At 41.0% G+C, this 72,089-nt stretch overlaps 1 long non-coding RNA gene across 1 annotated transcript; it reads right to left on the bottom strand.

Moving 5' to 3' along the window:
• Positions 1-37,384: 37,384 nt before the first annotated feature.
• On the bottom strand, positions 37,385-41,918 carry LOC126298216 (uncharacterized). The gene is made up of 3 exons (XR_007552591.1): positions 41,583-41,918; positions 38,510-38,625; positions 37,385-38,351 (listed from the first exon to the last, which is right to left on the bottom strand). It is a non-coding gene; the product is annotated as an uncharacterized LOC126298216 (long non-coding RNA).
• Positions 41,919-72,089: the final 30,171 nt, after the last annotated feature.

Genomic DNA, 72,089 nt, shown 5'->3' with positions numbered 1-72,089 from the left:
TGGTGATCGTCGAGGGGACACTGAATAGTGCACGGTACATCCAAACCGTCATCGAACCCATCGTTCTACCATTCCTAGACCGGCAAGGGAACTTGCTGTTCCAACAGGACAATGCACATCCGCATGTATCCCGTGCCACCCAACGTGCTCTAGAAGGTGTAAGTCAACTACCCTGGCCAGCAAGATCTCCGGATCTGTCCCCCATTGAGCATGTTTGGGACTGGATGAAGCGTCGTCTCACGCGGTCTGCACGTCCAGCACGAACGCTGGTCCAACTGAGGCGCCAGGTGGAAATGGCATGGCAAGCCGTTCCACAGGACTACATGCAGCATCTCTACGATCGTCTCCATGGGAGAATAGCAGCCTGCATTGCTGCGAAAGGTGGATATACACTGTACTAGTGCCGACATTGTGCATGCTCTGTTGCCTGCGTCTATGTGCCTGTTGTTCTGTCAGTGTGATCATGTGATGTATCTGACCCCAGGAATGTGTCAATAAAGTTTCCCCTTTCTGGGACAATGAATTCACGGTGTTCTAATTTCCAGGAGTGTATAACAGAGAAATCATCGCGTTTCAGATTTTTACTTCAAGTGGCAAATGTGAACACCATGAGCTTTAATTGACGATCGACATTAGTATTACGCAAAAAGGGGGTGTAACAGATGAGACTTCTGCAGTTCTGAGTGAAGCCGTACGCGCTCAAAAATGCGGCATCGCGTGCGTTCATTACCTTGTCGGTGTTTAGGCAGCGTCAGGGCGGCAGTAGGCAGCACAGCTCCGCTCACCTCGCCATCTCGGAAGCAACTCACTTCCCCTAACTTCTCCTTACTACCATTTACCGACATTGGTTTAAAAAAAACTATCTGGCTGTGTTTTCATCTGACCAATCAGGGTCTCAATGTTAACCTTAAGCTCCGCCTACAAAACTTCTGTGTATTCAATGAGAAACGTTATACTTTTCGTGGTGGGGCAATGTTTTTAAAGTTTGCAACGTAACAGAGACGTGAAAAAGTCTCACGCTAAAACTTGCTGGTGGTGTGGCCCTTTTTGTGTTATCGTAAGATCTATACTGTTTTTCTGGAGCGCTCTAGCTTTTAACATGGGCTAGCGGTTGGTTCTTGACGTAACAAAGACGCGAAAAAGTCTCACACTAAAACTTGCAGCTGGCGTTGTCCTACTGCTTAACTGGCGACATGAGTATCCAGTCCGTCCCTTTTCATAGGGCCTTCTAGCTTAACACGGTTCTGCTCTCGGCTTCTGTTCTCGTTTCTCCCTTCGGAACTGCGTCTGTCTCACGGTGGGAAGGTATGACATGCCGTTTAGGCATTCTCATGTTAGTCTGTGGTATTCCATTTGCTCACTCGTTACTCGTATTTCTTTCGTTAATTTAATGTCACGATTTATTCGGAGCTATGTGACATACTACTGGATTTGCTTATCATGTCAGGGTTTTCACAGAAGGTGTTGTATTTGCCTGACACCTTACACGATATCCACTACTCTATAAAAAAAAATGGATCAAATGGGTCTGAGCACTATGGGACTCAACTTCTAAGGTCATCAGTCCCCCTAGAACTTAGAAGTACTTAGACCTAACTAGCCTAAGGACATTACACACATCCATGCCCGAGGCAGGATTCGAACCTGCGACCGTAGCGGTCACGCAGTTCCAGACTATAGCGCCTAGAACTGCACGTCCACTGCAGCTGGCACTACTCTATAACTACACATCTGAAGACAAAGTGTGGACAACAGTCTTTACTGTAAAATACGTAGGAGTAACTATCCAGAGCGACGTTAGGTGGAACCGGCACATAAAACAAATACTAGCCGAACCAGGTGCCCGACTGAGACTCGTAGAAAGAATCTTAAGGAAAAGCAACTCCTCCACGAAAGAAGGGGCTTACAGGGCGTTTGTTCGACCGATTCTTGAGTATTGTTCATCGATCTGCGACACTTACAAAGTAGGACTGATAGAAGAGATAGAGAAGATCCAAAGAAGAGTGGCACATTTCGTCAAGGGATCTTTTAGTCGGTGTAAGAGCGTTACAGAGATGCTCAACAAACTCCGGTGGCAGACATTAGAAGAAAGACGTCGTACGCCATGAAGAGGTTTACTATTGAAGTTCCAAGAGAGCACTTTCCAGGAATAGTCGAATAGATTATTACTTCCTCCCACATACATCTCTCGAAATGACCACGAAGAGGAAATTCGAGAAATTAGAAGTAACAAAGAGGCTCAACTTCTCACGCGCCATTCGCGAGTGGAACAGGGTTGTTGTTGTTGTTGTTGTTGTTGTTGTTGTTGTGGTCTTCAGTCCTGAGATTGGTTTGATCCAGCTCTCCATGCTAATCTATGGTGTGCAAGCTCCTTCATCTCCCAGTACCTACTGCAACCTACAACTTTCTGAATCTGCTTAGTGTATTCATCTCTTGGTCTCCCTCCACGCTGCCCTCCAATGCCAAATTGGTGATCCCTTGATGCCTCAAAACATGTCCCACTAACCGATCCCTTCTTCTAATCAAGTTGTGCCACAAATTCCTCTTCTCCCTATTTCGGCTCTGTACCTCCTCATTAGTTATGTGATCTACCCATCTAATCTTCAGCATTCTTCTATAGCACCCCATTTCGAAAGCTTCTATTCTCTTCTTGTCTAAACTATTTATCATCCATGTTTCACTTCCATACATGGCTACACTCCATAGAGATACTTTCAGAAACGACTTCCTGGCATTTAAATCTATACTCGATGTTAACAAATTTCTCTTCTTCAGAAACGCTTTTCTTGCCATTGCCAGTCTACATTTTATATCCTCTCTACTTCAACCATCATCAGTTATTTTGCTCCCCAAATAGCAAAACTCCTTTGCTACTTTAAGTGTCTCGTTTCCTAATCTAATTAACTCAGCATCACCTGACTTAATTCGACTACATTCCATTATCCTCGTTTTGCTTTTGTTGATGTTCATCTTATATCCTCCTTTCAAGACACTGTCCATTCCGTTCAACTGCTCTTCCAAGTCCTTTGCTGTCTCTGACAGAATTACAATGTCATCGGCGAACCTCAAAGTTTTTACTTCTTCTCCATGGACTTTAATACCTACTCCGAGTTTTTCTTTTGTTTCCTTTACTGCTTGCTCAATATACAGATTGAATAACATCGGAGATAGGCTACAAGCCTGTCTCACTCCCTTCCCAATCACTGCTTCCCTTTCATGTCCCTCGACTATTGTAACTGCCATCTGGTTTCTGTACAAATTGTAAATAGCCTTTCGCTCCCTGTATTTTACCCCCGAATTCGAAAGAGAGTATTCCAGTCAACATTGTCAAAAGCTTTCTCTAAGTCTACAAATCCTAGAAATGTAGGTTTGCCCTTCCTTAATCTTTCTTCTAAGATATGTCGTAGGGTCAGTATTGCCTCACGTGTTCCAATATTTCTATGAAATCCAAACTGATCTTCGCCGAGGTCGGCTTCTACCAGTTTTCCCATTCCTCTGTAAAGAATTCGCGTTAGTATTTTGCAGCTGTAACTTATTAAACTGATAGTTCTGTAATTTTCACATCTGTCAACACCTGCTTTCTTTGGGATTGGAATTACTATATTGTTCTTGAAGTCTGAGGGTATTTCGCCTGTCTCATACATCTTGCTCACCAGATGGTAGAGTTTTGTCAGGACTGGCTCTCCCTAGGCCGTCAGTAGTTCCAATGGAATGGGATCTACTGCCGGGGCCTTGTTTTTACTCAGGTCTTCCAGTGCTCTGTCAAACTCTTCACGCAGTATCGTATCTCCTATTTCTTCTTCATCTACATCCTCTTCCATGTCCATAATACTGTCCTCAAGTACATCGCCCTTGAATAGACCCTCTATATACTCCTTCCACCTTTCGGCTTTCCCCTCTTTGCTTAGAACTGGGTTTCCATCTGAGCTCTTGATATTCATGCAAGTGGCTCTCTTTTCTCCAAAGGTCTCTTTAATTTTCCTGTAGGCTGTATCTATCTTACCCCTAGTGAGATAAGCCTCCACATCCTTACATTTGTCCTCTATCCATGCCTGCTTAGCCATTTTGCACTTCCTGTCGATCTCATTTTTGAGACGTTTGTATTCCTTTTTGCCTGCTTCATTTACTGCATTTTTGTATTTTCTACTTTCATCAATTAAACTCAATATTTCTTCTGTTACCCAAGTATTTCTACTAGCCCTCCTCTTTCTACCTACTTGATCCTCTGCTGCCTTCACTACTTCATCCCTCAGAGCTACCCATTCGTCTTCTACTGTATTTCTTTCCCCCATTCCTGTCAATTGTTCCCTTATGCTGTCCCTGAAACTCTGTACAACCTCTGGGTTAGTCAGTTTATCCAGGTCCCATCTCCTTAAATTCACACCTTTTTGCAATTTCTTTAGTTTTAATCTATAGTTCATAAACAATAGATTGTGGTCAGAGTCCACATCTGCCCCTGGAAATGTTCTAGAATTTAAGACCAGGTTCCTAAATCTCTGTCTTACCATTGTATAATCTATCTGATACCTTTTAGTATCTCCAGGATTCTTCCATGTATACAACCTTCTTTTATGATTATTGAACCAAGTGTTAGCTATGATTAAGTTATGCTCTGTGCAAAATTCTAACAGACGGCTTCCTCTTTCATTTCTTAGCCCCAATCCATATTCACCTACTACGTTTCCTTCTCTCCCTTTTCCTACTGTTGAATTCCAGTCACCCATGACTATTAAATTTTCGTCTCCCTTCACTACCTGAATAATTTCTTTTATCTCATCATACATTTCTTCAATTTCTTCGTCATCTGCAGAGCTAGTTGACATATAAACTTGCACTACTGTAGTAGGCATTGGCTTCGTGTCTGTCTTGGCCACTATAATACGTTCACTATGCTGTTTGTAGTAGCTTACCTGCACTCCTATTTTCCTATTGATTGTTAAACCTACTCCCGCATTACCCCTATTTGATTTTGTATTTATAACCCTGTATTCACCTGACCAGAAGTCTTGTTCCTCCTGCCACCGAACTTCACTAATTCCCACTATATCTAACTTTAAACTATCCATTTCCCTTTTTAAATTTTCTAACCTACCTGCCCAATGAAGGGATCTGACATTCCACTCTCCGATCCTTAGAATGCCAGCTTTCTTTCTCCTGATAACGACGTCCTCTTGAAGAGTCCCCGCCCGGAGATCCGAATGGGGGACTATTTTACTTCCAGAATATTTTACCCAAGAGGACGCCATCATCATTTCACCATACAGTAAAGCTGAATGCCCTCGGGAAAAATTACGGCTGTAGTTTCCCCTTGCTTTCAGCCGTTCGCAGTACCACAACAGCAAGGCCGTTTCGGTTAATGTTACAAGGCCAGAGCAGTCAATCATCCAGACTGTTGCCCTTGCAACTACTGAAAAGGCTGCTACCCCTCATCAGGAACCACACATTTGTCCGGCCTATCAGCAGATACCCCTCCGTTGTGGTTGCACCTGCGGTACGGCTATCTGTATAATTGAGGTACGCAAGCCTCCCCACCAAAGGCAAGGTCCATGGCGGGAGGTGGAACAAGGTAGGAGGAATCAATTATTGGTACCAGAAGTATCCTGTGCAACATACCGTTAAGCAGTTTCCGGAATAGTGATGTAGACGTAGATTTAGGCACTATGTTACGCAAGAGATTCTGTTTTTCGATTTCTTGATGTCGTGACTTCAAAGTATTTCACTGGATTCAGAGTCGTGTGTCACACATTCCCTCAATAGAGCGTAATTACTTCAGTGCAGTCTCTCTTCTTAAAGCTCATTATACGTGAGCAACTTTCTGGTGAAAATCGACTACTCAAAGTGCGAGCACCTATCATGTCTTCGTGTAAATTGGCAACCAACCACGTCAGGAGTCTGTCATTAATGATCTACAGATTGTACTGAATGTAGTTCTCAGCTTATAAGTACGCTGCACATTCCGCATACACAGAAACAGCTGAATGTGGTGACATTTGCTAAGACCTGTTCTGGCCGAGCTCACTCCTATCATAAATGGATTTTGTGCTTTCGTGTATTCTTAATCTCTATTTTGTTATTTGTGTTCGTGACACACTGAATAGGGGACGTAAGGTCCTGGTATTTTGCATATTAATGTTCTCCTACAAGAAAGACGAAATATCTGAAATAGAAAAGGTATTTACAGTAAAGAGTAAAGTTACAAATGAAACTTAGCACCAGCAGTGCTGCGCGAGGACCAAAATCAGGCCACCCCAAGTCGGTGGGTGATCACCAATGGACTGCACGGTCAACAGCATTGCAAAGACTCTGTGACGGAAGGCTTCACGTGCCAACATTGCGTCAGCCTGCAGTGAGTATTGCATTCCCATTACAACAACTCTGACATCATCCTGCCGGTTGGCGTTGCCGAGCGGTTCTAGACGCTACAGTTTGTAACCGCGAGACCGCTACGGTCACAGATTCGAATCCTGCCTCGGGCATGGATGTGTGTGATGTCCTTCGGTTTTTTAGGTTTAAGTAGTTCTAAGTTCTATGGGACTGATGACCTCAGAGGTTAAGTCCCATAGCGCTCAGAGCCTTTTGAACTTTTTTTTTTTTTTTACAGCGTCCTGTTCCAGATTATTCAGTGTGACACACTAACATTACCGTTACAGTTAAATAAGCTGGGGGCAGCAATAATTCAGGACGCGCGAACCAGTCCGTCATCATCAAACAGCTGACAGCTGGGCAGATGCTGCTGTGCACTATGCCGATGTTGCAGACGCCTCTACCTCCACTGGGACATGGACCGCTGCTTGCCGTCTAAGCATCTGGATGCCAGAGGAAGCTCTGCACTTTGCCGTCATTCCAAAAGTATGGCTTGAGGGTCCAGTTGTCTCTACCATCACTGGGAAAGCAACAGAAGACCAATGTGCTCTTGGCCCTGATGCGTAATGCAGGTTGACATACTCATAGCCGCCGTCGCCAGCCACGCTTACTACTGTCAGGAAAGTGCGAACCTGGCTCTGCAGCATCAGCCACAGCAACAGCAGGAGCAGCAGCAGAACGTGATGTTAGCAGCTAGAGGTCACCGCATTCATTAAACACCGTGATATTCTCCGTGCCACCAACCAGTGATTGTAAACAAACCTAAAAAAAAAAATGGCCATTGTAACCATCACATGTCCTTCTTCAGTTGCACAAGATATCCTTCTTCAGAACATAATCCTAGCCCACACTGACCATCCTAGATGTGTTGTTAGAATTGGCCCCAGAAGTCTGCCCTCTTCCCCCACCCGGTAACAACTAGTGTCAGAACGACTGCTGAAGATGAAGAATAACCTTGTTTTGAAATAAAACGTTTACTGACCTTCCTCAGTTCTTTATTTTTGGCACATAGACCATTTCTATACACAGCAGTATGCCATACCACTACCTCAGACGAAAAGATATCAGAACCCCAGATTTTGAGATGTGATGCGCTAGAAATTTTGCTGCCATTGAAGTGATGTAAGACAAATTTTGTATTCACCCTTCTAAAATGCTCATAAAAACGTTAAAATAATGCTTCAATGAGTCTTAATTTCAAAAAGGCTCCTTGTAAGGTCACAGTATCAGAACCACTTTCATCAAGATTATATATATATATATATATATATATATATATATATATATATATATATATATATATTCGTTGCCAACCTCCTACTGAATCAATCAATGCTTGCACTTATATTTATTTCCATATTTACACCACTACCTTTCTTTCCATTGTCATATTTGCAGCCAATCACATTTCCATGTATTCATTAACACATTCCAGAATGAGAAGATTTTCACTCTGCAGCGGAGTGTGCGCTACTATGAAACTTCCTGGGAGATTAAAACTGCGTACCGGACCGAGACTCAAACTCGGGACCTTTGCCTTTCGCAGGCAAGTGCTCTACCAGCTGAGCTACCCAAGCACGACTCACGCCGCGTCCTCACAGATTTAGTTCTGCCAGTACCTCGTCTCCTACATTCCAAACTTTACAGAAACTCTCCTGGTGCAGAGTGAAAATCTCATTCTGGAAACATCCCATAGGCTGTGGCTAAACCATGTCTCCGCAATATCCTTTCTTTGGGGAGTGCTAGTTCTGCAAGATTCGCAGGAGAGCTTCTGTAAAGTTTGGAATGTAGGAGACGTGGTACTGGCAGAAGTAAAGCTGTGAGGACGGGGCGTGGGTCGTGCTTGGTTAGCTCAGTTGGTAGAGCACTTGCCCGTGAGAGGCAAAGGTCCCGAGTTCGAGTCACGGTCCGGTACACAATTTTAATCTGCCAGGAAGTTTCATTAACACATTGTCTGCCATGAGGCTGCCAGTGGACACAGTAGAGGCTCACGCCTGACACTATGTGCCCATCAGTGGCCACACATTCCACTCTTTTTAGTACAGTATGGCATAAACACATACATTGTTCTTGGTATCGATTTTGTGTGTCCATATCAATCTCCACAGTTGATGTCACCACAGAGCCCCTCTCCAGTGTGGAGCACAGGGAATAGGAATGTAATCTTGCAGAAAGGTGGGAGGGTGGAGGGGTCTGCTGCAGCACGAGTGGGGTGGACCACCATTAATGGTACATGGAGTTGGTGACTGGGTGTCGAATTTCTCTATGAGGTTAGGATGGTCTAGGTTGGCTGTAGTGGAAATGGATGAAGGGTCCTCTGGTAGTAGTGGCAGGTTGCCCTCTTCCTTGACCCTCAACACCCAAGATGTCTTGAGGTGCTGGAGGAAGGTCACTAATGATCTACTATGAAGCATGATAGAAAAAGTTTGTCCTCCACACTGGACCACTACATGAGGGCTGGAATAAGGTTGTTGTAGTGCAAAACAGATGGTGTTGTCTTGGGGTATCACTTAATGATTTATGCATGAAAACTCGTCATACAGTGTGCGCTTGAGGTAGCATAAGGATGTGGGCTACATGGCGTATAACCTTGTTTACCAGTGATGGTTACTCCAAGGTTGCCACCAGCAGAGATAGTAAGAGGTAGTTTACACAGAGCGTCAGGCATACACCATACAATATTTCAGTGAGAGAACATTTCAGATCGTCTTTTTAAGCTGTCCAGATTCCCAATAATTCCCAATAGAATCCAGGCTTCATTCCACTGGGAACTGTGATGGACCAACACAGCCTTCAAAGTATAGTACCATTCAACCAACCCATTGGTTTGAGTGTGGTATACAGTTGCGTGAAAGCATTGACGTTCACAGAAAGTTCACAGTTATGCAAAGAGTTGCAATTCATGCTGCCACCCCTGGCCAGTCATGATCGACAACAGGCACCCAAAACATGCAAGCCGCAATTTGAAGAAAGGCCACACTGTTGACTCTGCCGACATGTCGCTTAAGAAGACAACTTCCACTTATATTGTCGTCCTGCTGATGGTGGACAAAATATATTATAAACTGTTTGATTCAAGGAACAGGGTAACCAAGTCCAAGTTCACATGTTGAAAATGGCCTTTGGTAGAAAGGCATGGCGTCCTGTATTGCTGCATTGGCAGGGAAGATAAGTGAGTGTCCACTTTCTGGAATCAGCTTTTACCCCTGGCCAGACAAAACGTTCTGTGACGAACTTTGTGGTGGGAGATTGAGTGTGGTAGATTATCCAGACTGTGAAAGATGGATTCGCAGAATTTCACCAGAACAAAAGGGCATGGCCTGCCCTGTGAATTATTGACCCATAGGTGCACTCTAAATGTGTTACAACTCTAAAACCATGCTGGTATCCTTTAAGACTGCCCAGAACTGACCGTTCTCACCGATTTCAATCAGTGCATTAAGGGCCTGAATGCGAGACAAGGAATCTGCTACAAATTGTCCACCCCATTTAAATTGGATGACAGTAGTAAAATGTGTGATATAGCCGAAGTGCCTGAAGTGGTGGGAGGAAATGTTCAAACTTTGATTACACATTACTTGGACTAAAGAGCAGTGGTCGGTAAGTAGTTTGAAGGGGCAACCCTCTATATTCTCTTTAAAGTATTTGACAGCCTCATATAATACTAACAGTTCATAGTCATAAATGAGCCATAATTGTTGGGTCCTCATGAGCTTACAAGAAAAGAAATGCAGAGGCTGTTAGGAACCAGCAGCTTTCTGTTGCAAAACCACGCATATGGCAGTTTTGCTTGTGTTGGTTGAATTAGACGAATAGGTGAGAGTTTGGCCAAGGTCATAATATTTTATAAACACCGTTTAATCTCTTCGAAATCTTGAATCATTGCTGTCATCCCATGTTCAGGTTCCTTTCCCTCTATATTTTTCCTGGTCAGGGTGTTGGTCAGTGATGCCCAGATTTAAGTGGACTGTGGAATATGTCAACTACGTAAGTTTATCATTCCTAAAAACCTTCTTGATTTCTGACATGTGGTAGGCCTACATATCAGTTGTATTAGTTTGTTTCTTCCTACCATCAATCTGATCCTGGCACACAACACGGAATGTCACTTATTGTTTATGTAATGGACATTTTTCCAGGTTCAGACGTGCTGTTCATCATGAAGGGAAACTATGAAGAGTCAGTGGTGTCATCGACTATGTTTCAGCAAGTAGTGCCATTGTTGATGGTGTGTGCAGCTTTTCTTCAAGAACAACGTGTTTTCTCATCACCTTTAGCATCAACCACATCCAAACACTATAAAGCATCGATACGACCACAGTTGTATATTCTCCCAAAGATACATGAGAACGGAGTTCCTCTACGTGAACACCATTAATTCACCAATATATAGCGAAAAACTTGGCACATCTACTAATGCCTCTCATGTGGGTCACTGTTCACACCATGTGAAAAACTCAACAGAGTTTGTGAAGGTGCTTCAGGACATGTATCTGGAGAAAAGTGATAGCCTGGCCAGTTTCGATGTCACGTCACTTTTCACTTATGTACTGGTAGAGGACACGATGATATTACTAGGGAGTCCATTCAGCCAAGACACCTTGTAAGTATTTCGCCCCATGCTCACTACCACTTACTTCCTATATGATGGGAAGTTCTACCAAGTCAGACAGAGTTGCCACGGAATCCCTCCTATTGCGTCATCACAAACCTATATATGGGGCATTTCAAGGAAACCGCTCCTGAAACTATGTGCCTGAAACCAAAAGCATCTTAGCAATATGTGATTGACACATTTATGTTGTGGCCACATGGCGAACGAACCCTGCAAGACTTTCTTGACCACCATGATGGCATACATGAGAATATAAAGCACACTATGGAGGTACAATAAAATGGATGCCTACCTTTCCTCAATATCCTGATAAAGAACAAAACTGAAGGCACGCTGGAACATTCTGTCTACAGACAGAAAGACAGACATGGACCTGAACCTAAACGCCAGTAGCTGCTACGATCTGGCACAATGAAAATCAGTGCTCACTACCTTGGTGTGCAGAGTACAAGACATATGCAACAAGGAGAGTCTAAGCATTGAGTTGCAGCATCCTCAGGAAACCTTTCACAGGTCTGACTACTCAGAAACACGGATAAAACATGCTCTCAAGCCAACCAAGAAGGAGAAAGAAGACAACCAAAGAAGATACAAAACATCTAGTGTTCCTTCTGAACTTCTGTACAGTGGACCACCTACAGCCAAAATTGCCAGGATTTTGGAGAAACATAACATGAGAAACATTTTCCATTCATCAGCTAAAGTCGAAAATATGCTCGGCTTAATGAAAGACAAATTAGGACTTTAGACACCTGCAGTCTACAGCATCAGTGAATAATATGTTGGCCACACACAGTGATGTAATTTGCAGTGTTGCTCTGAAGATGTGAGAAGCATTCGGCTTGGTCAAATGGTTAACCCTGCAGTTGCAGAGCACAGTCTCAATGAAGTCACGAGTTTATCTTTGAAAAGACCAAGATGCTGTGATGGGCAAACAGGTGCTGGGATTCGATCATTAAAGAGGCAGTAGAGATATGGTTTCATGATGATCTTGTCAACTGGGATTGCAGTTTCCAACTGAGCTCCTCATGTAATATGGCAGCTGCAAGAATACGCCAAGTGTGCTCTGATGTGAGGGTGACAAAGGCAGCAAGTGCCAGGGTGTGATGCGCACACTGCAAGTTCCACTGCCACCACTGTCCAAGCCCCCCCCCCCCCTCCCCCACAACTGTCCATGACACCCCTTCCAGGAGTGCGTGATTGTTATAGCTGTTGCAGACGAGTCAGAGGAGCCTGTGGTCCAGCAGCTATAAAGACACACAATGGATTCGAACCCAACACTTCATCTGAAGATAACGAGTAGGAAATCTGTCGAAATGTTGTCGTAGAATGACGTCTTGACTCAGTTGATAACCCAAGAAAACTTCATCATTGAGATTCACCGTGAAAACCTGCATTCCCATACCATTCAATTCATATCTGCTGGCTTGGCATAGTTTAATAATTTCGCAAACTCTGACGCCTAATGAAGATCACAAGTGGCGTTTGGGAGCTTAAACAGAGATTTGCACTTACGCACAGTTCAACCAAAATGCACATGGAACCAGCATAACTGCACAATCTGTCGGTTGTTGTTTGCAATCGTAGTAGTGTGCGGCACTGGTCTGGTTGTTATTGTCAGCTGGCTACGATACATCCTGGCTACAGCCAGGAGGCGTTGACCTGTGGTGAGACTGATGTAAATCTTCAGGCACATTCAGTCCTACTCAATTACTGCCAACTCTTGGGTAGGCCATGATGGCTGCTATTGCACTGTAGATAGCGTTTCACGAATCACAGGAGATGTTTGGCTCTGCTCAGTTACTGCTCACCACATCGCAGCACAATATGGCTGCTGGATGCATGTTTCGCTAGTGGGTGCTGGGTAATAAGGATGTCCATCTCTTAATGTGAAAACACGGTCAGCCATTTTTAGTTTAACTTCTCATGTGAGTCCTTCATTAGTAATCAGGGACATTGGAATCTCGTGAGGTAATTTACTGGCCCCTATGCCCCACAGCATATTAATTTAGGATTCACTAAAGTATATATGTGGCGCCAAAACGGTGAAGGTGTCCGTCCATTCAACTGCTGTGAGAAAATCGCTTGGCAGATTTCTTTCTCAGGTTATTTGAATAATCGTTGTAATAATACAGCCTTAGTCACCTCAGATTTTCAAGTAATAGGTGGTGATAGGAACACATCTCTGATGATGGAACATGTTCACCCATGTGAGACAATGCAAGATATTTCACTGTATCATAACTAACAATGTGAGTGGAAAAACAGATTCCATAATGGCGAACCAATTCTGTGGCTGTTCTGGTAGGAACTGAAGCAGTTTTTGTAAAACACGCTGGACAGTGGAAACATAATTGGAAATGTGACACTATGGCACTGAGTCGATACAGGTGTATTGTCAAACATAACTGCATTGATCAGTTGTGGTTTGGTAGAAAACTTGGATATCGTTTTGTATGACATGACTGGCTGAGTTCCACCAAGGAGTAAGAATGGATTCATCACCTTAAAAGCTGGAGAAGAAGCACATGTCGTTTCACGGGTATGAACATGATGATGTACAAGGGTACTAAAATCTGTTGTACACTCAGTAACACTTATGAGTATCAGTCTCTGCTGCACCAGTAACACTTATCAGTATCAGTCTCTGCTGCACCAGTAACCTCATACCTGTATGGCTCCATGTTCTTCACTGCCCTAAGTAGTCCATTAGAAGTATAACCAATATTGGCGAAAGGCCCTAATAGCCTTTGATGGTCCACAATGTCAATTGTCTTGGTGGGAAGCAAGCATTGTGTGTTTCCTGAGTTCATTGAAAATGTACAATTGTTGTGGGCCACCAGTGTGGGAGTTTCGTAGTTGTGAGTATGTAGGATAATGTTTAGAAAATTTTGCTACTAATTGCACCACACACAGTAAGACACACACACTTCAACACCACAAGTACACATCAAGACAATAACGAAAGTATTGAACAAAGACCATAGAATATTCGAAGAAAATCTCATGCATTATATCGATTTTGTATAGCTGTATCAGTCTCAGTAGTCGATGTTGCCATGACAGTAGCCAATGACTGGTCCCATGTCTTAGATCAGATTTGACTAGTACTGCTGGTCCTTGCCATGGATGCATTAAAGTATTGCATTGGAGCAGTGTTATCCTATCACAGGCAAAATGGAGTGTAACATCTGCTTGCTTATATCTACAAAACTGAATTCAGTGCGAGTCAGTTGTGTGTAAATTTATATGGAGATTCCAGGTACCATACACACAGAATGCAGTTACCTTTACATACTAAAATTACTTTCAGTAAATGACCATGAATCTTTATTGGCATTATTTGGTCCTAGATGGTATCGGAAGGGCTGCAGCCATACACTGTTTTCTTAAGTGGATATTCCTCCAGTATTCCGTGTAAGCCAACAAGTTATCATTTAAATATTGATGCACTGTCCATAGCCTCAAATCACACATCATTTAAGTAAAGTCTACCATCTGGACGTTACTGAGCATTTTTTCCCTCAAAGGCTTCCCTGCAGCCTCAGTGACAGAATGGCCTCTAGCTCTCTGTGTATGCCATGGCATCAAGCACCTATTTACAATTTCCTCCCACTTACAATAAAATTGGTAGAACAAATACTATGTGCATTCAAGATCGAAATGTAGAAGACCAGTTAAGACACTCCAACATTAAAAGCTCTTATGCCCTTTTGGTTTAGACTCAGGTCGCTGGTAAATACCTTGCCAAACTGCTTCATGGCAACCAATCTCAGACCGAGCTTCCTCTCCTGACGTGAACTGAGGGTCAAGCTTTCAATACAGCTTCTCTCCAGGCACAACAGTGTGGCCATAGTCTCTTGGTAGATATCCAGCTTGCCTCAGGCTGCAGTGTTAGGAATTCTCAGCTTATCTACTGTGACTGCAGCAGCTGCTAGAACATGTTCATCATCCTCAGCAGAAGCAGGCAAATGTACCTACCTGTGATCTCCACCTCAGCATATAATGAAAGGTGCTCCTACCACCAATGCTTCAGTAACTCGCCCCACATCACATTTGGTCCACATGAATTGAGATCCCTTGTATCCAGACATACCAGCCTGGAAACATTACAGCCTCTAACAGCCCTGCCCTCCTCTATCCCCCAAGAGCCATGCTGTACAACCACTGAGACTCTCCAACATCAGTATTGTCAAGTCAGACTCATTACTGATCCCATGCACAAAATCAAGTGCAAAGGGATGCAATAGTATGTAGCACTACTGATATGAGGATATCCATTGTGGTATACCAAGACTACCAGAAAACTGTTCACATGCACCAATCTGATCATCCCTAGGATAGCATGCTAAACTGCATAGACAAATGTAACCGCAGAGACCTGTTTTACCTTACATGTAGGGCTCCTTTAGTGACAAATCTGTAAAAACTTTGTTGTGGATTTGTATTGCTTTATCTGACTAGACATGCTATTCTATCATCAACGACTGCATTCAATACAGATGCCAAGAGGTAACACACAAAGCTCACAAATCAAACAATGTTTTTTCCCCTTGTTTTCACACTGCTAAGTTTACATCAAAATCTGATTTATTGAGTGGAAATGGTTCTTGTAAAACACGACTTTTAATATGATGTTTAAATATTTGATTCAGTCTGTATGAAAGTATACACATATCTTGCTTTCATTTCGTTTTTCCCATTTCATTCATTGTCATCATTTCCATGATATAGGAATTGTCATAATACTTCTCAGAATATGCCCAGCACAATATGACAAATTTCTATCAAACACACAAAAATTAACATTAGGTTGAAAATTAAAACATTTAATTAAAACTCATAAAATTAACATTATATAATATGTTGAAAAATAAAACATTGAATTAATGTGTTGTTCTTTTACATACTCCTTTAACATGTAGTGTATGTGATGAATTTATATATATTTAATACATTTTGGAAAACACATTACACATAATTTTAGAGTTAAAAATAGTATAAATGAGACATAGAACTGACAATGAGAATATGATATTAACAATACAACTATCAGTTTGTGATTTAAGGATTCAAAATGTTCCTCTATGCTATAAAAACATTTATTTATCATACACTTTTTTAAATTCTGACTTAAATTTTCCTTCATCTTCTGTTCACCTGATGCAGAGTGGCAGAGCATTATAAAGCTTTATTCCATAGTGGCTCACATGTTTTTTGTTTTTCTTGTTCTTTCTACATGCACAGTCTTACAAATACGTTTATTGTTGTCATGAAGATTTGAATTTACATGTAAACTACTCAAGTGTGTTCTTGTATGCAGTATGCTTTTTAATATGTACAAAGATGGTACTGTAAGTATGTTTAGCTGCAGGAACAAGGGCTTGCAGTGTGTTTGTGAGGAGCCATGTGTAATAATTCTAATGGTCCTTTTCTGTAATTTAAAAACCTCTCTCAAGTGACATTTAATTGCACCCTAGAATGTTATTCCATAGGATATAATAGAATCAAAATAAGCCATATACACTAAGCTTGTACATTCTGCACTGCAAACTCTAGAAATTATTCTCAGTGCAAAACAGGCTGAATTGAGTTTTTTGGATATGTAAGTGACATGGTCTTTCCAGCTCAAGTGCTGATCAATGCACATGCCCAAAAATTTTGTAGACCAGACTTTCTCTATTTCATGGGCACTCAATGATAAAAGGTGATCCATCCTTCTCATTTACTTTACCATACTGTATGTAATTTGTTTTATTTAAATTGAGTGTTAACTTATACACGTAAAACCACTGTTGCACACTCTTCAGAATCTTTTCAGCTGTTGTGAATAACCATTTGCTGTCATCACTTATAATTATGCTTGTATCATCTGCAAATAACATAATTTTTGATGATCTGTTGGGCCTTTCAATGTCATTTGTATAGATTAGGAATAATAGGGGGGGGGGGGGGGCAAAGAACACTACCCTGAGGAACACCTTTTTTCCATTTTCTTAGCATCAGGAACCCACTTTATTTTTGCTTATTTTGAGGTGAGGTGAGGTGAGTTCCACAACCTGAGAGATTCCTCTGATGCCTATTGCCTCCAGTTTGTCAAGGAGAATTTGATGATCTACTGTATCAAAGGCCTTGGAAAGATCTCGGTTAATGTGCATGATGTTTGTGGGTTGCCTGTTTCACAGTTTTTGCTTACAATAAATATCATTCAACAGCAAATCTTGATTTTTGTGTACATCATTTGTATTTTCGACAGTATTTTTAAGGGAAATTAGGGTTTACTATACCATATTCCATAGATACCATTACTGTACTCCTATTTCTCGTTTCTTATTGTTTAAATTTTTTATAGCAGCATTAACAGCCACTAAACTACCGATACTACACATTCATGCACTAGGTCATTTCAAAAAGGCTATTCTTTGCCAATTTATTGCTTTTGGTTAGCTTCTATTCTTCACAAATTTATTTACGTTGTTTGTTGTTTGGTTTGTGTGGCGCCCGTACGAAGTCCCAATTTTTTCAAACCCCAATTTTTTACGCAGTACAATTTAGCCACTATCACGACGACGACGACGATGGATGATGATGATGATGATGATGATGATGATGATTACAAGGCAAACCCCCAGTCCCCGGGGAGGGAAAATACCTAACCCGTCCAGGAATCGAACCCAGGACCCCATAATTTATTTACGGATTTCAAAATTAAGGTATTTATATGTGATGATGATGTGTAGTTCATTCAGTCAACCAGACACATTTGATGTGAAAGATCACACAGCAGAGAAATGACAAGAAACCAGTTTTTGCAGTGATACAGTGATCTCTGGAGTACTAGTTTTCCATTGGTCGACGACAAAACAATAGCTTGTTGAAAAATAATTTTGGGTTGCTACTAGGCTGCCAGCTGACAGGAAAGAGGTTCATGCCCAATGCTTGCCACTTGCTCCACTGCATTTAGCAAAGTGTATAATGCAATACTGTAGATCAATTTGTATTTCTTAATTAGTGCCAGTGTACAGGAACTTAGATACAACATCCTGTTCAATGTCTGGCACTTTGTTTTTTGTGACTCTATATACCCTCTGAATAGGCACACGGAATCAGACATGAGCCTCTGCACACATTTGAACATTTTTCTGCACTTCCTCACAGATGAAAACAGTGTCTGATCAAGATTAAAGTTTTCGTATTATAGGACCATTATCAATCAACATCCACATAGACACTGTATAAGAAAACACCTGTGAATTCTAAAGGTATCAACTGTACATAATTAGTGAACCGTAACTTAAGTAGTAAATATCAAATTAAGCGCACATATCTCCAATTGTCTCTTCACTTATTGTTAGAAGAGCCGCAGTGCGGCGACTGTCGTGGTTTCAGTGTACGTCAAATTGTCTCAATAGGTACCTACGATTGTTTCGGCGTAACCAACCTATCGCATTTTGCAGAGGACAGTGTCTCGTACTCGTAAACAGCAGCAGACTTATTTCAACACACGTAATTCGAGATCACAGAAATGTTACATGTATTTGAATTTGGTTAAAATTTGATATGTTCATTGAAGATGATCATTGTTACAAAATAAGTAGCAGTTCCAGGACAAATGCAATTTATTAACAAACACACTTTGCTGCAAATAAAAATGATTATATTTTTACCTTACACCTTTCGTTTCACTCCTTTAAACAATGTCAGGAGTAGCCTTTTTGCCTGATTCCCCTTACATCTGAAAATAATGTTGGCTTGCAAATTTATTAGCAGTTGCAAGTACAAATTTCAAATACATTTAATAATTATAAAGCAGTTACGAATACAGTGGCCAAATGAAAAAAAATCTAATCCATCTAAGGCAGAGGGTTACAGAATTTCCCAAATACTGAATACATTATCAATGACATCTTTATTTTTCCAGAACGAGATTTTCACTCTGCGGCAGTGTGTGCGCTGATATGAAACTTCCTGGCAGATTAAAACTGTTTGTCAGACCGAGACTTGAACTCAGAACCTCTGCCTTTTGCGGGCAGGTGCTCTATCATCTGAGCTACCCACGCTATACTCACAAACCGTCCTCACAGCAATTCTGCCAGTACCTCGTCTCCTACCTTCCGAGCTTCACAGAAGCTCTTCTGCTAACCTTGCAGAACTAGCACTCCTGGAAGAAAGGATATTGCGGAGACATGGCTTAGCCACAGCCTGGAGGATGTTTCCAGAATGAGATTTTCACTCTGCAGCAGTGTGTGCATTGACAAATGTCCCAAGTTCGAGTCCCGGTCTGGCACACAGTTTTAATCTGCCAGAAAGTTTCACCTTTATTTTTGATTACGCTGAAAATATCTACATTCAGTACATGAACATTACGTACAGATTCACTCAATGCTATCACATTCACTTGCACTATCATTAACACATTCATCCATCCCAGACTGTTTCAGTTCATCACCTCTGGAGTGAGCTGTGTGCACATTAATAATTATTTCATCGATGGCAACTTCCATGATGCCATCATTCATCCAGTAGTCAGTTTCTACTTGTGCCACCTTATTGCAGTATGCCTTCAAGTTCTCTGCAGTGACACACTGAAGACAGGCATCTCAAAACTTTTGTAATCTTTCAGTGGACATATCCATCACACTACTCTATAAATTGTCTTAACTTTTGCCCAAGTGAGTTCAATCGTGTTGGGATCGCAATTACATTCCTAACATTTATGGTTGCATCAATTTTTGGTGTATTGTATACCAATTTGACTCACATATACTACACATGTCAACTACTTGCTGGATTAACTGATTGGGATGTTAACACCCCCCCCCCCCCCCCCCTTTTTCCAACAGTGTAAGTGCTGTTGTGTATTAACCAACAGAAACTCAATCACACATCACTGCAATTGTGGTAAGAAATGCGAGACGAGTCTGTGTACAAATGTTTAAATACAAGTTACTGTTTGATCTGAGAGACATCCCTTGAGCACAAATGACAGCTCCATCAATGCACTGCCCTTTTATACCTTATGTACACAACACTGCCACCATCTGTACATGTGCACACTGCTATTCCATGACCTTTGTCACCTCAGTGTATGTCTTCTATAGTTCTCTCATTATCCATACTGGACTACTACTCTGTTGGCCACATATCTGAACATGCAAGCATTAAACAATAAGTCTTTGGAGTAATGTGTGGGAATACTTTGAGCCTATGAGAACGAAAGTTCAAAATACTGGGTTGCCACCTGATTTTTTTTATTATTTCATTCTCAAGGTAACAAAGCAATATGTCATAATCAACATTTCCAAGGGCCAGTCTGGCATTAAGATTGATGTCAAATACCACAGAATCTCTCTCATGCTGAGCACAATAATAATTTATAACACACAGGTTTGTTGACACACAGAAACTGCATGTGAATTACCATTTCCATTTTACACTCAATAATTTAACATCCTCCACATACTTTCATTTGATCCCAGAACAATTGATCACAGACTGTGTTTACAGATGTTTCCCAAGTTTGGTTTAAGCTTTAAATTAATCTGAATCGGACACAAAATACACTTGTGTATCACAAACATTTTCCTGGTGTGAAATATAGTTCTAGACTGCATTAAAATTGTTCCTAGACTGAGGAAGAGAACTGCTGCCCACCCGATAAACCGCTCGGTCTAACGTGCCACTTCCTAAACGGGAAGGTGTACCAGTCCCCAACATGAATTCACCCAGAGGATTAGTGACTAGGTCCGGTGTGCTGGCTAGCCTGTGGTTGGTTTTTAAGGCAGTTTCCCATCTCTCTCGACAAATGTGGGCTGGTTCCCCTTATTCCACCTCAGTTACACTATGTCAGTGATTGCTGTGCAAATACTGTCTCCATGTACGTGTAAACCATACTTACTCTACCGTGCAAACATTTGTGGTTACACTTGTCTAGTATGAGACATTCCCGGGGGAGGGGGGTGAAGTGCAGTTCCTCAGTTATTTTTGTAGTTTACAGCTGTGTGGGCATCCACAGCAGGTCATTTACTACGTTGCTAACCCCATAAGCTGGCAAATCCATATCGTAGACACTTTCAGGACTTCTGCACACAAATTGATGCTACCCTTCCAATTTTTTGGGCCATAGGCAGTTCACTATTTCACTTCACAATAAGGCCACACCCTATGACATGCAGTTCTAGAACAAGAAAACTCCAGAACACAGTCATGTTTGAGCAAGGTGGGTTAAGGAAGTTAACCATATTTGTCTCTCTGATAGAGGCCATATCAGCATTTATCAAAAGGACAAAATTGCTAAAAACAAATTTAAAGTAGTACACTAGCATGCTTTGCTTCTTATACCACACAGCACCTATATAGGGAACTGTTGCTGGAAGCTGCTAATGTTCTTGGCAGCACCAAGTTCTCTCATTAGTCACCAGAAGCATCTTAATTCTGCATTACACATTACATTCCATTATGAAGGTACCAATTTACAACTGAATAAGAGCAGATTTTCTGGAGGCAGAGCTTCCACACCATTTCATTCAGAGACACTCAACTTACTTGATTAAAGAAGTAGTGTGAAAATTTAAGGCAAACTGAACTGACTGTTTCTGTTTTTATCAGAAGTTTTTGATATGTTTGGTAGCAAAAGTATTCAGAAGTTACAAAAATGCACCAGAGGGATTATCTAATGAGGCGACAAGTCATGAGATGCCTCCCAATTCAGTGTCAGACCTCCTTTCGCGCGCTGTAGTGCAGCGTCTCAGTGTGGCATGGAGTCAACAAGTCATTGGAAGTCCCTTGCAGAAATACTGAGCCGTGTTACCCGTTGCCTCTATAGCTGGTGCAGGATTTTGTGGATGAAATGACCTCTCCATTACATCCCATAACTGTTAAGTGGGATTTATTTCAGATGATCTCAGTAGCCAAGAAACAATTGTGGTCCTGTGATGTGGCGTACTGTCACCCACAAAAATTCCATGGTTGTTTGGGAACATCTAGCCTAACATAACCATTTCCAGTCAATGATAGGTTCAGTTGGACCAGAGAGCCTGGTTCATTCCATGTAAACAGCCCACACCATTATGGAGCCACCACCATCTTGCACAGAACCTTGTTGGCAACTTGGGCCCACAGCTTCATGGGGTCTGCGACACTTTGAAGCTTACCACTGGCTCTTACCAACTGAAATTTACTCATCTGACCAGGCCACATTTTTCCAGTCATCTAGGGTCCAACCAATATGGTCTCAAACCCAGGAGAGGCACTGTGCAGCCAATGTCTTGCTGTTAACACAGCCTCTCACATTGGTTGTCTACTGCCATGGAACATTAATACCAAATTTTGCCGCACTGTCAATACATGGATGTTCATCGCACAGCCCACATTAATTTCTGTGGGCATTTCATGCAGTGTTAACACTGACAACTCTGCACTAATGCCACTCCTCTTGGTCATTAAGTAAAGGCCATGCTCGTGAGAGAGAATTCCAGAAATTTGGTATCCCCTTGACACTGTGGCTCTCTGAATTGCTGAAATGGAATGTCCCAAGCATTTATCTCCAACTGTCACTCCAGATTCAAAGTCTGTTAATTCTTGTCGTGCAGCCATAGTCACATTAGACACTTTTCACATGAATCACCGAAGTTCTAATGCCATCTCCACCCATTCACTGCCTTTTTATACCTTGTGTACATGATACTTCTGCCAATTGTATATGTGCATATCACTATCCCATGACTTGTCACTTCAGTGTAAATTGAGATAAGAAGACAATTGCTCAAAATCCATCTTTTGAATGCATGGTGATAAAACACTCATATCCATAATAGTGAATAATGTATACAACTGGTTTTGTAGAATATAAGTAAACTATTTTTTCTAACAGGATTGGAATTTTTAGAAAGGTATGGAAAGGTCTGTAGGTCAGGACTGAATATAACATGACAGGGACAGAGTTAGATTTAAGTTATAGTGATTAATTATCATTCACCAACAGGAAACCTCTTCTTAAAGCTACTGTTACACATCTGAACTTTGCTTTGACATACAAATGTGAACTGTTCTCATGTTTGGAGGTTAGTTTGAACACTGCAATGTTTCCTACATATGGACATGTTGCCTCTGGTTTCCCATTACATTCTTCTGACCTTAGACCTGGCTTATCCAGTTAAATGTGCAAACTGTACTACGGTGCAACTTTTCCTTTTTGCACATTAATGAATCATTGCCAGAGGTGAAAGTATTGATGTCACATAAAGAACTGCAGGGTTGGTTTTGGACTGAATAACAAGATGTCAATTTTAAGTCCAACACCTAACCACAGAGCTATGCTCTGGTATTTGACTGTGGAAGCTGAATGGCCACTGGAGGAAATGGAAATAGACGGCTGTTAGAGAGTGTGGTATCAACACACTGCACTTGTTTAATGACTGTTCCACCCATCTCACCACATGGATATGCCAGCTAATAGTCTTGTTCACAGCTGGTAAAATACAGCCACCCACCAAATGATCAGCCTGTTCTTTCCTCTTATCTGATATTGTCAAGTATCATCATTTCTGTACTATGAGCTAGTTAATAACTAGCTTGTCTGACATTGTACTCTCTGGTCACGTTTTGGATTCTCATTCTCTTTGTTTGTGGCCTGTTGAAATCATTATGGTGGTTTCCACTTTACATCTTGTTGCACTGGGCTTCTCCTAGTCTGTGTCATGTCTGTTGTTTAGTTCCACTATCACTTGGTATTGTGCTATCTTCTGCAGGTGGCCTTTCCGACTTAAGCTTCACTTATTTCTCTTCCGAGTTCTAATGCAAAATGGTTCAAATGGCTCTGAGCACTATGGGACTTAACACCTGAAGTCATCATTCCCTTAGAACTACTTAAACCTAACTAACCTAAGGACATCACACACATCCATGCCTGAGGCAGGATTCAAACCTGCGACCATAGCAGTCCCGCAGTTCCGGAGTGAAGCGCCTAGAACCGCTCAGCCACCGCGACCGGCTGTTCTAATGCATGCACTGGTATTTGTCTACTCACAGGTAACACTAACAGCAACAGATAGACTTGTTACGGAAGTCGCTTACTCATCACCCAACATAAATAGAAATATTCAATTAAGTGTACAAAATCTTTCTAGTATACAGTATTACTGTAGACTGCAAACAATCACCAAACAAAAATTCTGTAGCTTGTTAGTAAAGCAATACAAAAACTTTTTCTTTCTTAGTGTACACACTTGTTCATATACACGCCAAGACACGGGAAAACAATTGTCTTTGGCCATAATCAGCACTATTGTCACAGATACTCTCTCTTCATATGAGCTATAGAAGGTTTGGAGGACAAGCTAAAAGTATCCATGTAGGCCCCTTTCATGAAACTGGTGAAGGATGAAGCTTTTTTTAGGTTCAACATATGATGTGTATTTTGGCTTTCAACTCCTGAATTTTCCTTTCCTTGTTACAAACTCCACACATCCTGCTCCCTATTAGCTGATACCCAGAGCAGTATATGCACTTTGGAGAAAGTGTACAAGATGTGCCCAATTCATGAGATGAAGCTCCGCAATTTCCACACACAGGCCTCCTGTTATATGCCATGACAAAATCTTCTGCATTTAAAGGGGAACAAACAGCCAAACCTTAAGAAGGATGTAACCTGCAAAAACTTGTTCAGGTAATTCCTCATTCTGCACTTCTGTGACACCTATGTTTTTCCATTCCTCTCATAATTCCTCCAGATCCATCTCCATTATATCGGAACAGAACTCACAAGTTAAGGCTGTTATACAATTCATTAACATCAGGGGAGTCACCTAAGGTCTTGCACACCAGAAGTTTAGGTACTTGGTGAGAAGTGTCAGCTTCAACAAGAAGTACTCGATCACAAAGTTGCTTAACACTTTTTTTAAAGCCAGCAATACCTCCAACCATTAATGAAAATAGAAAGTCTAGAACTTCACAAATGCTCGCTCTGCTCTCTTGATTACCATGAACGTGTTAAGGCAAACTACTGCAAAAAATATTGAAGGTTATTCAGAAATCTAAAAACCTGCATTATGAGAAGATACATGCATCCAGCAGTATAGTTAAGTCAGACACAGGTAGGACCAGAAATAGGGGAACAAATAGCTCTAAAAATAAATGAAACCCTGGTAACAAATGCATGCTGTGTTGCAAACCATTTAAACAAGTATTCTGTCTCAGTTACTGATAGCATGGGCTTGTCAGGTTCAGTAAATAATGCAATGGAATGTCAGAGACTAATGCACACAAGCAATCTCAGTAAAATGGAATTGACACTTACTTCACCCAAAGAAACAGAATCCATAATAAAGTCCTTGAAATCAAAGCATTCTAGCGGTTATGATAACATATCAACAAAGTTAATAAAAAGAGTGTGAGTTTAGTCATATCCTAAGTTATTTGTGTAATCAATCACGTATCACGGGAACATTCCCTGACTGGCTTAAATATGCTGAAGTTTTACCTCTCCACAAGAAAGGGGACAAAGAAATGCCCATCAAATTACCAACCGATCTCACTTTTGCCAGTTTTTTTCAAAAATCTTTGAAAAGGTTATGTTCAAGGGTCTACTTAAGCACCTTAGTGAAAATAACACATTAAAGTCACAGTTTGGGTTTCTAAGTGTTCTGACATTGAGAAGGCTTTCACTTTCAGTGAAAATGTCACTAATTCATTTGACAACAAATTAGAGGCAACTGGCATATTCTGCGACCTGTCAAAGGCTTTTGACTCTGAATCACAGAATTCATTTAAGTAAATGAAAATAATATGGCATCACTGGTAATGCTGCAAAGTGGATTCAGCCATATCTTACTAATAGGAAAAAAGTGTGTCATTACGTAACACTTCAGCAGTAGGCAATCAGACATGATCTCAAATGAAAGAAATTACATGTGGTGGTCTCCACAGTTCCATACTAGGTCCACTAACTTTTGTTGTGTATATTAATGACATGTCACCTGTTACATTACCAGATGCCAAGTTTGTCTTATTTTCAGATGATACAAACATTACATAAATAGTAAATCACATATAAATTTAGAAAGGGCAGTTAATCAAATTGTTACTGACATTAATAAATGGTTCACAGCCAATTCACTGTCACTAAACTTTGAAAAGACCTACTATATGCAGTTCAGAACTTCAAAGAGATTTTCTTCGTGTGTGTGTGTGTGTGTGTGTGTGTGTGTGTGTGTGTGTGTGTGTGTAAAATGACATGGAAATAGGAGAAGTTGAGAGTGTAAAATTCTTGGGATTACAACTTCATAATAAATTCAGTTGTAAGTGACATACTAACTAACTGCTAAAGCACCTAAACAAGTCAGTCTGCAATGCAAATGATGTCAGACATAAGAGAGATAAATATAAAAAACTGGCATATTTTGCTTATTTTCACTCCATTATGTCATGTGGTATCATAGTGCTGTAATGCTTAGATTGGCAGTGATTTTAGATGACAGAAGATGTCTGTCATGTGAGATACTGTATAGTTCAGCATTACGGGTTTAGTTGGCTACCAATATCCTATTTGGAAATATGAAAATGCTGAAATTTACAATGCTTTACAGAGAGGCAGATGAAAGCCTTTGGACCAATAGGTTATAGCAGACTTCACTAGAAGCCTGTAGTTTTATGGAAAGCTGATGTAATCATGGTTCATAATGTACTATTGTCAGCAAAAGTTGTCAAGAGCAGACGAGGAGAACATCCTGAGCAGTGGTACGATTGATTTCATTATTATTTCTTACTTCCTTCAGGTTACTAGTGTACATGTAGGCCTGCAATGTAATGGAAATTAGGAATTGTAATGAAATTTGCAACCCAAAGAAAGAATTCCTTTCAATATGTGAATATTAATGAAGTTGTTGCTACAGAATTGAGGTTTTGTGGCCACACATTAGCTTGTTGGTGTTGGTCTCAGGATCTTTGACCTATGTTTCGAAGCTGATGCCGTGGCTGCGATTATATATGTATTTTCTGTGCCAACGTCAGTGAACATTTACCTTGACATTACTGATGTGGTTCTTACATTGTTGCTTGCATCACTCACTTGCTGCTGCACAAGAATCCAGAATCCAGTCTTTGATCAAAATATAAATTCCTTCGACAATGACTGGTTTCAGTTAGTAATGACAATCTTCAGATCTGTTCTACACCATAATGGTCATTACTGACTGAATCCGGTCATCGTTGAAGGAATTTATATTGTGATCAAACACTGGAATAAAAAAAAAAATTTGACCGTACCTGGATCACTGCTTACAGTCGCGACTGTCGCAGCTGGTGAATCCAGAATCCATTTACCTCGAGGCTTTTTCTAAACTGTTCTCAAGTTATTGAATTTCAGTGGCTTCCCTGAACAAAGTGGTGGCCACTCCAACAGACCTTGCCACATGTACAGTGTGTGTGTGTGTGTGTGTGTGTGTGTGTGTGTGTGTGTGTGTGTGTGTGTGTGTGTATACATATATTTATGTGGAAGAGATCAACTAGCTGTGGCTTAACCACCGGTAATTTATTATCTGTAACCTCATGCTGAGAAAATTGTGAAACATCATTAAACAACAGCAGATGATCCCAAGATGATGGCCAACAGGCATTAAGTCAAAAGTGTTACTGTCGGCAGTGCTATTGGTTTTTTCAGCAGTAATAATTGCCACATGGAAGGTAGGCTATTGTGTGTGTGTGTGTGGGGGGGGGGGGGGGGGGGACGCGCACACGTGTGCATTATATACAATTTTTTACTGTCCACAGGTAATGCAGCATTGTTCATATAATACTAAATCACTCATAGTTCAGAATTTGTAGGTTCTGAGAGAGACATTTCCCAATAAGTGTACGCTTGCTAATTAAAGTAACACAACATACCTCTATGCTTGCACTACGATAATTGTCTCATGTAGTCATATCATGGGATTCCACATTTCATATGCACATATCTGTGCAAACGGTGTGTTAAGTGATCTACATAGTTCATTCTTCCTTCGGTTGCCCCTGCAGATGGTTGCAATAATTGAAGTTTAATAAATATGATGGTGGCTTTCTGATGAGGAGCATTTGTTGCCAACCCTGAATTAAGCCGGGATACCATACTAATAAGTTTATTTGGAGCGACAAATGCCACAAGACTGTGTGAAAAACTTTACTAACCCAAAAAAGTATATACGCCATGGAGCTATCAACTGTAAAACAAAACTACCATTTCTGAGAGTGAAATTAACATTGATGTTTTTTCTACTGCCTAACATACAGATGTAATAGACACAGTTAGATTAGATTAGATTAGATTAATACTTGTTCCATAGATCATGAATACGACACTTCGTAATGATGTGGAACGTGTCAGGTTAATAAAAGATGTCTGTACAAGAAATTACATTACACAAAATATTGCATGACACTAATGATTAAGTTAGTTTTTTCCCTCCCTTAATTTATATCTAAAAATTCAGCCAATGAGTAGAAGGAGTTGTCATCTAGAAATTCTTTTAATTTATTTTTAAATGTTGGTTGACTATCTGTAAGGCTTTTGATGCTGTTTGGTAGCATAATTTACCCCCTTCTGTGCCAAAGTCAGATTTAACCCTGCATAGTGAAGATCATCCTTTCTCCTGGTGTTATAGGTATGCACACTGCTATTACTTTTGAATTGGGTTGGATTATTATCAACAAATTTCATAAGGGAATATATATACTGTGAGGTTACTGTGAGGATCCCTAGATCCTTAAATAGATGTCTGCAGGATGACCGTGGGTGGGCTCCAGCAATTATTCTGATTACACGTTTTTGTGCAATGAATACTTTTCTACTCAACGATGAATTACCCCAGAATATGATGCCATACGAAAGCAGTGAATGAAAGTAGGCATAGTAAGCTAATTTACTGAGATTCTTATCACCAAAATTTGCAATAACCCTAATAGCATACGTAGCTGAACTCAGACGTTTCAGCAGACCATCAATGTGTTGCTTCCAGTTTAACCTCTCATCAATGGACACACCTAAAAATTTTGAAAATTCTACCTTAGCTACAGACTTCTGTTCAAATTCTATATTTATTACTGGAGTTTTGCCATTTACTGTACAGAACTGTATATACTGTGTTTTATCAAAATTTAAAGAGAGTCCGTTTGCTGAGAACCACTTAATAATTTTGTGAAAAACATCATTTACAATTACATCACTTAGTTCTTGGTTTTTGGATGTTATTACTATACTTGTATCATCAGCAAAAAGAACTAACTTTGCATCTTCATCAATGTGGAATGGTAAGTCATTAATGTATATCAAGAACAGTAAAGGACCTAAGACCGAACCCTGTGGGACCCCGTGCTTGATAGCACCCCAGTTTGAGGAATCAGCTGTTTTAACATTACACGAACCACTTATTTCAACTTTCTGCATTCTTCCAGTTAAGTATGAATTAAACCATTTGTGCACTGCCCCACTCAAACCATAATGATTTAGCTTATCTAAAAGAATTCCATGATTTACACAATCAAAGGCCTTTGAGAGATCACAAAAAATACCAATGGGTGATGTCCGGTTATTCAGAGCATTTAATATTTGATCAGTGAAAGCATATATAGCATTTTCTGTTGAAAAGCCTTTCTGAAAACCAAACTGACATTTTGTTAGTACTTTATTTTTACAAATATGGGAGGCTACTCTTGAATACATTACTTTCTCAAAAATTTTTGATAGAGCTGTCAGAAGAGAGATTGGGCGGTAGTTGTTGACATCCGACATATCCCCCTTTTTATGCAATGGTTTTACAATGGCATATTTCAGTCTATCAGGGAAAACACCCTGCTCCAAAGAGCTATTACATACGTGGCTGAGAATTCTACTTATCTGTGGGGAACAAGCTTTAAGTACTTTGCTGGAAATGCCATCAATTCCGTAAGAGCTTTTACTTTTGAGTGAGTTTATTATTTTACTGATTTCAGAGGGAGAGGTTGGTGGAATTGCAGCTGTTTCAAACTGTGCAGGTATGGCCTCTTCTATTAATAGCCTTGCCTCTTCTAGTGAAGATCTAGATCCTATTTTCTCCACAACATTTAAAAAATGATTATTCAAAATATTTTCAATTTCTGATTGTTTGTTAGTGCACTTGTCATTCAATTTTATTGCACTAAAGTCTTCCTGTGCTCTTGGTTGCCCTGTTTCCCTTTCAATAATATTCCAAATTGCTTTAATTTTATTATCAGAGTTACTGATCTCAGACATGATACACATGCTTCTGGACTTTTTAATAACTTTTCTTAGTACCGCACAATAGTTTTTATAATATTGAACAATTTCGGGGTCAGTACTCCATCTTGCTGTTAGATACAGTTCTCTTTTGCGGTTGCAAGATATTCTTATTCCTTTAGTTAGCCAAGGTTTTTTATATGTTTTCTTGGAATTATGTTTAACTATTTTCTTGGGAAAACAATTTTCAAATACCCTTAAAAATGTATTGTGAAATAAGTTATATTTCAAGTTTGCATCGGGTTCCTTATACACTTCATCCCAGTCTAGCTGCTGTAGGCTTTCCCTAAAGTTTGCAATATTTATATTGTTAATTGAACGCACTGCTTTGAAAGTCTGATTTATTATACTGCATGGAGCTATGTCATGTACTGTAACAAGCTGTGCACTATGATCTGAAAGACCATTCTCAACAGGATAAGCATTTATGTCCTTAAACTTATCTTGGTCTATAAAAAAGTTATCTATCAATGTACTGCTGTTCTTTGTTATCCGAGTAGGAAAATCAATGACGGAGCTCAAATTGAAAGAACTGAGTAATACTAAAAGGTCATTCTTCCTATTACACTCTTTCAGGGAATCAACATTGAAATCCCCACAAATGATAATTTGCTTCCCCCTGTCTGACAGATAGCACAACAAAGCATCCAAGTTTTCCAGAAATAGCTGGAAATTCCCTGAGGGGGACCTATACACTGTTACAATTATGAAAGTGCCATCCTTTAGTTTAAGTTCAGTGGCACATGCTTCCATATGTTGCTCTACACAAAATCTTTGCACCAACTCATCTTGGAAGCCTATGTCATATGTTGGAGGACGATGGTAGTATTTATCTGTAATGCTCTTGAATAGTGAGTAACTGCACAAGTGCTTCCATTTAAGTCACAATGTAGGTACTTTAACATTGAAATTCCTTCATTTTCATCTTAACAGTACCCCTGGAGTATGGTAAGACAAGATTTTTCCACTTTTAGAGGATGCTTTATATTCTTAACACAATTTACTTCTGCAGTTCACATTGGTGTGTGAAGAGGATTGGGTTGAGAGCATAAAGCTAGGCATCCACTAGGGAGTAGGCTGCCTACTCCTTGAGGACGTGGTGCAGATAGTAGATATCTCACAGTGAGCAAAGCATACTTGCAGAACTTGTTTTCTTCAATTGTGATGCACTTGCTGCTTGAATGAATGGTTCAGTGCAAACTAGTGAATGTAGTGGCACCAGAAAGCATTTTTCCAAATGCAGCTACAGAGTTGTGCCTATAATGAAGCTTGATAGCTAGTCTAACGGATACTGTTAAGAGGAAAGTGATCACAGATCAGCGTTCAAGCGACCACTCTGTTGGGTGTGGACCTATCTCAGAAACAGAGCAGAGGCTGAATAAATTGTGAAATAAATTATCAGGAATGCAGAACAGACATGGTATGGGTAGATGGCAGAGCTTATACAAAAATATTGCTAATAAGGTATGGTGGTTCACATAAGCAGTTATGATTGACTATCGCTAAAGCACCTGTGCCGAAATTCCATTATCTCAGAGGAACCTCTATTTCTCCCACTAGGACTTTCACATATTACTTCAACATAGCATGATTCATCATTAGTGAGAGCATTAAAAGTTTTTTTAAAGAGAGAATTCCTACATTCCATGAACTGTATTGTGTCAAATAGAAGTTCCGGTAGTCAATAGTATTTTGGATGAGGACAAATCAGCCCCACTCCCTCCCATGTTGAGGGGCTGTGTCCTAATTAGCTCACAGAGATGTTTGAGGTAGTACAATTCCTTTTTTACAGCTTCAGTCAACAGTCCTAAGTTGGGGCCGTTTGCAGAGCCATGGAGGTGGGAGGTAAGCTGCTTCTTGAACAAGAGGTAGTGATATTGAAAGTGATTATTAATGTAAGAGCATTGATTAGTCAAAACAATGCCTTTGCGAAACAAAAGTTTTGGGCAGACTAGTCCTTATTATACATCGAACTTTGTATAGCTGAATCATATTGGCTGCTTCTAATGGTTAAGGCATGGTAATTATGGCTAGTGTTATGTTGCAATAAACTAAGATATTTAATTAAATTGTTCTTCCATTTCTCTACAGTGCCATACCATATCAACATCACTCATTTTATATGATCTATAGGAAATTAATAGGGTGGATGAGAATGTGTTAACTAGGGCTTTTAGGAAGAAAAACTAAAAATGACCCTCACTTTCATACTGACACGTTAACTTCATCTTGTCATTTATGCATGCATAAATCATTATGATGGTCATATGAGCAATGTTTGGCATGCTTTGTTGCAGTTGCCAAATGCAGTGAGTAATTTATGAGAATACATGCCCGCACATTGCCATCCGCATCAATGAAACAATGGGCCGTTCGGGTTTAGAGTTGTTGAAACAGGTTTCCTGCAGCCCACACCTCACACCATTTCATCAGCCCTGGTTTGCGGCACTGAAAGGTACTTTAAGAAGCTGTCAATTTTCTTCTGAAACAGATGCAAGAAGCAGTGCATAAATAGGTGAGCAATTGTTCAAAATACCTTCTACCTCGAGCTAATATATAAACTTGTGGAACACTGGATCAAGTGTATTGTAAAGAAAGGACTATTCAGAAAAATTGTTTTGTGTTTCCCTCGTGTTAATGAAAAAAAAATGATTTTTGATTTGTTCAAAATTAAGAAAATATAAATGTTACTAATTCTTGACTTACACATAGGGCAACAAAAGAAGTTTTGTAAGCTTGTATGCTGCATAGTGTGAGGAATGGACATTTGTAACCAAAAATGGATTTAATATGCTGTGTGTAATAGCTGTGGCAATCTTTGTGCTGACTTCATATTACACTTAAGTTACGTATGTAATCCATCAGTGACTTAGGCCAATTTTCTGCCGGACTTACATTGTAGTAATACCCACTTACAATACTATATAAGGAAAACAACTCTAATTACAGCCCTATTTCTGTTCTTTGTTTTTTCAGAAGTGGTTGAGAAAATGGATTATGACAGCATATTGGCTCATTTCACTGAGCAGAACTTTAACTTCCTCTCAGATTGGCTTTCTGGAAGGATTCTCCACTAGCAATACACGACGGCACAAATGATGTGTCTGCAGAGCTAGTTGTGATTGATATACAGGGTGATTCAAAAAGAATACCACAACTTTAAAAATGTGTATTTAATGAAAGAAACATAATATAACCTTCTGTTGTACATCATTACAAAGAGTAATTAAAAAGGTTTTTCTTCACTCAAAAACAAGTTCAGAGATGTTCAATATGGCCTCCTCCAGGCACTCGAGCAATATCAACCCGATACTCCAACTCGTTCCACACTCTCTGTATCATATCAGGCGTAACAGTTTGGATAGCTGCTGTTATTTCTCGTTTCAAATCATCAATGGTGGCTGGGAGAGGTGGCCGAAACACCATATCCTTAACATACCCCCATAAGAAAAATTCGCAGGGGGTAAGATCAGGGCTTCTTGGAGGCCAGTGGTTAAGTGCTCTGTCACGGGCTGCCTGGCGGCCAATCCATCGCCTCGGGTAGTTGTTCTCTGTTAACTGTTTATACCAACGTTTAATACACCACCTATCAGGAGGTTTAACACCATACTTCGTTTGAAATGCACGCTGAACAACTGTCGTCGATTCACTTCTGCCGTACTCAATAACACAAAAAGCTTTCTGTTGAGCAGTCGCCATCTTAGCATCAACTGACACTGACGCCTAGTCAACAGCGCCTCAAGTGAACAAATGTACAACTAAATGAAACTTTATAGCTCCCTTAATTCGCCGACAGATAGTGCTTAGCTCTGCCTTTTGTCGTTGCAGAGTTTTAAATTCCTAAAGTTGTGGTATTCTTTTTGAATCACCCTGTATTTTGTGACTTCACCATTTGAGTGGCTTATAAAATTCTACTTGGACAACTAAAACGTTGTGTCATTAAGAACATCCCTCTTGCAGGGATGGAGTTTCACCTTCATAACAAAAAGTAGAAGGTTGCACTTCCAGGTGCACAGGGATGAGTTTACTCTCAGATTGGGAAAGATATGTGGAATGCTACAAGAATTGGTATTTGCCCTGATCTCTTCTCCACCTACATAAAAGATTTTCCAATGACTTTAAACAATGTTTAAAAAATAGTTGCAAATTTTTGTACAGTGGTTGGAAGGAGTGTCATGGGCAACATGTGAAAATACCCACCAGTGAGGTATAAGTGTTGGGGTGGGGGCATTTAAAGGTCACTTCTTTCCTTTTCTTGCTTAACTGGAAAACTGTAACTTCTAGTGAAAATGTTTCTCTGTACAGAATTAAATTAAATAACCTACAAAAAATGTGCATTCATTTTTTCTGCATGCCTGATACTTTCTGCACTGCATGGGATCAAAAGATTTCAGACTATTAAAAATGTTTTAATGGTATAAAATTACTGTTTACTGTTAAATGAAGTGGGTTAATAAAACAATATTAATTGTCTGTACCATGTCTAAGTGCAGTAGAGCAGTATAGGTTGGTGCAACTTTGTGAAAGACCCTGTAGTTGCTTCTTGTGACATAGTATGGTAAATAGTAGGAAATCACCTGCTTGCTCTTCAGTTTGCAGACCTATGAAGGGGGGAACTGCATGACAAAAATCTGACTACCTACATCCCCTCACACTTTTACCCTCCACCCACCCCTTTCTTACCCTTTTGCATCTCTAGAACTCAGTTTCTTTTAATACATTACTACTGCACTTAGATGTGGTGCACTAATTTAACATTTGTTTGTGCACCACTACATTTAATAGGGAACATTAATTTTATACCATTATACACTATTTTTTTTATAATCTAAGACTTTTCCATGTGTTGTTAGGGAAACTATTACTCCTAGAGAGAAAAATTGATGTAGTTTAAGGAAAAAAAGGAAAAATGTTTAGTAGACCTGTGGTTTATGCTTTATTGAAGGCCAACATACAGCAACCTTTAAACACAACCCTATCTCCCCCCCCCCCCCCCCCCCCCCGTCTACCCCCACCTACACACACACACACACACACACACACACACACACACACACACACACACACACACACACACACACACACACCCTCACTGTAGTTCGTGACACTCACTCCTATCACTGTATTTTTTTTTTATATGTGACTAAACTGTTTTTCTCCTTAATTTTCATACATTGGCTAGGCTAATTTGTTCACAGCAAGCAAGTTAGGTCATAATATCACAGACAACTGTATTATGCAATCTCAGACAAGCAATAGTGACTTGTTAGCACTAGGGGTAGCCATGAATCATCATACACTAAATAGAAAATACCATGGGGTCCAGTTGGATAACAAGTTAAAAAGGGGCCAGCCCATTGATAAACTAACCTAGAAACTCAGTTCATAGTTTTTTTTTTCCTTCACTTATTGTGTTGATCTAAAATAGTGTTGCATCCTAGTGTCATATGGAGTTATATACTGGGGCAGCTGATTTGTTACATTGACTTCCTGATATGTTTACGCATGTGAGTGGAGTCTCATTAGACATCCTTTTTACAAATAACCCGAATATCTAAATTCAGGGATTGAAAATTTCTGTTAGCAGTGTGAGAGGTAAGTGTTTAATGTAAAAGTTGCATAACAAGTAGTAATGTACTGTAAATAGATCTCAGTATTTACAAATGTAAATAAATATTTTCTGTGGAAAATACTTTTGTAATTAAGCAATTTTTAAGCTACCAATATAAGATAAACAGCGCAGCTATGTAGTATTGTTGAGGAGGCAGCTGCATAGTTCTGAGGTAGGAGGTTTCTTACTCACTTCACTAAATTTAACATGGATAGGATTAAGCAGTACAGAGATAGTTTGTTATTAAAATATATGGAATAAATTTCCTTGATTTCCTTGTCTTTTGTTGTTGTACACCTTCACTCATTCCACATCCCTCCTGGGGGACACAGCATAATTATAGGTGCCTTCAGTGCCAGGCAGGAGGGTTTGATTGCCCCATTGATGCAGAAGGCTATACAGGTAGTGGCATAGCTACTGGCAGGGGCACCCAAGCCAGATGTGCCTCAGTGAAAGGGCCTCTCTAACAGTGTTTCACAACTTGGGGACGGATGTTATTTCATTTCATTAACATTGTAGAGTAAACCACTGCCTTTAAATGTACAGTGGGTCGGATGCTTCTTAATTTATTAGCAAAGATTTATTATTACAGCCTTACTGGTACGCTGTTGTGAATGCTATTTTAAATAATATGAAGAACATAATATATAAACATATCTCTAAGATTACAGAGAATTGGATTATTAACAATTGTTCATTAAAGGAAAAAAACAAAGTTGTTAATTTGCAATTATAAACATGAAAAAAAATACTTTTTGTCTCATTGTTTTATCCATTAGTTGGAGGGATGTTTCCTTTTTCCCTTGGGAGTTCTGCCAGCAGTGGTTGCGTATGGGCACAGTGACGGTTTTTCCTGCACTAAGGAGTGGCTGGTGCCACCAGACCTCTTACTGTGAACTCGGGGGCATACTCCAGGGACAATCATCAGGTGTGGCAGTGGAACATTGTGTGTTTTGGATAAGATGGCCCATGGCTTCACATCCTGGACTGCATGGAAGGTATGCACCTAAAAAAACCTTTCAACCAGCTACATGCTAGCGAGGTGAATGGCTGTTAGGTAAAATGACCACTAGTGGACAGCCTCTTGGGTATTTGCATGAGTACTGCTAAACGATGGGTTGATTAATGTTGACACTGAACATGTATACATATTCCGTAAACTGACACATTACACACAATTTCTGTAAAAGAATAATTCAAATGGTTATCCTTAAAAGGTGTTTATCTACCTAAATAAAGCTTGTTCAGGTGCATGAGGCTCTGTCTGGGTTGCCATTTGTTTCGTTGGTGCCTCGTGGGATTTGTGTGGAGCAGTGTCAAATCTACCCCTGATCGAGTGCATGTACCATCTGGTAGTACCTACACCCACCCAACGGGGAACTTGGGTGGTCAGTCCACCTGAGTAGTCGTCTCAGAATTGTAGTAACAGGTCACAGATTAGATTAGATTAATTACTTATTGCATAGACCCACAAAAGAGGGGATCCTCTTGGGTGTGGAACATGTCAGATAAACACATTACACAAATGTAATTAGAAAAATTGAGTTTCATTAATTTTAATGATCCTCATTCAATAAACAATAAAATTATGTACATGAATTAAAATTAAACTTCTAATATTTACAGGTTAAATACTTGCATCTGCTTTCCATACATTCACCTTTCATACCTGTTACAGCCAAGTATCATCAAAAATTAAAGTAATAAATTTTTATTACAATGGTCTACTGCACTTGTTGAGAAAGTCATAGATGGAATAGGAGTTGCCCACCAAAAATTCCTTTAAATTATGTTTAAATTGTGCCTTGTCTGAAACTAAACTATTAATGGTTGCTGGTAACTTATTGAAAATATGCATTGCTGAATACCGGACTCCTTTCCGGCCAAGAGTAAGTGATTTTAAATCTTTATGTATATTGTTCTCATTACTAGTATTGATACTGTGTACTAAGAAGTTAGTTGGAAAAATATATGTATTACTTACAACGAACTTCATTAAGGAATAAATATACTGAGAAGCTGTGGTTAGTATGCCCAATTCTTTAAATAGGTTCCAACATGATGTTCTTGGATTTACACTATACATTACTCTTATATGCTTCTGTACTCTAAAGTTATGCATTTCACTCCACAGCAGTGTGTTCTGCTTTAAAACTTCTGGGGCTCTTGAAACAGAACCTACCCTCTCGTGAGGACTGCTATTACCGACCAAGCGATCCCAGGCATGATTCGTGACCTGCCCCCCATTACTTCCACTAGTACGTCTTCCTCCTCCTTCTCGTACTCCACATATGTTCATCTGCAAGGTTCCAATTTCGAGTCCTGGTCCAGCACACAGTTCAACTTACTAGGAACAATACATTTATTGTTCTTGCTCTGTACGTAAAGTTCTAATTATGACTTTTGTAATGTCCACTGTTGTTATCTGGCTGGAGTTCCACAGAGGGCTTTCTCAGAGTAAGAGCTGTCTTTCAAGCAGGGTAGTATAAATTCACCTGTTTAGAAGATGAAATAATTAGACATGTTACAAGCAGCATGATTATGTACAAGAGAACTTCCTGATGCACTAAGAACCATAGCTATATATTACTACTGTTCTTACCTCATACAAATAGCAAGATATTCAACTGCAAGCACAAGTTATTAACATTACCTGAGTAAGTTTATGGTTGTGACACTAATACATTCTCCAGGTGCAAAGAACGAGACACAATTTGCTTAATTTTAATTCCTTTGAGTCTTCACACACACATTTTCCTGAGGCCTTGCCTACAAACAAAACACAAAGGAAAAAAAAGTCATTAAATTATCATCTCAAGTATTTCTTTTAGCATGTAACTTTAAAAATTTCATTATGTCAAAGAGAAATTCCTTTTAATATGAGTACAACATGTTTATACCAACTTCATAGTCACAGTATAGTATCACAATAATGGCATTTCAAAATACTTGACCATATATTCTTACTTTTCCGCATTTTTGCTGTAAAAAATCTAACAAATGAGCAAACAGGAAAATATTATTAAAATAAAAAATTCTATGGTTTTACAATTTGTAACTATACAATTGTAGATGTAACACAAGTAGGTCTTAGAATGTCTGTACAACTATATTCTAAGATCTATCCATGTTGACATTCTCAATGGTGGTGGTACTAACTTAGAATATGAGCAGATATTCAAAGTACGTGCCACTACCTTTACTTTTAACATGCGAAAGGAAGCCCAGGTTTCGCTGTACCACTGATATCGGTATTACAGCGAATTACGAAACCTTGAATGGCCAGACAAGGATTTGAATACTGCACCTCTCAAACGCAAATCTATTGCCCCAACCATATTCTACTTAAATCATGAGGCTCAAATGAACTGCGGGAAACTAAAGGGTTTAGGATTTGGACTGAACAATTTTTGTTGAGTAAGAATAATTGTGGACCAATGCCTTATCATATAACCTAGCAGTTAATGTTAACTATTGGTTCAGAAGCAATGAGAGCTGGCAACATTATCTAGGGACAGTGTCAAAGCCTCTTCCAGAAATTGTACAGACTACTATGGCCAGCCAATTAGAGAATGTTTATTTTGCTTCAATATTACCTTTTGGATTTCTGGTCACGGTGAAAGACTGATCTGTAATGTAGCCTGAAATCTATGTTAGACTGCAGGTGATTGATTGGACCTCAGTTGACAAAAACAAAAAGTATGACGCCAGGAGATTATGTTAGGTACCATTAACTAGACAGCTGAAGCAGTGAGTCAAAAGACTGTTAGCGCACAGGGTCTTCATACATGTCATGTTAGTTTTAATTACAGTCTTGGAAAGGCGAACGAAGATTCAACTTTAATGTTCTGTCAACAACGAGTACAAATGAAATTGAGCACTATCTTAGTTTGGGGAAGGAAATTGGCTGCGTCCTTGCCAGAGGCAAGATCCTGACATTTACGTTAAGCCACTTAATGAAACCACAGAAAACCTCGATCTGAATGGCAATGCAGGGATTTAACGTGATGTCCTCCCAAATGTTAGCACAGAACTTTACCCAGAGTGTCACCTTGCTGGATTATTGTAGCTCTGGTTCAATATTGTATGCAGTGCAATAATATTTACTGTTGGAGTAAATACCATGCAAACTTTTGGTATTAAGACTGTTCATTGGTGGTCTCATGATACAGGTAATGCCACCAATGATATTTGTGATGCAATTCTGTCACTGAATCTTGCATTTTAAATTGTGACAGATTTATTGAATGCCAATGTATTTGCATATTTTGGCTTAAAAATAATTCTCAATGTATGGTATGTTACACGATATGATTTCATATTTTTGAATTTGGTCTATGAAAAAATTTCAAGATCTACCTAACCTGAAAGTCAACTAGTCTAACAAATTTACTGACAACAACCTAACACCAACTAAGTAATTTCTGTTTAAGAATTACCATTTACATCATCTTTACACTTAAATCAAACTGGGCCTTGTGTTTCTTACGGGCAAACATTACCACTGCACTGCTACGCCACAATGTAACAGTTGGTCAAACACAAATTACCAGCAATAACAATTTAAATAATAAATAATAATAATAGCAATTTTGAAAAGCATTTTAACAACGATAGTAATAACAATGTGCCTGAAATAAAGCACAACTGAGATGTGCGAGTATTAATAAAATTACTGTCTACATTCGATAATGCCACTAATTTGCCTCTATCTCTCTTGATGACACTGATGGGGGCACTACAACCTTTGATTACTTACACAATGTGCGAAGAAAACCCATGTAATTAAAGTAACAATTCTCCCTAATAGTTCGTAAGTATTCTCAAATTCAATGTTTTCTCACTTACCTTTTTCCGTAATGCCCAAGTCAAATCAATCATGTTAAAAATTCAACAGTGGTTGAAGGTGAATGTGCTACGGGTGAATAAATACATTACACCTTCACACTAAACTTGTCAGAGTAACATTCACATCTCAGTGCAACAATTTGAGTCATATACTGAGATTATTCATGTGTACCAAGAGGACATTGAGAGATTTTAAATGTTCTAAATAACTTGGAACTTTGCAAATATAGCATAACTGGTACCTTCTCCCACTATTGTATGTGACTCAGCCTAACACAGGAAAGTCAATTCACGCACAACGTGAAATATCCATGAAGTGGCGCAACAATAAATTAAATAACACTATTGAGAAATGGAAAGAGGTTGAGAATGCGAAAGAAAACCACCAGAGCAAAGAAATGTTTCAGGTTGGCATGTAACTCTTATCATAACTTACGTTAGTATGTTGTACGGAAATTCGAAAGGACAAGCACTCTAACAAAAGTGACTGGAAATCCACGAACACCAATTTTAACTTCATTTCTAAGTCACAAAATGATGAGTTCAATACGTATTACATTAACCAGCCAAGGATGTAGACATTTTACGATAATTCTTCATGCCATTGATTAGCGTAACGGATCATCTCAATGGATTTGTGCGTTTTAATGTATGACAGTTTCCGAAAAAAATACACTACATTAATCTACCTACTTACGAAAGACATTCATTCACACAAGGAACACTGTCTCGTCAAAAGTAATTGGTACACTTAAGCAAAACGTTCACATTTCTGTTGTATGTTTCAACTGATCGATACGTCTTGAATGTCTCTGATAAACATGTACCTAGCGAATCTTTATGCTACAGTACAGAATACTCAATAATTTCTGTCCTACCTGGTTCTCCTTTAAGAAGCTCATCTCCTGACACACGATCATCAGTAAGCTAGCCAAAAACAAGCCATCTGTTTCTGTCCTCCCATAGCAACACACTTCTCAATATTATCGACACCCATAATTCCTTATTAAGCCAGCATACAGGGATCAGCGTCAGAATTATTGACGAAATCAGCAACCGACATGTAAGTACTGATGAACACGTTAACATTCATGAAGCACATCTTTATTCTTCTGTTTTACGATTGGCAGTCGATATTCTATATGTCTGCGATATGCAGGAGGTATCCTACAGTTCACATTACTTTGTGCAAGAGTGACGTCATCTTGAGGTCGTGCGCTTCATGAGAGCTCCTATACATACATATATTGCATGCTCTATCGAAGACGTTAACAGCTGACAGGACAATCGAGTTAGAGTAGAATAAACACGAAGATGTTATGTGGACATGTGTCCGGAAACGCTTAATTTCCATGTTAGAGCTCATTTTAGTTTCGTCAGTATGTACTGTACTTCCTCGTTTCACTGCCAGTTGGCTCAATTGAAGGAAGGTAATGTTGACTTCGGTGCTTGTGTTGACATGCGACTCATTGCTCTACAGTACTAGAATCAAGCACATCAGTACGTAGCATCAACAGGTTAGTGTTCATCATGAACGTGGTTTTGAAGTCAGTGCAATGTTTACAAATGCGGAGTTGGCAGGTGCCCATTTGATGTGTGGACACCTGCAATGGACGAGGCAATTCTTCGTGCAGTTGACGATAACCCTGATGTCAGCGTCAGAGAAGTTATTGCTGTACAAGGTAACGTTGACCACGTCACTGTATGGAGAGTGCTACGGGAGAACCAGTTGTTTCCGTACCATGTACAGCGTGTGCAGGCACTATCAACAGCTGATTGGCCTCCACGGGTACACTTCTGCGAATGGTTCATCCAACAATGTGTCAATCCTCATTTCAGTGCAAATGTTCTCTTTATGGATGAGGCTTCATTCCAACGTGATCCAATTGTAAATTTTCACAATCAACATGTGTGGGCTGACGAGAATCCGCACGCAATTGTGCAATCATGTCATCAACACAGATTTCTGTGAACGTTTGGGCAGGCATTGTTGGTAATGTCTTGATTGGGCCACTTGTTCTTCCACCTACGCTCAATGGAGCACGTTATCATGATTTCATACGAGATACTCTACCTATGCTGGTAGAACATGTGCCTTTACAAGTACGACACAACATGTGGTTCATGCACGATGAATCTCCTGCACATTTCAGTCGACGTGTTCGTACGCTTCTCAACAACAGATTCGGTGACCGATGGATTGGTAGAGGGGGACCAATTCCATGGCCTCTACGCTCTCCTGACCTCAACCCTCTTGACTTTCATTTATGGGGGCATTTAAAAGCTCTTGTCTACGCAACCCTGGTACCAAACGTAGAGACTCTTCGTGCTCGTATTGTAGACAGCTGTGATACAATACGCTATTCTCCAGGGCTGCATCAGCGCACCAGGGATTCCATGCGACGGAGGGTGGATGCATGTATCCTCGCTAATGGAGGACATTTTGAACATTTCCTGTAACAAAGTGTTTGAAGTCACGCTGGTACGTTCTGTTGCTGTGTGTTTCCATTCCATGATTAATGTGATTTGAAGAAAGGTAATAAAATGAGCTCTAACGTGGAAAGTAAGTGTTTCTGGACACATGTCCACATAACATATTTTCTTTCATTGTGTGTGAGGAATGTTTCCTGAAAGTTTGGCCGTACCTTTTTGTAACACCCTGTATATGGCTTCAAGAGATATTATGATAACCGAGAATAGAGAACTTATATTATTTATCTGTTGCGTACTGAATAATTCTATCATTTACAGAGGTGGAAGTGCAACATCCATAGTGCATCTCCCACAGAACTTCAGCAGTGGCATCAGTTTATCGGCCCCCTGCAGAGTACATTGTTTCCATCCCACACCACGCCTGTCCTAAAACCAACAACTTCCCCAGTGCCATCCTAACATCCCCCAACCTCCTTGGACACCTCACTGGTGCAGTCCTCAATCCGACTGTAAGCGACCACGTACCTGTACTCGTCACCATGTCCCCTATCCAGTCTCATCCCTATGCATCCTAACCCAATCTCCATCCAAAACTACTCCCAGGCCAACTGGAATTTCTACTAATAATCCATAGACAACCACACTGGAGGTCACCTCCTATCCTACCAGCAACCTGACGATACCCTTCCGGCCACATCCTTTCTGCAGTGCACCTTATCAGATGCAACATCTACCCTCATTCCTACCAAGACCACATATATGTACCATCTCCCCCTCCCCCAACAAGCCCAAATCTGCATCCAAGAATCCCATTCTATTTACTGGTCCTTCTTAAGAACTTGTGTCTGGGATACACTCACATGCAACTGGAAAATACAGACACATGAGGAATTTATTAAAGCCAAAAAAGAAACGCCAGGACTGGCACCAGAATCAACATTGCACTCCCCATTAACTGTTCTAAGTACTGGAAAGCATTACATCAACTCACTGGCAATAACCCCATATGTCATTACCTTCTCCTTCACAACAGCCATCTCTTTCATGACAACCTGAGCATTACTGAGCGTTTTGCAGCCTATCTCTCCAATGTCTTCTCCACTCCTGGTGGCCCTCATTTTGATTACCCACTGTCCCCTACATCCACAAATGTACAAATACTGCTGTCCCATCCCTGGCTACCAGCTTCCAGTACTTGGATAACAGACCACAAACAGAATTTAGTACACCAAAGACAACAAAAGACATCAAACAAGTACTCTACAAAAAAACACAACACTGGATTACTTATCGACACATCAAAGAATGCCCCATCTCCTATCTCATCACCTTTACAACACTTTACACCATTTTCCTCTCCACATATTACTGTCCTCAATAATAGAAAAACCTCTGAAATCCTACTGTTCCTCAAACCCAACATAATTCCTACTCATACCTCCCTTGCTGCCCCATATGTCTCACCTCTGTTTTTAGTAAGGTCTTCGGTCCAGTCCTCTACTAATGCATCTATCAACACTTGAACCAACACTACCTTCTCCCTGTTACCCAATGTGGCTTCTATCCCAATTTTTCCTCTGATGACCAGCTCCTGCACATCACCCATCTCCTATCCCATCAACTTAACTCCTCTAAATGGCATTCTGGCCTACTTTTCAAACTGAACACTTCCAGTTAACGATCTCTGCCTTATTGTATCTCTCCTACTAATCGCCCCTCCTTTGTCACTATTAACAATACCAGTTCCCATACCTTCCAGCCCACTGCAGGTGTCCTCTCTCTTCTCCTTTATCTCCTCTACACTGCTCATAAGCCCACTACACCCACCAGTCCACCTCCTTCAGAGTGCTGATGACACTGATTTCCTTTCACCATACACCATACTCAAGAAATCCTAATGATTCCTCCAAGTCAACCTCAGTCAGTTCACCTCCTGTTGTCACCTGTGGCTCCTCAAGATTAACCCTCCACCCACAAAAAACTGCCCAATGATTATAAGATGAACCACCCAACCTTCTGCCTGCATGTCTTCTACCTTATCATTTATGACCGCCATCTCCAGTTAACTAACACACTAAAATTTCTTGGACTAACTCTTGACCAGCTGCTACCATGGAACCCTCACTTACTAACCATCCAACAGAAAGCCCACAGTAGATCTGACATCCTCCGCTATGCAAATGTTGCATGGATCTCTGCCCAACCAAAATTCTATACGTCCCTCCAAATCCTTGAATGTCATACACATCTTGCTTTCCACTTTCCTTTACATTCCTTCACATGGACCCACTACCATCTCATCAGATTCCCACTCCTCCTCACACTCATGAAACACCTTTCTCCTTCCATACTATCTGAAAACTGGATTGCAATCACCCCATTGTCACCCCTCTGATCACCAACCTGGTATGCTGCTGCACCTTTACAAACATGTCGCACCACTCCTATACCTATACACACTCCGTATCCCATTCCAACGCAATTTCAACGAATTACCTCTCCCATACAACGAAATTCACTTAATGCTACACTCTACAGCTTTTCCCACCTGTTTCCACTCCACATTAGGGCTCTCCCTCTCTCTCTTACCTGCCCATTTCACTCCCTCTCTTCCTTTTCTGATATGACAGTCCTTTCCCCCTCCCCCCCCCCCCCCACTGCCACCACAATCGCCCTCACTTCCTGTGTTTCCCAATATTCATCTTGCTGCTTACCATCTTTCTAAGATACCAATCAACAGTTCATAAATTTATACTCACCATCATCCAAACATTTAATCTCCTCATGTGTTCATCACTCACCACAGGTCCTTCATTTTTTTATTGAAAATGCAGTGCTTCGTTGCAACTAATGTTTTTTTTTTTCATTTTAAGGTTTGAAACGTCCATTCTTATGTTCTTATCTCTACCTGTTAAACCATCTACTTTCCTTTTTAAACACTGAAGGAAGAAAGTTGCTCTGTATATTTTAATCATCTCTGCATTGTATTTGTAAAATTATTTTAAAATTAGCATTCATAAATATGTTTTGTCATTTCTTCATTAATTTTTTGAAAGTGCTCTAGGCTGAAGAGTGGCATATTGTGCTGCTAGCAACCCACCACCACCAACCATTTGGCGCGAGGGGGACGGAATAACAATGCAGTGAAATATTATAGAAAAAAAATGTCTGCCCAGTAATCTTACTGCTATTGATCTTAATGGAAGTGCTCATGTTTCGATACAAAATCAAATAACAGTAGTAGTGCGCCGAGTGGCCTGGCACATTATTTTGAATATGGGAAAATACGGCAAAAAGTTCGTGTGTCTACTTTGTGATAGACAAGTATAAAGCCAGGTTCCCACAGGCATCAATTTCTTACACATCATCCCCTCACTATTACAGTTAAATGCACGTTAGTGTTCCTCACATCAAATCATAAAATGTTACTTATGCGACTTTCAAGATGCCAACAAACGAAATTATTCGTATGGCAATTTAGTAGATTTTAACAGAACAGCTTATAGTGACATTAATGCACAAAAATCGAACACACGAATATTGGATAAGGAAACAGGCATCTCTCAGGAATTCTTTTGGAACATCCACTACACTAGAAAATGAATTCTCTGCCAAGGACGAAGTTTTGTTCTAAAATCATTTTCGAATGAGTGAAACCTATATTGAAATTTTTAAGCCATATTTCTGGCATTGTGTATAAGTCTAGTACACATATGTAAGACGCCATGCCAGCTTGTATTAAGTGACAAGTAACACTGAAATATCTGGCAGCTGGAGTCACTGCACCATATGTATTGTGTTCTGTACAGTATTGAAGGTAAATCAGAAAGTAAGGTTTTTGTCTCAACAGTTCAGTTTTGTTTTTATTTTGAGGGTTAGTCAAGGTTTTGATAGATCACAGATGCTGTGAATATACGTTTGTTTTACTGGTACAGTACTTAATTTTACAACCAAAACTTTTTAGTACTGTGGAGAACAGACAGCACTCAATGATAGCGCCAACATAAATATTGTTAGATTTGCGCAGTATTTTAATATTTGTCAAGAGTAATTTTAAATCCCTAAAGTCATAAATAAATTTCTATTTCACTGTAATATTTACATTCAATGACTAAAGAAAAAAACTAATATTATTATAATAAACGAAATAATGCTTTCACAGTACTATCTCTTCTGCAGTAATACGAACGTCAGCAAGGCTACACTCTCAGCTACAGTACTTTTTAATCCATTTCATCACTTCAAACATTGTTGTGTATTTCCTTCACAAATAAGTGATGATAAAGAGTTGCTGAATGCTAGAAAGATGTTCATATCACACTGTTTAAGAATAATTTCCCGCTTTAGAAAGTGTGGAAGTTTGGTGTTTCCACAAGTAAGTGGACTTACACAAGAGATAGTGGAGTGATTCACGAATGAGAAATTGATGCCTGTGGAAACCTGGCCTCACTCAATAACATTTTTTATTTATACTTAGAAGGTAGGTCTCGTAGTTTCCCAGTGACATGCAAGAATGGAAACGATTTTGTGACATTGCAAAGGAATATGTGTGGGGAATCTGCTGTGTACGGACACAGGAGGAGCTGGCCACTGTTCACGAACAGCTGAACATGCTGATGGCCATTGTCAGCCGTCTTCAGGCTGCTGCCTCGGAGTGTAGCGGCAGTGGGGAGTCTGGTGCGTAGCATGGTACACCACAGGTGTTACATGCTTCACCCACAGTCCCTGCTGCCGAGACATCTTCGTAGGTAGAGGGCGCAGTTGACCCACCCTCTCCCCAAGGGGAGTGGCGGGTTCAACGGCGTTTGTGTTGCACGAGGCAGAGGATCAATGTGGAGGCTGGCCGTGTGGCGTCGCCCGCTCTGCCTGTGAGTGTACCTATGGCTGCTCCTTCAGCAAGGTCCGAGCAGGCACACGAGGGGAGGGGTTTATTAGTGATTGGGAGCTCCAATGGTAGGCGGGTGATGGAGCCCCTTAGGGAAAGGGGAAGAAGGCCAGTGTTCACTCTGTCTCCTTGCTGGGCAGTCTCATCCGAGATGTGGAGGAAGCCGTGCCGGCGGCGATAGAGAGCACTGGGTGCACCCGACTGCAAATTGTTGCTCATATCAGCACCAATGACTCCTGCCATCTGGGTTCAGAGGTCATCCTCAATTCATACAGGTGGTTGGCGGAGTTGGTGAAGGCAGAAAGCCTCGCTCGTGGGTTGGAATCTTAGATAACTATTTGTAGTGTCGTTCGCAGAACCGATCGCGGTCCTCTGGTTTGGAGCCGAGTTGAAGGCTTAAACCAGAGGCTCAGACGATTCTGCTTAGATCTGGGGTGCAAATTTCTCGACCTCCGCTATTGGGTGGAGAAATTTAGGGTCTCCCTGAATAGGTCAGGCGTGCACTACACGCAGCAAGCGGGTACAAGGGAAATGTACGTGTGGAGTGCACATGTGGTTTTTTTTAGGTTAGAGAATTCCCTCCCTAGGCCCGACAAGATGCCTCCTGAGACACGACAAGGTAGCAGTAGGCAAAACGCAACAGCGAATGACAATATTAATGTGGTAATAGTAAACTGCAGGAATGTCTATAGAAAGGTCTCAGAACTGCTCTCATTAATAAACGGTCACAATGCCCACATAGTACTAGGGATAGAAAGTTGGCTGAAGCAATATGTAACCAGTAATGATATTCTAAACTCAGATTGGAATGTACACTCCTGGAAATGGAAAAAAGAACACATTGACACCGGTGTGTCAGACCCACCATACTTGCTCCGGACACTGCGAGAGGGCTGTACAAGCAATGATCACACGCACGGCACAGCGGACACACCAGGAACCGCGGTGTTGGCTGTCAAATGGCGCTAGCTGCGCAGCATTTGTGCACCGCCGCCGTCAGTGTCAGCCAGTTTGCCGTGGCATACGGAGCTCCATCGCAGTCTTTAACACTGGTAGCATGCCACGACAGTGTGGACGTGAACCGTATGTGCAGTTGACGGACTTTGAGCGAGGGCGTATAGTGGGCATGCGGGAGGCCGGGTGGACGTACCGCCGAATTGCTCAACACGTGTGGCGTGAGGTCTCCACAGTACATCGATGTTGTCGCCAGTGGTCGGCGGAAGGTGCACGTGCCCGTCGACCTGGGACCGGACCGCAGCGACGCACGGATGCACGCCAAGACCGTAGGATCCTACGCAGTGCCGTAGTGGAACGCACCGCCACTTCCCAGCAAATTAGGGACACTGTTGCTCCTGGGGTATCGGCGAGGACCATTCGCAACCGTCTCCATGAAGCTGGGCTACGGTCCCGCACACCGTTAGGCCGTCTTCCGCTCACGCCCCAACATCGTGCAGCCCGCCTCCAGTGGTGTCGCGACAGGCGTGAATGGAGGGACGAATGGAGACGTGTCGTCTTCAGCGATGAGAGTCGCTTCTGCCTTGGTGCCAATGATGGTCGTATGCGTGTTTGGCGCCGTGCAGGTGAGCGCCACAATGAGGACTGCATACGACCGAGGCACACAGGGCCGACACCCGGCATCATGGTGTGGGGAGCGATCTCCTACACTGGCCGTACACCTCTGGTGATCGTCGAGGGGACACTGATCAGTGCACGGTACATCCAAACCGTCATCGAACCCATCGTTCTACCATTCCTAGACCGGCAAGGGAACTTGCTGTTCCAACAGGACAATGCACTTCCGCATGTATCCCGTGCCACCCAACGTGCTCTAGAAGGTGTAAGTCAACTACCATGGCCAGCAAGATCTCCGGATCTGTCCCCCATTGAGCATGTTTGGGACTGGATGAAGCGTCGTCTCACGCGGTCTGCATGTCCAGCACGAACGCTGGTCCAACTGAGACGCCAGGTGGAAATGGCATAGCAAGCCGTTCCACAGGACTACATCCAGCATCTCTACGATCGTCTCCATGGGAGAATAGCAGCCTGCATTGCTGCGAAAGGTGGATATACACTGTACTAGTGCCGACATTGTGCATGCTCTATTGCCTGTGTCTATGTGCCTGTGGTTCTGTCAGTGTGATCATGTGATGTATCTGACCCCAGGAATGTGTCAATAAAGTTTCCCCTTCCTGGGACAATGAATTCACGGTGTTCTTATTTCAATTTCCAGGAGTGTATATTTCAGAGACAGGCTGGACAGTGAAGGGGAAGGCGTGTTTATAGCGATAAAAAGTGCAATAGTATCGAAGGAAATTGACGGAGGTACGAAATATGAAATAATTGGGTGAACGTCACGGTTAAAGCAAGCTCAAACATGGTGATTGGATGTCTATATAGGCTGTTGCGGCAGAACTCCTGAAGGAAAATTTAGAAAATATTTCGAGTAGTTTTCCTGGCTATGTTATAGTTTTGGGTGGAGATTTTAATTTACCAGATATAGACTGGGAGACTGAAACGTTTATAACTGTTGGCAGGGACAAAGAAGCCAATGAAATTTTTTTAAGTGCATTATCTGAAAACTACCTTGAGCAGTTAAACAGAGAACCGACTCGTGACGATAACATATTAGACCTTCTGGTGACAAACAGGCCCGAACTATTTGAAACAGTTAACGCAGAACAGGGAATCAGCGATCATAAAGCGGCTACAGCATCGGTGATTTCAGCCATAAATAAAAATATTAAAAAAGCTAGTAAGATTTTTCTGTTCAGCAAAAGTGACAAAAAGCAGATTTCAAAGTACTTGACGGCTCAACACAAAAGTTTTGTCTCAAGTACTGATAGTGTTGAGGATCAGTGGACAAAGTTCAAAACCATCGTACAAAATGCATTAGATGAGTATGTGCTAAGCAAGATCGTAAGAGATGGAAAAGAGCCACCATGGTACAACAACCGAGTTATAAAACTGCTGCGGAAGCAAAGGGAACTTCACAGCAAACATAAACATAGCCAAAGCCTTGCAGACAAACAAAAATTACTCGAAGCTAAATGTAGTGTGAGGAGGGCTATGCGAGAAGCGTTCAATGAATTCGAAAGTAAAGTTCTATGTACTGACTTGGCAGAAAATCCTAAGAAATTCTGGTCTTATGCCAAAGCGGTAGGTGGATCAAAACAAAATGTCCAGACACTCTGTGACCAAAATGATACTGAAACAGAGGATGACAGACTAAAGGCCGAAATACTAAATGTCTTTTCCCAAAGCTGTTTCACAGATGAAGAGTGCACTGTAGTATCTTCTATAGATTGTCGCACAGATGACAGAATGGTAGATATGGAAATATATGACAGAGGGATGTAAAAAGAACTGAAATCGCTCAAAAGAGAAAAGGAAGCTGGACCTGATGAGATACCAGTTCATTTTACACAGAGCACACGAAGAAAATGCCTCCCTTCTTGCAGCGGTGTACCGTAGGTGTGTAGAAGAGCGTAGCATTCCAAAAGATTGGAAAAGGGCGCAGGTCATCCCCGTTTTCAAGAAGGGACGTCGAAAAGATGTACAGAACTATAGCCCTATATCTTCCACGTAGATCAGTTGTAGAATTTGGGAACACAAATTATGTTCGAGTATAATGACTTTTCTGGAGACTAGAAATATATTCTGTAGGAATCAGCATGGGTTTCGAAAAAGACGATCGTGTGAATCCCAGCTCACACTATTCGTACACGAGACACAGAGGGCCATAGACATGGGTTCCCAAGTAGATGCCGTGTTTCTTGACTTCCGCAAGCTCGGTTGATACAGTTCCCCACAGTCTTTTAACGAACAAAGTAAGAGCATATGGACTATCAGACCAATTGTGTGATTGGGCTGAAGAGTTCCTAGATAATAGAACGCAGCATGTCATTCTTAATGGACATTCCAAAGTAAGAGTAATTTCAGGTGTGCCGCAGGAGAGTGCTGTAACACCGTTCCTATTCACAATATATAGAAATTACCTTGTGGATAAGATCAGAAGTTCACTGAGGCTTTTCGCGGATGATGCTGTAGTATATCGAGAGGTTGTAACAATGGAAAATTGTACTGAAATGCAGGAGGATCTGCAACGAATTGACGCATGGTGTAGGGAATGGCAACTGAATCTCAATGTAGACAAGTGTAATGTGCTGCGAACACATAGAAAGAAAGATCCTTTATCATTTAGCTACAATATAGTAGGTCAGCAACTGGAAGCAGTTAATTCAATAAATTACATCTACATCTACATTTATACTCCGCAAGCCACCCAACGGTGTGTGGCGGAGGGCACTTTACATGCCACTGTCATTAAGTCCCTTTTCTGTTCCAGTCGCGTATGGTTCGCGGGAAGTACAACTGTCTGAAACCCTCCGTGCGCGCTCGAATCTCTTTAATTTTACATTCGTGATCTCCTCGGGAGGTATAAGCCTGAAATCTACCTTCTATTACTCTTTCTAAACAGATAAACCTTCCTCCCTTTTTTTATATTCATATTAACTTCCATATTCAGGGATGCTGGAACGGCCTTATGATCACTGATTCCCTGTTCTGCACTTACAGAGTTGAAAAGTTCGGGTCTGTTTGTTATCAGTAGGCCCAAGATGTTATCTCCACGAGTCGGTTCTCTGTTGAATTGCTCGAGGTATTTTTTTGGATAGTGCTCTGAGTATAACGTCACTCGATGCTCTGTCCCTACCACCCGTCCTAAACATCTTAGTGTCCTAGTCTATATCTGGTAAATTGAAATCTCCGCCTAAGGCTATAACATTCTGAAAAAAATTATGTGAAATGTATTCCAAATTTTCTCTCAGTTGTTCTGCCACTAATGTTGCTGAGTCGGGAGGTCGGTAAAAGGAGCCAACTATTAACCTAGCTTGGTTGTTGAGTGTAACCTCCACCCATAACAATTCACAGGAACTATCCAGTTCTACTTCACTACAGGATAAACAACTACTATCAGTGACAAACACGCCACTACCGGTTGCATGCAATCTATCCTTTCTAAACACTGTCTGTGCGTTTGTAAAAATTTCTGCAGAATTTATCCCTGGCTTCAGCCAGCTTTCAGTACCTATAGCGATTTCAGCTTCGGTGCTTTCTATCAGCGCTTGAAGTTCCGGTACTTTACCATTGCAGCTTCGACAATTTACAATTACAATACCGATTGCTGCTTGGTCCCCACATATCCTGACTTTGCCCCGCCCCCTTTGAGGCTGTTGCCCTTTCTGTACTTTCCCGAGGCCATCTAACCTATAAAAACCGCCCAGTCCACGCTACAAAACCCCTGCTACTCGTGTAGCCGCTTGCTGCGTGTAGTGGACACCTGACCTATCCAGCGGAAACCGAAAGCCCACCACCCTATGGCGCAAGTCGAGGAATCTGCAACCCACATGGTCGCATAACCGTCTCAGCCTCTGATTCAGACCCTCCACTCGTCTCTGTACCAAAGGTCTGCAGTCACTCCTGTCGACGAAGATGCAAATGGTGAGCTCTGCCTTCATCCCACTAGCGAGACTGGCAGTCTTCACCAAATCAGATAGCCGGCGGAAGCCAGAGAGGATTTCCTCCGATCCATAGCGACACACATCATTGGTGGCGACATGAGCGACCACTTGCAGATGGGTGCACCCTGTACCCTTCATGGCATCCAGAAGGACCCTTTCCACATCTGGAATGACTCCCCTCCCCCCGGTATGCGCACGAAGTGCACTTTGGTTTTCTTGCCTTCTCTTGCTGCCATATCCCTAAGGGGCCCCATTACACGCCTCCGTTGGAGCTCCCAACTACCAGTAAGCCCACCCTCTGTGACCGTCCGGATCTTGCAGACTGAGGGGAAACCTCTGGAACAGGACAAGCAGCCATCTCCGGCCAAAGGTCAGTATCAGCCTGAGACAGAGCCTGAAACGGGTTCGTCAGGCAAACTGGAGAGGCCTTCCGTTCAGCCATCCGGAATGTCTTTCGCCCCCTGCCACACCTCGAAACGACGTCCCACTCTACCATAGGTGAGGGATCAGCCTCAATGTGGGCAGTATCCCAGGCAGCCACAGTCCTAGTCCGATCGGGGGATGCGTGGGACGAGCTGGCCATACCCGACAAACCCCCATCTGGACCCCCACAGTGATGCCCATTGGCAACAGCCTCAAGCTGTGTGACTGAAGCCAACACTACCTGAAGCTGGGAGTGAAGAGATGCCAACTCAGCCTGCATCCGAACACAACAGTTGCAGTCCCTATCAATGCCAAAAACTGTTGTGCAAAGAACATCTGAACTCATCTACAGAGAGCACAAACAATTCGACACAAAATTTAAACGGTTATTAAAATACAAGATTGCCTAGTAAATGCAGTAATGCTGCTACTTGAGCACTGCTGACACACTGCTCGGCGGCGGAAGTATACTACGCGATTTTACACTATTCAGGTACTAAAACGCGATGCTACAACTATCAAATACTATAATACGCCCGAAATTTATGAATTAAACAATGCAAGTACCAAAAACACGCAAAGAAATTAAGAATTAAAAAATGTAGCAATAAGTGAGCTAAGAGTATACGACTTGCAGCTGGCAGCTGCTTATCCAACGGCGGCAGGGAGCACACTGGCTGTGACCAACCGAGTAATGGGCATTAGGAGTGAGTAGGCATTAGGAGGGAGTAGGCATTAGGAGTGATTTAAAATGGAATGACCATATAAAATCAATCATCGGTGAAGCAGATGCCAGACTGAGATTCATTGGAAGTAACCTTAAAGAAATGCAGTCCAAAAACAAAGGAAGTGGGTTACAGTACACTTGTTCGCCAACTGCTTGAATACTGCTCACTAGTGTGGGATCTGTACCAGATAGAGTTGATAGAAGAGATAGAGAAGATCCAATGGAGAGCAGTGCGATTTGTTACAGGGTAATTTAGTAATCGCGAAAGTGTTACGGAGCTGATAGATAAACTCCAGTGGAAGACTCTGCAAGAGAGATGCTCAGTAGCTCGGTACGGGCTTTTGTTGAAGTTTTGAGAACATACCTTCACCGAGGTGTCAAGCATTATATTGCTCCCTCCTACGTACATCTCACAAAGAGACCATGAGTATAAAATCAGAGATACTAGAACCCACACAGAGGCATACCGACAATCTTTCTTGTCGCAAACAATATGAGAGTGGAATAGAAGGGAGAACCGATAGAGGCACTCAAGGTACTCTCCGCCACACGCTGTCAGGTGGCTTGTGGAGTGTGGATGTAGATGTAGATGAAGAGAAAAACTAAGATTAAATTCTCGTAGATGAGGTTTACAGATATGAAAAATTTCGGTGAAATTGTGGCCTTTTTTACTGTAAAATTATTAGTTGTGAAGCAAAATATTACAGTTTCAACCATGTAGCCATTATCAAGCTGAAATAATTGTGTTTTAACGCCAATTCACACAGACCATCATGTCACAGCGCCTCTAGGTTTCTTGGGAGGAAAGTTTTAACGACATTGTCGTCTGCTTAGGTCGGAAGCTAATTTTATAGCAGTGAATTGTGTGTTTCGCTGCGCTTATTTTGCTATAAGAGTGGAATTTGTACTTCTGTCTCTTCTAAATTTTTATTTATTATTGTGCTCTGGTTTCATATCAAATTGCAGAGGTTTCATGTCGACATGGGCATTTTTTCATTGAGTATTCTTCCACAAGTTGAGTCACATACCAGAAAGTGAGAAATTATTTAGGTTTTACAATAACAGAACATTTTAAGTGAAAAGTTGGCTCTAATGAAGGAAAAAATACTGTTTTTATGAAGTTATTAGTTACATTAGAAAAATGGTTGGATAAGGTAGACAGACTCTATTTATTCCCTCATAAATACTGTTTGATTTGTTTGTGTGTGTATATTTTCGACTGCAAATAAATGGCAATGTTTTGAAATAGTGTTTCACTTCTCGGTACTTTGCCACAAAAAACTGTCAAAAATGTACCCATGAAGTTTGTTTTGGCCAATAATAAATATTATCGTTGCAAGTTCCTCAATTCTGATACTATATTCTGACTTTTTTCAGCATATTTTTAGATTGCATATTTTTAGATCTAACCAAAGCATTTCACCTCATTAACCATGACCCATTACTAGAGTAGCTGTATTGCTATACTGCCTGTGGAAAAGTGTAGAATTATTTTAAATTATATCTGTGTGACAGGGTGCCCCAAGATTTTGTTTTAGGCGCCCTGCTCTTCTAGGTTTTTATTAATGACTTTCCAAACCATCTAATGAGGCCTGAATCAGTACTTCTGCAGACGATACAACTCTCTTTATCAAAGGACAGAGTGAAGGCGACATACAAGAAAAAATAATTTCAGTAAAAAATGGGACAGTAGAATGGTTCAGGGACAACTATTTAATTTTAAATGACAAAAAAGCGCATGGATGAATTAGAAACAAAGTAAAAAATAACATAAGTAGAGATAGTGAACTGTATAATAGAACAAATATGTGTCAGATGTATGGTTAGATGACAATTTAAGATGGAAAAAACTGTTGAGTTATTGAATAAAAAACTTAGTAAATAGCATTATATATTTCAAAAACGTACTCTTATGTATGTAGCCCTATAAGCTATGGTATTATATTATAGGGGAATACATCATTTTCAAAAAATTTGTTTCAAGTTCCAACAGAGAGCCATTCTCGTCCACAGAGAACAATGTAGAGAAATCTTAAAGGAATTACAGGTTTTCACTCTCCCCAGTTTATTCATTTATGAATCTATTAAGCCACATCAATAAATCTCTACTCTAAGCAATCAAGTACATAACTATGATACCAGAAACAGGAAAAAAATCATAGAGACATTCATCCGAAAGCCCTGTACAAATGTAGTGTGATGTATCTTCCAAAAATAATGTTCAATGCCTTCTCTAAAGAAATAAAAAAACTTCAAAACTTACATAAATTTAAAAAAAAGATTTACAGAAACTATTGTTAAGCAAAAGTTACTGGAGTGTTGATGAATTTCTTTGTCATCATAAAAGATAGATCTCATCATTTGATTTTTTCTATGAACCATTTTTATTTAATCTGTATGTATAAAGAAGACAACAAATTTGTGCATATATGTAATAACAATGTTATTTCCTATAAATGATAAAAAGTAAAAATATAATTTGCTCTCTTTCTCTCTGTTTCTATACGACAATTCATATATGATCTGTATGTTAAGCAGATGATAATAACTTGAACTGAATTGAGCATGGTACCTCGTAACTTCAATTACACCAGTCGTTACTGCACTAAGCGAACTGACATGAGGTGCTGTGATGGACAGTGTGAATAAAATCTGAAGTGATAGTGCCATGAGGTGTCATGTAACAGCCATTGTGAACTGGCATGTAGCACACATCAAAACCCAACAGTCATTGGACATGGTGTAACGCAGAAGCTGCTTCCACTGCATTGTGTTCATGATTACAATCTCTGCTGTGTATTGCATTCTTTGAATTGCATATCAAGTATGTTTCTCATATTCTGCTTGACGTTTTCTCACAACTGTAATACAGTGTGGAATCAGTGATTACATATCTATTTTTATTTCATATAAACAGAATCTGGCTTCATTGCATGTTCTGCAGGCTCAAGTACATATGTTATTGCTTATGAAACTATCTGTGAACTACTCGATTTAAATGTGTTGTATTTTTTGCTCGTATTCTACTTTATTTTTGTGCACATCACTTTTCCATACTTTCACACAATTTCATGGAGAACTCCGAAATTTTCATTGGAGTGAGAGGACGAATTCAGTACATTGGTTTCTGCTAAAATCTATTCGTTGTAGTACTTGTTAATAATAACTTCAACATTTGTGTAGCTACTATGGCATTTTTAGTATTTTCAAAAGAGAATGTTCCACTAACTAAGTCTAAAACGCATGCGCAGTGAGAAGGAGCAATGCCATTTAAAGCAGACTACATACTCATTCAGTGACAAGATGTAATAAAGTTGAATACAAATACTGTCAAAAGCACTAACATGTAGAAAACACCTTGTCCCTCTGAGAAGCTCTGGCCACATTTCCTATTTTACATTTCTGTAACACTAAGTGTAACACTAAGTCATTTCTATCCTGAGCCATAGGAATCCTGTGAACTACACTACTCCTTAGTCCTAACGAAATTATCAGTGAAAATTCGTCATATCTACTTATCAGCTCTGTTTTCACCTTCAGTAAAGCCTTTGAATCGAAAGGTGCTTATTCGCTTCCTGGTTTCCTTGGGGGTTTACAAACGACAAGGCTTGTGTAACTTCTCATCAAGTCTACAGAAATTTCATTCCTACGATCTTTGAAGACTGCATAGCGAATCAGTTAAAAATAGCAATTCAAACCAAAGAAAGCGCTTACCACACAGATTCTTGAGAATTGTGATTTATTTGTGTGTTTTCTATGTGATATTGATAGTCTTCTAACATACATTTGGACTGCTCACCATACGCTACTTCATCACAGCAGTTGTTTCAATAGTCTGGAATTACTTGCCAGTATGGACTCACTTCACCAGGGGAAACAAAATACTCGAAACATTCTCTATGAGGGAATAAAGTTGTGCAACCAATGACTCAAGGAGATGAAAAGGATTACTAATATAAATCAGTTTAAAAAGGCAATTGAAACGTAATTTATATGAGCCGTGTGTACTTCCCTGTTTCCACGGCTCGTTTGAGCGCCGTGTGGAACCAATATCTTTGGTAATCGACAGTGTTAGGGAGCGATCGGGCAGGTCACGCCTGGCAGCTTTATTCTTCGTTGTGTGTGCTCCAACTGGGTTTTAAGTGTATTGTTCCGGAGGGTTTTTACTACTGTGGCAGGCTTTTAACCTGCGCATGACCATTCAGTGTCTTCTCTGAGTTTTGAAAAATCGTCAACTGTGTTTTATAACTTTCTGGTAAATTTTATTTTTTTTAACTGTCCTCCATGAACGTCTCCGTGTTAGTCTATTTTTTACCTCCATTTTCTCGCATTATTCTGTTTTAAGTTCCCCTTTATCGCCTTGTGTATGTAACATTTTATTCTTATTTTAAGTTGTCATGTCACTCAGCTGAAGAGCAGCGGATTGTGCCGCTCACAGCCCTCACAATAAAGAAAAAAAACGCTGGAGGAGGTTGTCGTGCAGTGGCCTTTGTGCCTGTTCTAGTGACGTCTACATCCTGCCTTCCGCGTACGGATGTTGTTATCAAACCCACACTTCTACCTGTGGAGGAACGCTGGCTTGGTTGTGCCCCTCTGTCCGCTCTTCATTGGTTGTCCGCGGGAGGCGGATGGCAGTTTAATCATCGCCTGTGTCGACGAAGGCAAACAAACAGTAACCATCATGGGGCAGTGGAGCCGCCGTTCGACGAGGGTTTGAGTCCGTGAGCAGTTCGGCTGGGTCGGTGTCTGCCGGGACGACTGGGAACGGCTCAGAATTGTGTACATCAGTCCCGAACAAACGACAAAATGCGCCGAGGGAAAGGAGAAAAGAAGTTAAGTGTGAATGTTGCAAGTTGATCATCCTTTGGGATTGAGTTCATCCAGTCGTCTTTCCCGCCTTGTGGCCACCACTGTGGCTATCCTCTGTTCTGTTCACTGTTGCAATTCTGACAGTGCAGATTCCTCCACGCATCGTTGATAACCAGTGTAGTGGTGTATTTTTGTAGTTATTTGTGTCGTTTGCACTTCTATGTTTTGGTAGTTCATCCTCCCTCCCTGTGGTTGCAGAATTTTGGGTGGAGAGTTAGTTCCTTGACTTCCAAGATCTAGTGCTGTATTATTAAGGTTAATTCTAGTTCACTCTAGTGTTCTGTTAATCCCTGGGTATATGTGTCCGCCATACTATTTTCACTGTATTTATTCTAAGTCAGTTGCACTGACAGTAGTTGGGGGTCTGAGTCCTGTCACGGAGCTGATAAGGGGTCACATTGATTTCGGCTTGTCGGTTGGAGGGTGTTGCCTTAGAGGTTTATTAACATTGGCATGTCAGCATTGTCTAGCGCTACCAGGACCTAAAGAAGAACATTGTGCTGATTAGGGAATGTTGTTGCACATTCTTGTTTTCATTTCGATACCTGTATTTGTGAAGGCAACCGCATGAAGTAAGATCTGTTCTGAAGCTATGCTGGATCTTGCACTCTTGGGATTTTTGATTTTGTTTTGATCCTGACTATTTGGGTGTCAGGAATATGGAACTGTGTTGTTCATGTTGGGCTTGAACAGCAGATACGCAGCTAGTTTAGTATGTGTGTAGTGGCATGGCGTCCTCGTGAAGGTATGCCCACTAGATTGCTATTGCATCTCCTCAAAGTGTAATTTCCACCTTACTAAACCCCCTTGTTAGAAGGGAGGAAGGAAATAAAAACTTTAGAAATAGCTTCTATTTGCATTAACTATCTTACCCGTAGCTTAAGTAAATTTCTACTCAGTGATTAAACTAATGGGAGCACCTATCCTAAAAGCTACTACCGCACTTCTGTTATGATATCCCTCGTGCCTATTTTGGTCCGAAAGATTGTATAACCAGGGTTACATGCTCTGTATCGAACTTCTGATGTTGTTTTTTTGTGTGGTTGTGGATTATTAAAATTGATTATAGTGCAAACGTTTGTATTTTACCAACCATGCTTATAAGTTATTAATGTGATTGGCTCGAATGTAATACGAAAGTTTTAGGACCATAGGTTGTCCAGGTAGAAATGTTGAAGCCATGCTGTGTTGTGAATTCATGTATTTCTGTTTTATATTGCAATGAGAATTTAAATGTGGTAAACCAACGCTTTGTGATTAATAATTAAAGATTTAAGAGTGCATTCACTTAGCACTTACTTATGTGTTGTATTATTATTATTTTTTAAAAATGTAACAGGCGTTTTAGTTTCTTAAATTAGAGCCTTTCCATTTCGAAAGTGGTGGCCCTCACATTTTGGGCAATTGTAAGCATTGAAGCAGGATTTACATAGTTGGTGTTATGTATTGTATCTTATGAATAAATTATTTATGTGTTGAATCACGTCTGATATGTCAATTCCTTGGCCCCATCCACACCTTGGTCGTAGTCGTTTAATATTAAATGATCAGAGAACCGTTCCAGCTGGTAGCAGAGCATGGTTCTGATCGTTGTTTAATTCTGTGACTAACAGACGTGATTGATAAATTGGTTTAGTTATAGAGTTGTCATTTTGTTTGTGCATAGTGGAATTTTTCTAATCGAGTTTCTTGGTCTTGTTTGTATATTCCAGGATGGTTGACAGGATGACGGTTGAGGCAGATAGGTGTCCTGGAGTAGGCTTCTTGAAACGTGAGCAGTTGCTGTAAGAACTAGCAATACAGCGCAAATCAAAGGAGGGCAGTGTGGCCGAATTAGCAACACGATTGCGAGCTGCATTGCAATTGCCAGTGGAAATTACATCGGAAATTATTGGTGAGACAAAAATAGCGATTGAGAATTTATTGAAAGCTATAAACATGTTAAGAGAGAACATCTCGTTTTTTTAAGGTTCGCAACCTAGTAGTAATTAGTTGGAAAGGTTAAAGGCGCAGATTGCTCATTTTGCAAATCGAGTGACAGACCTTACTAAAGTTATGTTAGATGAATTGGATAACGAGTTAGTTAAGAAATTGGGGGAATTGGTTACTACATCACAACTGGAAGTAACGTGCTTGGAATTGGGGGGTAGGAAGTTGCTGGAGCAAGGAATCGAAAGTGGTATCATGGTTGGTGATAAACAAACGCCAGGTCAATCTAATAATGATATGTTTGCGAAGTTTTCAAATCCGTTGATTTATGCGTTTAAGGATTTAAGACAATAAGCTTTTAAGGATTTGGGACAAATCAAAGAGGTGCTATGGCTGCTAGTGCAAGTGGAAGGACATGCCCACGCATTTGGGGTATCACATCAGGTGATACTGGGAATTCTGTACTCACACATGGTGGGAGAATTTGGGCGGTTGTTGTCAGAGGCTATGGTCGGCCAGTGGTCACTTCAGATTTTAAGGCAAGAGGTCATTAATACTAGGTTCAGCCCGGGTGTGCGCAAGCAGTTGGAATGTGAATATATTTGGAAGGTCCAGCAGCAGGGAGAAGAGATGCCAGAGTATATGGAGAGAGTGCAGTTAGCATCCTAGGCGTTATTGATTTATATGCCTGAGCAAGATTTAGTCTCAGCGGTGGTAGCAGGTATGCGCTCCATTGATAAAGCCCAATTTGTTTTCAGTGGTTGTCAGTCTACTTGGTAGGAACTTAGGAAAACCATAGTGACCGTTTCGGCCTTACAGATTAAGGGTGAAACGCAGCAGTTGCAGCCAAAGGTTGATAAGGAACCTAGAAGTGAGGGGGCCAATGGGATGGAAGTGAGTAGAATTAATAAAGGGCAACCTCGGCAATGTTACGGGTGTGGCGCTGTAGGCCATTTGGTCCGAGATTGTTCCCTACCACGGTTAAAGCGTTCAGATAAATGACGCCAGAAGATCAGCCGCAAGCCCTTACTTAAGAACAAATCTTGGTGCGCGCGGATAGCACCTCCATCCTTGACAGCGTCACCCTATATTTGTTCCAGAGTAGATAGAGAACCGATCTGTGCACTGCTTGATTCGGGAAGCTCGTTTTCCTTGTTGGATCTTGAGTGGTTTTTGGAATTTTGTCATATTTTAAAGCTTGGGACAGTACCGGGTCCTGCTCAGAGATGTTGGGTCGCTAATGGCCAATGGTTTACCTCTGCAGGGCTGGGTTCGGGGCAGCCATTGTGTAGGCGGATTTTCCTGGCCGCTATGTTTTGCTTTAGTCAAAGATTTACCATTTGACTTAATTCTGGGATGTGACTTTATCAGACAGGTATGATATTAGATTGTTCAGGTCATACCTTTTCTTCAAGTTTGCTCTTGGGCAGAGGTTTAGTCTCTGTGAATGTGAACGGCGTATTAGAAGACCAGGATTCGCTATGGTTATCCATGGGAGCCAGCGATTTGATTTAACTAGCTTATCCTTACAACAAGGTGTTCAACTGGGGAAGGTTTTGGAGGAGTTCCCCGAGTTACTATGTGATCGTTTGGGAGCCACTCAGGTTCTGGCATATCAGATTCGTTTAAAAGAATTTTCCCCTGTCAGGCAGTCACCCTGTATGCTATCTCCTCCAAAACATAAGATTTTGAGGCACAAAATAGATAATATGCTTAGTGAAGGTGTAATTACACCTTCCTCGTCCGCCTATTCTTCCCCAGTTTTCAAGGTTCCAAAGGGTAAGGGCAATGATTTCAGAGTAGTTATTAATTATCATAGGCTTAATGAAGAGGTAGTTCTCGAGTCAGTACCCTTACCCAATCTACATAATGCATTTATCTGGTTTTCTGTGGCTAACTGGTTCATAGTAGTTGACCTCAACCAAGCATATTACCAGATCCCTTTGGCCGAACAGTGTAAGCATGTGACCACCTTTTGCATGGACTGGAACCTGTTTGAATTTAATCGAGTTCCTTTTGGGCTTGCTACCAGAGCCGCTGTATTAACATTCCTTCTTGAGAATGTTTTTGGAGATCTAAAATAGAAGTGTGTGCATAATTATTTGGACGATTTGGTTATCTACAGTCATACCTTTCAAGAACATCTAGAACATATTCAACAGGTTTTCAAGCGTTTGCAGAAGGCTTGGTTAACAATTAAACCCGAGAAGGTTACCTTAGCTAGAGAGCAGGTGTCGTTTCTGGGACATATTCTCTCCGGGCATAGTGTCCGGATCGACCAAGAATGGACTAAATCATTAAGAGAATTGCCAGCACACAGGGATAAGAGGGGAATTGCTAGATTCATTGGTATGGCGAATTATTTTAGACATTGCATACCTAATTTTGCCAAGTTAGTGGCTACCTTAAATGAGTTACTCCGTAAAGGGGTGCGTTTCGTTTGGGGACCTTCCTAGGAGGCTGCCTTCCACAAAATTAAACAAGCCATAGCTAATCCCCGTTTTGGGAGTAACCGATTTTTCTAAGAAGTTCATTGTCCAGACTGACGCTTCGAATATGGGTATCTCCGTGGTCCTACTTCAGGAAGTTGAGGGAGGTCAGCAACCCTTGGCGTATGCTTCACGTAGATTGAGTAAAACCGAACGTAATTATTCGGTCTACGAATGTGAGGCTCTTGCAATTCTTTTTGCCTTGGAGCAATACCGCTTTTATTTAGAACATATGGAATTTGAACTTTAAATGGATAATTAGGCCCTGAGTTGGGTGTTGGCGAGGCCGCACAAGACCTGGCAAATCGCTAGGTGGGCCATACATATTTCTGCCTTTCAGTTTAAAGTGAAACATATCAAGGGAGCAGATAATAAAGTCGCTGATGCGCTGAGCCATATGTTTAATTAGTTGACAGATCAGGAGTCTGCACAAGAGGAAGAGGTCAAGGACGAAGGAGCTAGCTGTGTAGTATTAGGTGGGATGCTGCAACCCTTTGATAATCTGGAAACTCATCAAGAGAAGGATCCTAAGTTGGGTAGACTTAAGAAATACCTCAAGATGGGAGAAAAATTAAATAACTACGTCATTGAAAAGGGCGTTGTGTGTGGAAGGCTTAAGCGTTTGGAGGGATTTAAAATCTGCGTTCCCGAGTACTTAAGGCGTTTTCATAATTCTTTAATGGGGGGTAACCTGGGGGTTTATAAAACCTAGCAGAAAATTAAGGAACATCTTATGTGGCCATCATTAGATCGTGATGTGAGACAAATGGTGAAGCAATGCCAACAATGTTGTGTGGCCAAACCCAAGAACTCTAGACAACAGTGATTTCTTACCTCCGTGCGTGAGCTGTATCCTCTTGACAAGCTTTTCGTTGATTATGTATGCCCTCTCCCGCGAACCAGGAAAGGCAATCAATATATATTGGTAGTTATTGATGCCTTCTCGCGTTTCATGTGGCTAATCCCCAGTAGGAGTATGATGGCTTTAATCACTGTGGCCCACCTAACTAATATCTTCAGTAGTTTTGGTCCTCCCAAAAAGCTAGTTAGTGACAATGCTCGATCATTCGTCTCGGACAAATTTAAGAGATTCTGTTTTCGCAGTGGGATAAAACATATCACCACAACCCCGTATTGTCCCAAGGGATCGTTCGCGGAGCGGGTTACAGTAATCTAAAGTCTGCACTCATAATTTATCACCAAGATTCTCCAGGGAAGTGGGATGAAAGTCTGCCGCGGCTGATTTTCGTCTTTAATACTGCCACGCATGAAGCCTTGAAGGCCACCCCGGCATCTGTGATATTTTCTTATTCCATCAATTCATCCCTCTCCAATTTGTGAGAAATACAGGAGTTGTTCCCGGAGGCTATTACTCATAGAGTAATTAAAAGAAATTGGAATCGGACAAGGTGAAATATTATCTTGGCCTATGGTACACAAGCAGTTCATTATAATCATCACATATGTAAGTTTGGAGGAAAGCTTGGGGATCAAATCTACATTAGAAATTATCCGGGACGGGAGAAGCAAACAGGCGTAAGTTTACTGCTCGTTTTTTGGGGCCCTGTAACGTTGTAAGGATGCTGGGTCCTGTCTCCTCGCTGGTCTGGGAAAATGCTTCCGGGAAGCAGTTCCATGTCCATCTTAGTCAGATTAAAATGGCTTAACGAGCTTGCAGTTTACTCACATGTACCCAGGGGTTGCGGTTTGGGTGGGGGAGGTTGAGCCGTGTGTACTTCCATCTTTCCATGGCTCGTTTCCTGAGCGTCGTGTGGAGCCAATATTTTTGGTAATCGAGAGTGTTTGGGCGCGATCGGGCTCTAGCATCTTGTTGCTGTCATTTATTGCTTCGCTTCTATTTCGTTTTTCCACTGTTGTTCAGGGTTGGTCTTTTATGAAGCTCTTTCGTTTGAACTCGCGCCCTTAGTGTACCCACTATCGATTGCGAGTTCCGTCTTTGGTGTACTTAGAAACTGTAAGTTGGTAACACGATCGACTCCCGTGTTTACTGCAGCAGACTCTTTCGTCTGTACTATTTATAGGCACGGTCGTGCTGGAGGAGGTTGTCACGCAGTGGACTTCATGTCTGCTCTAGTGGCGTCGACATCCTGCCTTCTGCGTACGGACGTTGTTATCGAACCCACACTTCTACCCGTGGAGGAACGCCGGCTTGGTTGGGCCCCTCTTCATTGCTTGTCCGCGGGAGGTGGATGGCAGTTTAATCATCGCCTGCGTCGACGAAGGCAAACAAACAGTAACCATCATGGGGCAGTGGAGCCGCCGTTCGGCGAGGGTTTGAGTCCGTGAGCAGTTCGGCTGGGTCGGTGTCTGCCGGGACGACTGGGAACGGCTCAGAATTGTGTACATCAGTCCCGAACAAACGACGAAATGCGCCGAGGGAAAGGAGAAAAGAAGTTGAGTGTGAATGTTGCAAGTTGATCGCCCTTTGGGATTGAGTTCATCCCGTCGTCTTTCCCGCCTTGTGGCCACCGCTGTGGCTATCCTCTGTTCTGTTCACTGTTGCAATTCTGACAGTGCAGATTCCTCCACGCATCGTTGCTAACCGGTGTAGTGGTGTATTTTGGTAATTATTTATGTACGTTTGCACTTCTGTGTTTTGGTAGTTCATCCTCCATCCCTGTGGTTGCAGAATTTTGGGTGGAGAGTTAGTTCCTTGACTCCCAAGATCTAGTGCTGTATTATTAAGGTTAATTCTAGTTCAGTCTAGTGTTCTGTTAATCCCTGGGTATATGCGTCCGCCATACTATTTGCACTGTATTTATTCTAAGTCAGTTGCACTGACAGTAGTTGGGGGTCCGAGTCCTATTTGGGTGTCAGGAATATGGAACTGTGTTGTTAATGTTTGGCTTGAACAGCGAATACGTGGTTAGTTTAGTATGTGTGTAGTGGCATAGCGTCCTCGTGAAGGCATGCCCACTAGATTGCTATTGCATCTCCTCAAAGTGTAATTTCCACCTTACTAAAACCCCCTTGTTAAAAGGGAGGAAGGAAATAAAAACTTTAGAAATAGCTTCTATTTGCATTAACTATCTTACCCGTAGCTAAAGTAAATATCTACTCAGTGATTAAACTAAGCCGGCCGCGGTGGTCTCACGGTTCTAGGCGCGCAGTCCGGAACCGTGCGACTGCTACGGTCGCAGGTTCGAATCCTACCTCGAGCATGGATGTGTGTGATGTCCTTAGGTTTGTTAGGTTTAAGTAGTTCTAAGTTCTAGGGGACTAATGACCACAGCAGTTGAGTCCCATAGTGCTCAGAGCCATTTGAACCATTTTTGATTAAACTAATGGGAGTACCTATCCTAAAAGCTACTACCACACTTCTGTTATGATGGCCCTCGTGCCTATTTTGGTCTGAAAGATTGTATAAACAGGCTTACATGCTCTGTATCGAACTTCTGATGCGGTTTTTTTTGTGTGATTGTGGATTATTAAAATTGATTATAGTGCAAACGTTTGTATTTTACCAACCGTGCCTATACGTTATTAATGTGATTGGCTGAAATGTAATACGAAAGTTTTAGGACCATAGGTTGTCCAGGTAGAAATGTTGAAGCCATGCTGTGTTGTGAATTCATGTATTTCTGTTTTATATTGCAATGAGAATTTAAATGTGGTAAACCCACGCTTTGTGATTAATAATTAAAGATTTAAGAGTGCATTCACTTAGCACTTACTTATGTGTTGTGTTATCATTATTTTTTAAAAATGTAATTGGCGTTTTAGTTTCTTAAATTAGAGCCTTTCCATTTCCAAAGTGGTGGCCCTCCCATTTTGGGCAATTGTAAGCATCGAAGCAGGATTTACATAGTTGGTGTTATGTATATACGTCAATTCCTTGGCCCCGTCCACATCTTCATTGTAGTATTTTAATATTAAATGATCAGACCACCGTTCCATTATAACCAATCTACTCAATTTCACTTTGTGGAATGATTAAGTCTTTCACAGGTGTAGTATCTATTTACGGATTTTTGGATCTAAATATTATGTTTATTTTCCAGAGAAATTTCGTTCGTAGTTGAATGACAAAGCTATATCTGACCATTTTATTGATTATGTGAATGACAAAAATGGTTACAAAATTTGGTTCTCATTAAACGATGGTGTGAATCCAAGTTTCCGCAGGTATGAATTTCTCAGACATGGGTCCCACTACCGCTAAGCTTCTATACACGTTAGTATCCCCATATGCTGGAATTGGAAATGCTTCTTACATGACCTCCAAGATAGCAATGAGTGAAATTATTCATACTAGAGTTGTGCAGCTTTTAGCCAAAGAGCTTATAGTGACGTTGAAGAAGGAAAAACGGATCGACAGACATTGGATATGAAAATGGACATCTCATAGAAATCGTTAGAGAACATGTAATATGCTAAAAAGTGAGTTACCTGCTGAGGACGACATTTCATTAGAAAATCATTTTCGAATGAGTGAAATCTATTTTGAAATTTTTAAGTCAAATTTCTGGATCTGTACAACATTCTAATACATGTATGCAAGATGCTGTGCCAGTTTATTTTAAATTACAAGTAATGCAAAAAAATCTGGCAACTGGAGTCGCTGCAATAGTTATTGCATTCCGAATAGCACTATTTCTAAATTTTGTGTTATCTAAAAGACACTGAGAGTGCACCGGGAAGTAAGGTTTTTGCCTCAGCACTTTCAGCTTTGTTTTTATTTCCAGGGTTAGTCAAACTTCTGTTAGGTCACAGGTGTTGTAAATATACCTTTGTTTTACTGGTATGGTATTTAATTTCATAACCAAACTTTGTACTGTTGTGCAGAACAGTCATTGAAAATTTCTATTTCATGGTAATATTTACGCTCAATGACTAAAGAAAAAAATTGTCATTAGAATGAATGAAGTAAACCTTCACAGTACTCACTGTTCTGCAGTAATATGAACCTTAGAAAGGCCCTCTTTCAGTTACAATACATTGTAATCCATTTCATCAATTCAAATGATGTGTTACTTCTTTACAAATAAGTGATTATAAAGAGTTGCTAAACGCTAGAAAGATGGTCATCTCACACTGTTGAAGACTAATTTCCCACTTTAGAAAGAATTTATTTACTTAGTTGAAGATTAAGCCTCTTATGTTGGCTTGTCACTAACCTTCCACATTTGTAAACAAACAGACTCTAGATCTATGCTAACGAACGAACTAGAGCAGAGTGAGAGGAGACCCGCATATTGGCAGTTATCCAAGAATGTACAATGCTTTTCAATTTCTGTAACTTAAGTATAAATTTTCATGACAGTGTGCAAGTATGGTGTTTCCACATGTAAGTTGACTTACGTGACTGGTGGTGGGAGGACGCGTATGTAAGAAACTCATGCCTGTGGAAACCCAGCTTAATGAAATCTCACAGTGGAGATTTGTGACCAGAGAAGTTTTGTATAACGGGCAATCCAGCTGAGCTGGAACTCATCCCATAACTGAATAAACAGAAGATAAATGTGACTTGATAGTAATTATTTTCAAATGAGAAAATTAAATTTACTATTGATCAAACTGAGACTAGTAACCAAGAATCTTTGGATGGATTACTAAATCGTCATTCAGTTTGTAAAATACACCCAGCATCGAGGTTTAGCTGTTAAGAAATAGGTTACCAGGCTCATCAGTCTAAAGAAACAAATCCTTTAGTTTGCCTAATAAACATTAAATCTGTGAAGAGCTTGCAGCAACACATTTCATCAATGCTATGGAAAGTGGTGGTTAAAACAAATGGTTTAATTCATTGAAAGAAGAAATGCAGTACTCTAAAGAAAATGATACCTTCAGGATGACAGAATTGCCTAAAGGTAAACATTATGAATGACTGATACCTTTCATGTAAAATACACTGATCAGCCAAAACATTATGACCACTATGGACTGTGATGTTGGCTGCCGCCTGGTGGCATTGTGGGTACATGGCACAGAAACAAAAGTTTGTAAGCAGAGCAGACACGTACAGGGGATCACCCTATCGCAGATATGGGCAGCAAACGGAGAAATCCATTGAGATAAATGACTTTAACGAAAGGGTAGATTATTATTACGCACAGCCTGCTGAATAAGTATCTCGAAAACGGCGAAGCTGGTCGAATGTTCACGTGCTACTGTGGTGAGCATCTATGGAAACAGGTAGAAGCACAGTGAAACTATCACAAGGCGCTAAATGGTTGGACGTGCATGACTCTTAACAGAACGTTTATTCTGCAAAATAAGATAAAAGTGTGATATGTGGCATCCCTGCCAAAAGAGCAAAATGCTGGTCCATGTACACGTATTTCGGAGCACACAGTTCATCGTCCATTGCTGAATATGGAGACTCTGCATCAGACCACCCCCCCCCCCCCCACGTGTTCACATGTTGGCCCAACGACAACGTCAATGACTGCAGTGGACTATCGAGATTCGACTGTCAATCAATGGAAACGTACCAGTTTTTCTGGTTGCCTGGCTGATTTGAGTGGAGGGACCAAACAACAGGGTCATCGATCCCATCGCATTTGGGAAGGAAATCGGCCATGCCCTTTCAAAGAAACCATCCCGGCATTTGCCTTACGCAATTTAGGGAAATCATGGAAAACCTAAATCAGTGTGTCTGGCCGTGGCTTTGAACCGCTGTCCTCCCGAATACGAGTCCAGTGTGCTAACCACTGCGGCCGGCCGGGGTGGCCGAGCGCTTCTAGGCGCTACAGTCTGCAACCGCGAGACCGCTACGGTCGCAGGTTCGAATCCTGCCTCGGGCATGGATGTGTGTGATGTCCTTAGGTTAGTTAGGTTTAAGTAGTTCTAAGTTCTAGGGGACTGATGACCTTGGAAGTTAAGTACCATAGTGCTCAGAGCCATTTGAACCATTAACCACTGCGTCACCTAGCTCGTTTTCTTCTGGTGAATCATATTGCTACTACAGTAGGTCGACGTTCGTCTCCACAAGCGTTGTCATCGAAGTGAACGGCGGCTCAAAACGTGCAGTGCACCACAGACGGAGCTGATGGGAGCACTATTATGCTGCCCGAGATATTCTCTTGCGCTTGCATGGGGCCTGTGGGAGTAAGCGAAGAAACGTTGATGGCTGCGAACCACCCACATCCCGTCATGCTTGATGTCTTCCCCAACTGCGATGTCATCTTTCATCAATATAACTGTTCGTGTTTCGGAGCCACAGCCATGCTACAGTTGTTTGAGGAGCGTTATAGTGAACGCCTCAGCGACCAAATTCGCCTGATGTAAGTCCTATGGAACCCATCTTGGTAGCTAACGGGCCTGTGTGTAGACATGTAATGCTGCATACCTTCACAAAACTACCAACAAACCGTCGGATTTCTGATTTGCAGTGTATGTATTTCGTTTCCAAAGCGAACAAACAAGCTATTAAGGAGGTGATAATAATGTTTTGGGCCATCAGTGTACAAACCTGTAGGCTCGAACGATGCCATGCTTGCTTGATTTTTTGTGCTGTGTCATTGTACAGGACTTGATGTTGAAGAAACTTTTAGTTCAGCTGCTCGTTTTAGTGCTATTCGTCCTTTAATAGTGATTGCAGCTGAAGGAATCCTTAAGTTTGGTCAGTTCAACATTAGAACTGTATTTTTCTATGGGGACGTGGACATAGAAATATATATTACTCAACCAGAAGGTTTCGATGATTAGTCAGGTCACGTTTGTCATCTTAAGAAATCATCAAATAGACTTAAGCAAACAGCTTGTTATCGGAGTGATAAGTTTTGCTTATTTATGAAGAGAAATGGATTCATTCATTCGACAACAGATTCTTGCATTTATATTCGATAAAGCAAAATAGAAAAACTGCTGATTGGTATTTGCACCAATGATGATCTCATTGCAGGATCAAGTCAAAGTTCAGTGAATACGATTTTAGATTTATTAAAGTTAGAATTAAAATAACAGATGACTCTTTTGATTCATTTCTAGGAATTCGGACACACACGGAAAAAAATAGTAGCTCCAAGAAGGACTTCCGCGACACAAACGAAAGTTGGTAGGCGTGTTCCTACATGCGTAAAATAATGCCCATTCGTGCCAATCGCATAAGAGTGGCTCTAGTAGCGCCACTATGAGGATGCAAATCG

The sequence above is a fragment of the Schistocerca gregaria genome, chromosome X, assembly GCF_023897955.1.
Source record: "Schistocerca gregaria isolate iqSchGreg1 chromosome X, iqSchGreg1.2, whole genome shotgun sequence".
Lineage (NCBI taxonomy): Eukaryota > Metazoa > Arthropoda > Insecta > Orthoptera > Acrididae > Schistocerca > Schistocerca gregaria.
Note: the sequence above shows the minus strand (reverse complement) of the source record. Positions and strands in the feature narration are given on the sequence as shown.